This window comes from Rattus rattus, chromosome 1, assembly GCF_011064425.1.
Source record: "Rattus rattus isolate New Zealand chromosome 1, Rrattus_CSIRO_v1, whole genome shotgun sequence".
NCBI classification, from domain to species: Eukaryota; Metazoa; Chordata; class Mammalia; order Rodentia; family Muridae; genus Rattus; species Rattus rattus.
The window spans coordinates 19,754,086-19,824,268 of record NC_046154.1 but is presented as its reverse complement, the minus strand read 5'-3'; the positions used below and the strand labels follow the sequence as shown (position 1 = coordinate 19,824,268).

The 70,183-nt window shown below is 49.8% G+C and overlaps 2 protein-coding genes across 2 annotated transcripts; both read left to right on the top strand.

Moving 5' to 3' along the window:
* The first annotated feature begins 37,966 nt into the window (after positions 1 to 37,966).
* Mul1 (mitochondrial E3 ubiquitin protein ligase 1) lies at positions 37,967 to 44,452 on the top strand. The gene is made up of 4 exons (XM_032895576.1): positions 37,967 to 38,299; positions 41,989 to 42,076; positions 42,559 to 42,679; positions 43,289 to 44,452. Exons 1-4 carry the CDS (start codon positions 38,180 to 38,182, stop codon positions 44,016 to 44,018), a joined length of 1,059 nt encoding a protein of 352 aa, XP_032751467.1. The 5' UTR covers positions 37,967 to 38,179; the 3' UTR covers positions 44,019 to 44,452.
* Positions 44,453 to 59,243: 14,791 nt separating this feature from the next.
* Camk2n1 (calcium/calmodulin dependent protein kinase II inhibitor 1) lies at positions 59,244 to 62,701 on the top strand. The gene is made up of 2 exons (XM_032895565.1): positions 59,244 to 59,910; positions 61,285 to 62,701. The coding sequence occupies exons 1-2, from the start codon at positions 59,745 to 59,747 to the stop codon at positions 61,353 to 61,355; spliced, it is 237 nt and encodes a 78-aa protein (XP_032751456.1). The 5' UTR covers positions 59,244 to 59,744; the 3' UTR covers positions 61,356 to 62,701.
* The last annotated feature ends 7,482 nt before the right edge of the window (positions 62,702 to 70,183 follow it).

The window sequence follows — 70,183 nt, the reverse complement described above, 5'->3', positions numbered from 1 at the left end:
CCCACCAGGTCAGGAAGGAGCTCAGGTCTAATCCTGGCCGAGTTCAAAACCAAGCTGAACTCTGGAATGCGTGTAGGTGCAGCGACAAGGCTGTGTGCTCATCTGGGGCTGCCAAGCAGGGATGGTGAGTGGCTGGCCTCAGAATCCCTGGGAGAATGAGAATTTTATATATATATATATATATATATATATATATATATATATATTAAAGATTTATTTTATTCATGTGAGTACACTGTAGCTGTCTTCAGACACACCAGGAGAGGGCATCAGATCTCATTACAGATGGTTGTGAGCCACCATGTGGTTGCTGGGAATTGAACTCAGGACCTCTGGAAGAGCAGTCAGTGCTCTTAACCGCTGAGCCGTCTCTCCAGTCCAATAATTGTATATTTTTAAAGAAAGCAGGTGGTGGTGGTGAATGCCTATAATTCCAGGACGAGAGAGACAGAGGTAGGCAGATCTCTGTGAGTTCAAGGCCAGCCTGGTCTATGGTGTGATTTCCAGGCCAGCGAGGGCTGTGTAGAGCGACACAGACTCAAAAAACCAAAAAGGCTCTGGCCACATATGCCTTGTAACCTAAGTCTGATCCAGAGCCCATTGAAAGGCAGAAGGGGACAGCCGAGTGCACAGAGCTGCCTTCTGATCTCTACATGAACCTTATAGCACGTGTACTTCCCTCCCACAGCAATAATAAAAGTTTACAAAAAGAACTTCGGCAAAGGGAAGGGTACCGGAGGCTTCCCAGATGACAAAGGACAGGACATGGCTTAGCAGTGTAGTCTTAGTTTGGGGGTACCGGCAAATTGTCTGGTCCACCCTGGACTCATTTCACCCTGAATGTGGCCATGTCTTTATTACCTGTTGCTGATTACAAAAAACGAGACCAGTTTGTGATGAGAATTTACAGAAAGAGGGAATGCCTTCCTCAGTCCTCACCTTGAGCTGTGGCCTCATTTTCCTGAGTCAGGCTCACTGAGGGTGGGGGATAATGAAAAGCTATTCGAGGAGCCAGATTGGCCTCTAGGCCAATAGAGATCCAAACTCAACCAAATCCCTATCTAGAAAGAATTTGTGGGCTGGAGAGATGACTCAGTGGTTAAGAGCACTGACTGGTCTTCCAGAAGTCCTGAGTTCAATTCCCAGCAGTGACGTGGTGACTCACAACCATCTGTAATGAGATCTGATGCCCTCTTCTGGTGTGTCTGAGGACAGCTACAGTGTACTCATATAAGTAAAATAAATAAGTTTAAAAAAGAAAAAGAAAGCCTTTGTATGCTTTTGATCTGAAAAGCCACTCCTAAAATTCTGCTGGTCCCCGAGGCCACCTTCCAAACCAAGCTGTCACCTTCCTTCCCCCGGGGGTAGGTGGGAGTGGCTTTAAGCAAAAGCCTCAGAGGGAAAAGTTTCTTCTGCCTAAGGGAGAGTGTCTGCTTCTCTCCTGTGCTGCAGTTAACTTAAGACATAATTGACTTAAATTACTGATAAGCAACAGTGTGTTGTATTGTTTTGTTTAAAGACAGGGTCTTACTAAGTAGTCCTGGCTGGCCTGGAGTTCTCTTCCTAAAGCCAGCTGCCCCAGAACACAGAACTCCAAGTTGTTGGGATTAAAGGTGGCCAGCACCGTGCCTGGCTGAAAAACATTTATTTTGGTTTTTGGGTGTTTTGTTTCATTTTGTTTCTTTTTCTTTTTTTCTTTTTTTTTTAAGTGACCATTCCTTGGTCGGCTACAGAGAGGAAGCCTTTCATCTCAGCACTTGAGAAGCAGAGGCAAGCAGATCTATGTGAGTTCTAAGGCAGCCGGGGCTACATAGTGAGATCCTGTGTCAGAGACGGAGTGGGGGAGGTGGAGGGAGGGGGGAGAATGAGAAAATAGGAGAAAGAGTGCTCCAAGTGTCATCTGCCTTTTGTCTGGCAGCTCCTGCCTGCTAGAGAACTTGAGATGGAGGTGTTTCGAGAAGAGGCTGTACATGGAGAGCCCCCCTTCCATTCCCAGCCTGGCTCCTCTTCCTCCGTGCTGTGGGTGTGGCTTCTGTTCCTGCCGCTGCCTTTAAAAAATCTTCTAGCATGTGCCCATCTGGGACCGCAGGGAATCATAGCAAAGGCAATACTTTAATACTTTGAAGAAAAAAAGAAAAGATTTTCTTTTTAATTATGTGTATTCGTGTATGGAAATGTGCTCTTGGGTGCATTGCTCTTGGAAGCCAGAGGAGGACCTCAGATCCCCTGGAGTTTGAGTTACAGGTGGTTGTAGCCACCCAAGGACAGAGCTGGGAACACAATCTGTTTTTTTTATTTTTTATTTTTTCTATTTTTTGGAGCTGGGGACTGAACCCAGGGCCTTGCGCCTGCTAGGCAAGCGCTCTACCACTGAGCTAAATCCCCAACCTGGGAACACAATCTGGATCTCATGCAAGAGCTGGTATATGCTTTTAACCACCAGGCTCTCTTTCCGTCCCCCAGGTAGCATTCGGTATTGTTAACTAGTCTATTAAGTCTTGCTAACCCCCTGCACGCGGATAGTCATTCATCCAGGCCTCTGAGCCTGGATTCTCTGCCTCCCCAGGTTCCGCCTCAGACCCCCTTTCAATGCTCAGTGATCTTGCGTGTCCTGCAGTTCTTCCATTCATTCAGAAGAGTCAGCTGCCTCAGACGCAGCCTCATGGCCAGTCATATGCAGGGTGAAGCCGTGAATGATAGCAGAGTTCGGGGCTTTCCAGAAGCTTTCGTTGCTAGGAGTAGCAGCCAGACTCAGAGCCAGTCACCTTCCTAGACGGCTATGTTCTACTTTGCTTAGTTTTAATTCCTCTCGTATGTGTGGTTTTTATATTTCTTTTAAAAGTCAAATTGTTGGTATTGGCATAATAATACTAATGATGATGATGATGATGATGATGATGATAAATCACTCACCCTACTCTTCCTTAGTCTCAATTCCAAAGACAGTCATTTTCATACACTCATACATCTCATACGTCATTTTGTTATGCGTGTTCACATTTCTTGCACACGCAACCATTCACTTACATACATCACACACACACACACACACACACACACACACACACACACACACTCACACAGAAGCTTTGGCATTCTCTCTTACTCTTTTGAGGTAGGGTCTCTCACCAAACTGGAGCTGGGCAGGCAGCAAAAATCACAGGGTTATAGATCATCACTCAGCTATTCTGCCCATCTTTAAGCCCTCCTCCCAGGCCCCAGCCTCTTTTTTTAATTAATTAATTAATTAATTAACTAATTAATTAATTTGGACAAGGTCTGTGCTGGCTAATTCAATGTCGACTGGACACAAGCTAGCGTCATTGGAGAAGAGGAAGCCTCAGTTGACGAAGTGCCTCCCCATCATCAGGCTGTAGGCAAGCTTGTAGCATTTTCTTAATTAGGAGTTGATCATGGGAGGCTCTGGCCGGTTGTGGGAGTTGGCATTCCTGGGCCCCTCCATGGCCTCTGTGTCAGCTCCTGACTCCAGGTTCCTGTCCTGTTTGAGTTCCTGTCGTGACTTCCTTCAGAGTTGGAGTATGGATGTGGAAGGGTAAGCCAGATAAACCCTTTCCTTCCCAAGTTGCTTTTGGTCATGGTGTTTCATCATAGCAATAATAAAACACAATAAGACAGGGTCTCTATGCATCTCCGGATAACCTGGAGATCTCTATGTAGACCAGGCTGGTCTTGAACTCACAGAGATCTACCTGCCTCCTGAAAGTTGGGATTAAAGGCAGGCACCATCATGCCCAGGAGCTGCCATTTCTAAATAACATTTCTAATTTAGACTGTGCTGTTTTAAAATCACCTCCCTATTTTAGCACATGATTTGATAGGATTATTGTCACTTACCTCCCTCTCTCTCTCTCTCTGCATGTGTGCAAATGTGTGTGTGTGTGTGTGTGTGTGTGTGTGTGTGTGTGTGTGTGTGCCCTCATAGGTGAGTATGCATATGTGTAGGGGCCAGACCCTTTACAGGAACTTTCTATCTTTTCTCATTTATTAATTAATTTACTTAGAGTCTCACGATTAGACCAGGTTGACCCTGAAACTCATAGAGTTCTCCCTGCCTCTGCCTCCCAAGTGCTAGAATTAAAGCCACCATGGCCGGCTTGTGTTTATTTTTGAGATAGTGTCTCTTACCAGGCTAGAGCTCACCAAGTATGCTAGGCTGGCTGGCCAGTGACCCTCCGGGATGCTTCTCTCTCTCCCTTTCCCTATTAGCTGGAGTATAAGCAAATGCCACAGTACCTGGCTCTTTTGCGTTGGTTCTAGGGATGGAAGTAAGGTCCTAGAGGTTGCTGCAAAAGCACTGTTTTGAATGAGCCATCTCTTCAGCCCCTATTCTATGCTACTTAGATCATTTTGTTGTTTTTGTTGTACCAGTAGCTAGTGTTTAATGGGTCGTGGGTAAACAACATTCAAAGCTGAGCCCTAAAGTGCGCAATGATGCCCTCTCCCTTGTTGGATGACTTTCTGTGTTTTTAAAAGAAGTTAGTAGTTGCCTTACTTTTAAAACAGACTTCCTTATACACCCGTCACTAATTTATCCTCATATTCATTAACAGAACCCGCAAGCATCTCTTGACCTGGTTGAACACATGGGTGACGTTTCTAATTTTGTGATTCTGTGAACCACAGCTGGAGGCATCCTCCCTGGGGTCCCATCTGGATTGGTAACTCTGTACACCTGGACAGCTGTGGCAATGGGACCTCATTGTACTGGGTAGGCCCTGGGGATTTCCCTCTCTCTCTCTCTCTCTCTCTCTCTCTCTCTCTCTCTCTCTCTCTCTTTCTTTTGGATCAGATTTTCTTTTTTCTTTTTCCTCTTTTCTAGAACAATTATTTATTATATGTAAGTACACTGTAGCTGTCTTCAGACACACCATAAGCATCAGATCTCATTACAGATGGTTATGAGCCACCATGTGGTTGCTGGGATTTGAACTCAGGACCTCTGGAAGAGCAGTCAGTGCTCTTAACCACTGAGTCATCTCTCCAGGCCCTGGATCAGATTTTCTGAATCTCTTGTTCATGACCCCTATGCTTCATCTCCTTGCTTGAGTAAAACTTTTTGTTTTTTAAATTTTTTGGACACAGGGTCTTATCATATACCTCTGGATAGCTTAGAATTCACTCTGTAGACCAGACTGGCCTTCAAATTCAAAGATCTGCCTGTCACTGGGGTTAAAGGCGTTTGACACCACTACCTGGCTTCTGTTTTTTTTTTTGTTTTGTTTTGTTTGTTTGTTTGGTTGGTTGGTTTTGTTTCTTTGTTTCTTTGTTTCTTTCTTTTTATTGTAGCTATCCTGATGGGTGGCCAGGTAGCTCACTATAGCTGTCTTCTTACTGGGACATTTGTGTCCTTTGATGCACATACATTTCAATGTTTTATTAAATAAATGTGTGCTTTAATTATTTTATACATATGTAATGCATTTTGATGAATTGTTTTAAAATATATTTTAATAGATAAGTGTTAGTTAAATTAATTCATTTATATATTTTAATTAATTAATTTATAATAAATAAATAAATTTAAATTAATTGTTTTAAAAATGACATTCATCTTGGGGTGGGGCACCTGTGCTACACAGTTAGTGTGCAGGGTTCAGGAAACAGTTTGTGGGAATTGATTTTCTGTTTCCACCCTACTGTTCCTGGGTTGAACTCAGGTCACTAGACTTGGGGGCAAGCACCATCACCCCCTGAGCCAACTCACAGGTCCACATTACTGATTTACTGATACAGGGTCTCATTGTATAGCCCAGGTTTTCTTAAAACTCGTGATCCCCCTGCCTCAGTCTCTAGCAGTGGCTTTACAGGTATTTGTCACCACACTCTGCATGATTTCTTTTTTTTAGTTTAATTCCAATGTATCTATTTTTTTTACTTTGGTTGCCTGTGCTTTGGGGGCTGTACTAAAATAAAACTATTATCATATGCAGTCTCAGGATACTGCATATACTAAAGTTTGTTCTGATAATTTTGTAGTTTTAGTTCTTACATTTAGACTTTTGACCTAATTCAGTTAATTCTGGTATGTGGTCTGAGATAGTGGTCCATGCTTTGCTTTTTAAGTCAGTGCCATGCTGTTTTGACTTCTGTAGCTTTGTACTCAGTTTTAAAAGATGTTTATGTATATGAGCGTTTGGTCTGTGTGCCACACTTGTGGGCCTGGCATCTCTGGAGGTCAGAAGAGGGCGTTGGATTCCCTGGAGCTAGAGTTACAGATGGTTGTGAGCCCCATGTGGTTGCTGGAAACTGAATCCAGGTCTTCTGTAAGCGTCGCCAGTGCTCCTAACCACCGAGCTTCCTCTCCAGTCCATTATAGTAAAATTCTGAAACACAAAACACTGTCCTTCCTTCCTTTCTTCCTCCTTTCCTTCTTTCCTTTTTTTTTTTTTTTGTTCTTTTTTCGAGCTGGGGACCAACCCAGGGCCTTGCACTTCCTAGGCAAGCGCCTACCACTGAGCTAAATCCCCAACCCCCTTCCTTCCTTTTTTTCCTTCCTTCTTCTCTTTTTTCTTCTTTTTTGTTTTGTTTTGTTTTTGAGACAGGGTAGAAAAAAAACCCAGTTCCCACAAACTGTTTCCTGAGTCCTGTACACTAACCTGGAACTCATTCTGTAGACCAGGCTGGCTTCTGAGTTTCCTGCCTCTGCCTTCCAAGGGCTGGAATTACAGGAGTGCACCACCAGGCCCTGCTGGACTTTCTTTTTGCTGTTTGGCATCCATTGACATTTTGATAGAGATTCCATTTAATCTGTGGGTTGCTCTAGATCAGTGGTTCTCAACCTTCCCAATGCTGAGACCCCTGCTTGTGTGGGGTGACCCACTAACCGTAAAATGTTTTTTTGCTGCTATTTCATAACTATAATTTTGCTGCTGTTATGAGTTGTAATGTAAATATTTGACAATCAGGATATCCAATTTGCAAACCCACAGGGGTCACGACCCACAGGTTGAGAACCAATGTTCTACAGTGTTGATATCTTGACAATACTAAATCTGTAATTCATGAACACAGGGTGTCTTTCCATTTATTTATATAATTACTCTGTCAACATTTTATTGTATGGGGTGTGTGTGTGTGTGTACGTGTGTGTATGTATATGTGTGTATGTATGTGTGTATGTGTGTGTATGTAGGTGTGTGTATGTGTGTGTATGTATGTATGTGTATGTATGTGTGTGTATGTGTGTATATGTTTGTGTATGTGTGTGTATGTATTTGTGTATGTGTGTGTATGTATGTGTGTGTGTGTGTATGTGTGTATTCACATGCAGATGTGTTGAGGCCAGAGGTTAAGTTGGTGTCTTCCACTATCCATTTCCACCTGACTTTTGAGACAAGGTCTTTCATGAGCCTAGAGGTCACGGATTGGCTAGTCTGTCTAGCCAGTGAGCTCAGGGGACCTGCCTGTCTCTTCCCTTTGAAATCTAGAGTTACAGACCACACCCAGTTTTCACCTGCATGCTGGAGATTTGAACTCATCATCATCCAACAGACATTTTATGGACTGACCCATCTCCCCAGCCCCTCCCTAAGCTTTGGGGTGGGGGTTGATGCTATGTAAATGAAATTATTTTAATTTCCATTTCAGATTGCTCATTGGTGGTAGAGAGAAACCCAACTGATTTTTTTCATGTTGATTTTTTTTTAAAAAAGGTTTATTTTATGTATATGAGTACACTGTAGTTGTCATCAGACAAATCAGAAAAGGGCATCAGATCCCATTATAGATGGTTGTGAGCCACCATGTGGTTGCTGGGACTTGAACTCAGGACCTCTGGAAGAGCAGTCAGTGCTCTTAACCACTGACCCATCTCTCCAGACCTGCATGTTGATTTTTCAACCTTGCTGAGTTCTCAATATTTTTCTTTGCAGACTTCTAATTATAGCTGTCTTTTATTTTTAATCTTCTGTGTCTTGCATCGATCTTCCTGGGTTCCTTTTCTGTTTTCTTGTATATTTAAAGATGAATCAAACGTCTACATTTTTTTTCCTAAAATGCCTAGTGACCACTGTAATCCAGTCTCCAGATCCACTGTAATCCAATCCAAGAGAAGGGAGAGCTGACTAGATATTAGAAGCAGAGAGGACATGTATTCAGTTCTTCAGGGCTGGTTGGTGTCCCGAGGGTGCTCAACGTTAGTTTGCCACCTCAAGGAAAGGGTGGATGATCCTGAGGTGTGGATGGAGCCACAAAGCCCGGTTTCTCTCTAGGCTGTGTCTTGGAGCTTCAGCCTGGAGGTTCTTTGGGTCAGTCCTGAATGGCCCAAGTTAGAGGCACCAGGTAGGGGCGGGTATTTGGAGCTCCCCCTGCTGGCTGTTGGTGGATCTTCTTTTTACTACCACAAGACCCGTATCTGCCTCTTCCCTTCCTTTCTTGCTGTGATGTGAGGCTTGGCAGGACGTGGGAGCATCTCAGTTTTCCTTAGTGGTTTTCTAATGCCTCGTAATTGTCTTCAAGGTTCATGTAGTGACTGGGTGTGGCAGCATCCTGTCTGTAGTCCAGCCTACTCAGGAGGCTGAGGCAGCCTGGAGTTAGAGGCCAACCTGGGCTCCATAGCGAGATCTCAAAGAAAAAAATAGATTAATTTATTCTTTAAAGACTTGGGGGTCATGCACACAGGGTCTCATTATTATTCATCCTGGGAATGTAAGTGTGCTCGAAACTCAGGCACAGTTGAGCTGACACATTTAATCTCAGGCACCGGGAAAGCAGAGGCAGGAGGATGACTTTAAATTCAGGACCAATCTGGTTTATGTAGCAAGTTCCAGGCTAAGCGGAGAGAGATCTTTTCATAGGACAAATCAACCCACACCACAACTAGTCTGGGGACGGAGTTCAGTTGGTAGAGCGCTTGTCTAGCATGCACAAGCCCTGGCTTCCATCCCCAGCACACGGCCTGGGTGTGGTGGCTCATACCTGCAATCCTAGCGCTTGGGATATAGAGGCAGGAAGATCAAGAGTTTAAGATCGGGGTTGGGGATGTAGCTCAGTGGTAGAGCGCTTGCCTAGCAAACGCAAGGCCCTGAGTTCGGTCCCCAGCTCCGTAAAAAAGAAAAAAAAAAGAAAGAAAAAAAAAAAAAGAGTTTAAGATCACCTGCTACAGAGTGAATTCATGACCAGCCTGGTCTCTTGAGAATCTTCTAGATAGATAGATAGGTAGGTAGGTAGGTAGGTAGATACATACATACATACATACATACATACATACATACATACATGCACAGCCATTCATTAACTCAAATGTATTTATTTATGCATTCAGCTATGTTTCTTCTGCCAAATGAGAAAGCTAGAATAAATACTTCATCCCCCCCCCACCATCATGATGTGGAATTCTGCCTTCACAGGAATTTTATTTTAAATATTTTTTAAAGATTTATTTATTCTATTTATGTGAGTACGCTGTCTCTGTCTTCAGACACACCGGAAGAGGGCATCAGATCTCATTACAGATGGTTGTGAACCACCATGTGGTTGCTGGAATTTGAACTCAGGACCTTTGGAAGAGCAGCCAGTGCTCTTAACCACTGAGCCATCTCTCCAACTCCCATAGGATAATTTTTATCAAGTGAGTGCTAAATTCAAAACTAGACTGCTGGGATGAGCGGGCAGACTTGAGGAGACACGTGCTGTGTCTGGCGTCCAAGATGGCTCCCAGCGTGCCTCACTCTCGGGTGTCCATCTTTGTGTGGAGCCCCTCCCCTCATGGACAGGGATGGCTAAGTAAAGGGTGAGGTGCGGTATAAAGGGACACTGGTTTCTGCAGCCAGATTGAAGGTTATTGTGGTCTGCCTGCTTTCTCTAGGGTCACTGTGGCAGGAACCAGCTGTCACGTCACGGGGACTCTACAGCGACCTTGTGAGTCCGAGAGCTAGGGAGGGAGGCATCCCCTTTCAGCCAGCACCTGTCCACCTCCGCAAGCCAGCCGACTTGGTAATGGGCTCTCTCGGCACCATCTAGTGACCTATCTACAGTCTCCAAAGAACCTGAGTCAGAACCGTACAGTGAATCTGCTCCTGATTGGCCGACCCACAGAAACCGTGAGATCATAAATGTTGTTACTGTCTTAACTAGTACCACCTCTAACCCTTAACCCGCAAAGCTCTGAATGATCCCCACCCTCCCCCATACCCCCTCCCCCATCCCCGTTCGCCGTCCCCCTCCCCACTTCTCCCACCAACACCTCTTTGCCCCAACCATTCCGTGATAACTCCTTCTGGGTCTTCTAAGAGTGTAAACTTTCTTGCCTCTGGCCCTTTGCACAGGCTCTGGCTTTTTTTCAAGCCCATGCTTCTGGGCACTGGTTCCCTGATTCCTCTTGACTCTCTTTGGTCTCGCTCCCCAAGGTTACCCCACAGCGTGGATCAGAATTGCACTTAGCCAGTCACTTATGGAATGATTCAGTTACGTGCCCCTCCATAATTAAGCCCCTATGCACTTGGAGGGCAGGGACGCCCGTCTTAGTGTCCTAGGCAGTGGCTGGCACATTGTAGACCCTCTCTTTCTTCAGTCTCATCTACAGCCCAGACTATAGCTGAAATTTAATAAGTGGCCAATGCTGCCCTTGAATGCACAGATTCTCCTGCCTCAGTTTCCCGAGTGCTGGAAACTTGGTAATGTGACACACAGTATGGTCTTTAAAATGCTCCGGATGGTACCAGGCACATAGTAGGTTCCCAAAAGTACTGTGGACAGTGCCAGGCACATAGTAGGTCCCCCAAAAGATTGCTGGAACTGCATATGAGCTGTCTTCGTGCATTGCGACTCCCATCTTCTCCACAGCAGGAGGAGCAGCTGAGAGTGAACGCCTGGTCGATGGCAGGTCAGTGCATTATTCTTAAAGGACAGTACAGTACATGCACTTTTATAGGGGGAAAAAAAACACCACCTCACTTCCGACAGTGACTCATTTGGTGACCTTGAGTGGCTTGTCTTTCCTGTCTGAAAAAGGCAGATAGCAACTGGTACAATGCTTCTGCTGAAGGCTGGGAACTGTTTTACTTAGAGATTTTTTTTTTTTTTTTTGGCCTGTGTTCAATGCTCTTAAAGTACACGTTCCTTAATATCCAGGTGGTTTTAAGTGATTAGAGCCTCAGAATCGAGGTGACCTGTGGTTTACCAAGGGGATATAGAGAAGTTGTAGGGGAGAGGCATGCCTTTTGGTGCTGGGTTCATAGACATATATGCGAATTCATATTCCTTCTGCTGGTTTGTTTATTTTCTTTCGAGATAGGGTCACCCTGTATGATCACAGTCCTCCTGCCTCAGTTCCCAAGTGTTGCAATTGCAGATACATTCCACTATACCTGGCAGAAATGCATGCATACATGAATACGTGTGTGTGTGTGTTCGTGTGTGTGTGTGTGTGTGCATGTATGTGCATGTGCACACACGCTCATGTGCATACCTGTGGTATATGCTTATGTGCGCACATATATGTGTGTACATGCTTGTGCATGCTGATTTAGAGCCTAGAGATTGAGAATGGATGTCTTCCTTGGTTGCTCTCCATCTTTCTTTTTGAGACAGGGTCTCTCACTGAACCTGGAGATCTTCTATTGGATAGGCTCAGTTGGCTACTGAGTGGTCCAGAGTCTGCCTGCCCACCCGAGAGCATCCAGTACTGTGATTATAGACATGCACCACTGCACCTGGAGAGCCATGCACCGCTGCACCTGGACAGCCATGCACCACTGCACCTGGAGAGCTATGCACCGCTGCACCTGGAAAGCCATGCACCACTGCACCTGGACAGCCATGCACCACTGCACCTGGACAGCCATGCACCACTGCACCTGAACAGCCATGCACCACTGCACCTGGAAAGCTGTGCACCATTGCACTCAGAGAGGCATGGGGATATGGCTCAGCTGGGATTCCAACCCAGGTCCACATGCTCGCACAGCAAGTGCGTTGCCCACTGAGCTACCTCCGCAGCCACAAACATTCTTTTAAAGAATCTAGGTTTGCACAGATGTTCTGTGTTCACAGATATCCTGCATTCTGCCACAGACCTATTTCAGACTCTAATTGCTTGACTTTCTTTGAAGCTGTATCCTTTCTAACAATGAGCCCTCTTTGTGCTGGTTGGTTTGTTTTGAGGAAGAGCTAAGTGCATATCTCAGGACTTGAACACATCTTCTTGATTAGCCTCCGCAGTGCTGGGATTACAGGCGTGAGCTGTGCCTGCCTGCAAATCCGCCCTTCTTTAAAAATTATGTCTCAAACTGTGGCAAACCTTTCATTTTGTTACAGCCAGTCCTCACAATTCCTGTTGCAAGTCACCGAGTATTACCTCCTCATGTTACACGGTTTTGGTTACTCCTCTAGTTCCATGACAATACTCATGAACAAGGCAATTTATATAAGAAAGCCTTCAGCTAGGCATAGTGGCACGCACTTTTAATCTCAGCACTTTGGAGACAGAGGCAGGCAGATCTTTGGGAGTTGGAGGTCAGCCTGGTCGACAGAGTGAGCTCCCAGATAGACAGGGCTACTAGAGAAGTCCTGTTTTTGAAAAAAAAAACACAAAGAAGAGGAGGAGGAAGAGGAAGAGAAGGGGGAAGAGGAAGAGGAAGAGAAGGAGGAGGAGGAAGAGGAGAAGGAGGAAGAAGAAGAGGGGGAGGAGGAAGAGGAGGAGGAGGAAGAAGAGGGGGAGGAGGAAGAAGAAGGAGAAAGAAGAGGAGGAGGAGGAAGAAGAGGAGAAGGAGAAGGAAGAAGAGGGGGAGGAGGAAGAGGAGGAGGAGGACGAGGAGGAGGAGGAGAAGAGGGGGAGGAGGAAGAGGAGGAAGAAGAGGGGGAGGAGGAAGAGGAAAAGGAGGAGGAAGAAGGGGGAGGAGGAAGAGCAAGGAGAAGGAGAAGAAAGTATTCATTTATTGGGGCTGATAGTTTCAGAGGATGAGTCCATGATCATCATGACCATCTGTCTCTTCAGGGAGTATAGCAGCAGGCAGACAGGCAGGCAGGCGGGCAGGCAGTCAGGCAGGCAGGCAGGCATGGTACGGGAGCAGCAGCTGAGGACTTACATCTTTATCAGGGGGCAGAGAGGCAGAGAGAGAACTAACTTGGAATGTATGTCATGGACTTTTGAAATCTCAAAGTCCACCCCCACTGACCCTACTTCCTCCAACAAGGCCACACCTCCTAGTCCTTCCTCAAACCTCTCACCAGCTGTAGAACCTAGAGGGGGCCATCCTCATTCAAATCACCATATATAGACAGAGTTGAGACTTAGAGAGGTTTGGTAATTTTCACATTGTCACAGAGGTAGCGAGTGGCAGGGCAGTAACTGAATCTGGGTGTGACATGCATGCTTCTAGCTTTTGACAAAATTGTGCATGTGTATTTATGACTAGGACAATAAGAGAAGGGCGATGGGGAGGTGGCTCAGTTGGTAAGGTCCCTGCTGAGTCTTGGAAGTCACATGAGGTCTTGAGTTTAGATCCCAGCACCTATGCAAAAGCTAGGCATATGTCAAACATCTGTAACTCCAGAGCTGGGGAGTGGGGACGGGTAGATTCCTGGAACCCATTGGCCAGCCAGCATTAGCTCTAGGTCAGTGAGAGATCCTGCCTCCAAACTTAAGGTGAAACAGGGCATAGTGGCCCATGCCTTTAATCCCAGCACTCAGGAGGCAGAGGCAGGTGGATCTCTGTGAGTTCAAGGCCAGCCTGGTCTACAGAGTTCCAAGACAAGTCAGAGCTACATAGGGAGACTTTGTCTTGAACCTTGCCCCCCCAAACGGTGAAAAGCAATGGAGACCAACATGGGTCATTGCTCTCCATATGCATGTGTACATATGTGCAATTATATGCACACCTACCCACATGGAAATACACACACACACACACACACAGTACTTGTCTAGCATGCATGAAATTCAGAGTTTGATCCTCAGCACCATATAAACCCGGAAGGATGGCGTTCACATCCATAATCCTAGCCACTCCAGGGGTGGAGGCAGGGGAATCAGAAATTCAAGGTCACCGTTGGCTACATAGGCAGTTTGAGGTTAACTTATTAGCTACATGAGATCCTGTCTCGGGGAGGTTAAATAAAGGGTGGTGGCGGTGGTGGCGGCGTGTAACAACAGAAAGGAGGCATTAAGATTCATGAGACGCTCAGGTGCCCAGTGGACTGGATGTAAACGGGCGGGGGCGGGGGGGGGATGCAGAAGTGACGGATAAAATGCTACCTGCAGTGCACCTGTACCCAGGAGCTAAGCCCTCAGTCCGTCCACCAAATTATAGTCCAGTTCAAAGCAAAATCTCTGTTTGCAAAGCAAAGAACAGAGCTGTGTCAACAGGGGCTGGGATTCGGTTACAGGCTCATCTCAGGAATGCAGACACCTGCACTGGGAGGCCCAGAGCCAAAACAGATGGCGTCCTTGACAGGGCTGAGAGGATGCCTCGGAGCCCCCCCCCCCCCCCCCCCCCCCCCCCCCCCCCGCCCCCCCCCTGCTCAACGCCCCTGCCCCCGTCCCCGCTCGCCGCCTTGCACCAAAACTGATGCTGGTGCAAATCCCCCCATGGGAGCCGCTCATCTAAGCACATCTGGCCTCTCTCCATTCACTCAGACATGACATCTGAGCACTCGCTGTGTGCCAGACATTAAATGGGAAGCCTGGTGGTGCTGAGGAGAGCAAGACCCTGGAAACCCGTCCTCCGAAGGCTCCTGTAGTCGTTCGGGAAAGGAATGCATGCGGGAGAAATACGGGCATGAAAGAAATTGTACAAACGATGACTTTGACATTCAGTGGGGAGTGTGCTGAGGTTAGAAGGGTAGAAGGGTAGAAGATTCCCATCCGGTCTGAAGAAGGAATTTATTTGAAAATGAGAGGTGAGGGGTTGGGGATTTGGCTCAGTGGTAGCAAGGCCCTGGGTTCGGTCCCCAGCTCCGGAAAAAAAAGAAAAAAAGAAGAAGAAAATGAGAGGTGTTGCCAAGGGTGAGGCAAGGAGTGTGTGTGTGTGTGTGTGTGTGTGTGTGTGTGTGTGTGTGTGTGTGTGTGTGTGTGAAAGAGAGAGAGAGAAGAGAGAGAGAGAGAGAGAGAGAGAGAGAGAGAGAGAGAGAGCGCTAGCGCAAGCGTGGGTGCGTGGGTGCTGGGAGATAGTGTGTCTGTGTGGGGTGCTTGTCTAGCACAGTAACCTGAGTTTGATACCCAGCACTGCATAAACCAGGCGCAAAGATATACACCCTTGTAATTTGATCTTTTGGGAGGTGGAGGCAAGAAGATCAGGAGTTCAAGGTCACCCTCAACTACATAGGCAGGTCAAGGCCAGTCTGGCCTGTAAGAGACCACGTCTCAAACACCAAAACAAGACCTCACCCCCACCCGGCTTGTTTCTTGTCAGGGAACTCTGGAATGTTCCCAAACGACTACAGGGGCCTTCAGAGGAGAGGTTTCCAGGGTCTTGCTCTCCTCAGCACCACCAGGCTTCCCACTTAATGTCTGGCATACAGCGAGTGCTCAGAGCCGAGAGACAGGTCAGAGTTGGAAAGCCCTTTACCTCAAATGTCTGCTATGGGGGCTGTCAAGATCGCTCAGCTCCCTGACCTCAATATGTGCACCAGTGCGTTCTAATTCCCTACCCCTACTAAACATTCACACATACCAAATAAAATCAAGGAAGGCCATGTGCGGTGGTGTGCACCTTTAATCCCCACACTTGGGAGGCAGAGGCAGGCAGATCTCTGAGTTTGAGGCCAGCCTGGTTTATAGCATGAGTTCCAGGGCAGTTGGGCTAAATGGAGAAACACTGTCTTAGAAATCAAAAATAAACAAAACAAAACAAAAAAAACTCCCAAAGAATATGAATGACACCTGAAGTCTTGACCTCCATCTGCACACATATTTATGTGCACATACACCAACACACTCACATGAATACCGCCAGCCCCTAACCCCATTGCTATGTAAGAATTCTAGTACATTCTGATGACTGCCCAGGGCCAGCTCAACTCCCAGTCGGGGAAGCCGGCCCAAGGCAGGTAGGTGTCCTGGTGTTGTATTTGAAAGCTGGGTAGGATAGGATATCCAGTGCTCTCTGCATCTGAATCTCTGTTGAATGGTTCTTGTCCCCTATTCTCCAGCCATTAGCTCTGCGGGAGACAGACACTGTTACCATGGTTGTTCCAAATCCCCCTCCCCCCTGAATTCAACCCGCCTTCACTGACTCAACCCCCCACTGCTCCTTCCTGCAGTGGTTCATCTGTTACCTCTGTGAACCCCAGGCCTGCATCATGGTCACCCACTATTTTAACCTCCCTCGTAAAGTGGTCCTGTAGCATCCTTCTCCCATCCCCCTGAGGAGCCTGCCCTCTTCTCCACCGCACCCCTCCTTCTCCTGTAGTCTTGAATAGTAACTGCTTGAAAATACCACCTTAAATCAGCCTATGGCTTAAGAGTTTCCCTCTGACCTCATCTCCTCAGCGCCATTAGGACCTTTGGTTTCTTATTTGCGATTCGAAGGACAGCTTTCTCCTTCCTCTGTTAGACCCTGGTATTGAGTTAGGGTTACCAAGTTTGTGTGGCAAGTGCCTTTATCCACAGACCCATCTCTCAGGCCCACACTGGACAGAGTTCTGACTTCAGTGTTCTTGGCTTATTTCCCCCCTCCTCAGCGAACCGGCTCTCCCTAGCATGGCTGCACGTCCCATTGCTGTTGTCACAAATGGCCACAAACTCAGTGGCTTAAACCTGAGGTGATTTACCTGTCTTGCAGCTATGGAGATCAGGAGTCCTAAATGGGTTCTACCGAACCACCATGAAGCTGCCGATGTGCTGGGTTCCTTCTGGAAACATCTATTTCCCTGCCTTTTCAGCTGGGAAATCTGGAAACTGGGACCATCATATTGTGCATGTGACAGGTTTACAAGAACTTGTACAGAGGGTAGAGGACAGTTGACCTTGGGTGTCATTCCACAGTTGCTGTACCCTCCCCCCTTTATTTTGCTTTTGAGACAAGATCTCATTGTGTAGTCCTGACTGTCCTGAAACTCACTGTGTAGACCAGACTGGCCTTGAACTCATAGAGATCCGCCTGCCTCTGCCTCTCCACTGCTGGGATTAAAGGTGTGCGGTGTACCCTGTTTATTTTGAGGCAGGGTCTCTCACTTGGCCTGGATCTCACCGACTAGGCCAGGCTTGCTTGCTGTCCAGCAGGTCTCTATGCCTGACCTTTTTTTAAGGTGGGTTCTGGGGATCAAACTCGGGTCTTCGTGCTTGTAAGGTAAACTCTTTTTCAACCTGAGCTGCAGCTTTTCTGGAGTCCCCTCTACTGATCAGGACCCCCGTGCCCACTGGGCTCAATCAGGTAAAGCGGATGATTCCGCCCATTCCACAGTCTTCTCCCTCCCTGTTTCATGGTTTGTTCATGGTTTTGCCAAGTAACCTGCCGTGTCCAGAGATCCCAAGCACAGCTGCGAGGGGCTCTTCTGTTACCCATGAGCCCCTCAAACACCCTGCCCCTCTTTGTTTCTCTTATTGGCCTAAGCAAACTCCCAAAGCGCTCCTAAACCCAGTGTCCTTTCCTCCATGCCTGGTGAGCAGGAGAAACCAAGGCACACTCAGTTCCTTCGGGACCGTGGCAAGTCACCCAGCATAGCTACAACTCCACCGTTTAGTTCAGACTTTCAAACTGTTGCCTGGCTCCCAGCGGCTGGCATGTCCCGCCTCGCCTCCTCTCCTTCCTCTCCCCCGCACTGCCTTCCCATCCTCACTCTCTGCTGCCTTGTTTCCTCCCTCCCAGAGAAAACTAGGGCAGTAGGAAGGAAGCGTGCTTCCTCAGGCTCAGCTGCGCCCACCAGCATCTGTGCTAGCCTGGGGCCTCCCTTCCTCCCTCCAGCTCAAACCCTGCTTGATGCAATCCTGCCTTGCCCTGCAGAGCTTCCCTGCTCACCGCTCCTGAGTGTCCCTAGGCTTCCCCCTGGTTATCTGGGGCTCCCTCTCCTCCCTCAGGATCATTCGGCCATTAGCATATAAACCTGTTTTCATTTCTGCCATCATGGAGCAGACCAACGCCCTTTTTATTTTCCCTACCGCCTACCTCCTTCTAGTACAAAGCCTTGTTTCTCTGTTTTTCTTTGCGGAAAAAACAGTATCTGTGCTCTGTTCTCTTCCATTCTCTTGGATCCACTAATATCCGGCTTCGGCTTCCACCTCGGTGCGTCTCAAGGTCATGGACAATCAGCTGCTGGGTAGATAAATACAGTGGTCAATTTTCAGCTTTCGTCCGTTGACGCTACTCACTGATCTTTCCCACAGACATTCTTCACTGTCCTTCCTGGTGTCCTTGTGTCTGTCCGTGGATCAATCCTTATCAAGCTTCTTTGCTGGACTCTTCTTGGTTCTCAAGGAAGATGCCGCGGAGTTGGGGGGCAGTGTCTCACCTAGAATCTTATAAGCTAACCATCTTCGAATTTATTGTGCCCCAGACCTCATCTCTCAATCCCAAACTCATTTCCCTCTTCCTCTTGGAGCCGCAGTGATGGCCTCACTGTTGCTTAGGTCAAGAACTCCATCCCCAGCCCAGAGACCTCTGTTTCCCTTCAGTCTTAGCCAACTGAGCCAATCCACTTCAGCCCTGCTTCCCCGGCTCTCTTTCCTCACCCCTCACTGGCCCAAGCAACTGTCATCGGTTGACTGGATTAATGCAGGTATCCCACCCCCCACTCTTCTTGTCCTCAACAGAGGGTCCCACCCTTTGGGGTTTAGCTCAGAGAGCGCTTGCCTAGCAAGCTTGTAAGCACAGGCACTGGTCCAAACATTCCACAGACTGTCCCAGGGCCAGACAGGTCTCCCTCTGTGGCCTCCAAACTGCCTGTCTTCTCACCCAGAGACAGTTTTTAGTCACCCCTCCTCCACATTTTTGTCCAAATGCCACTTTTCCAGGTCTACCTTGTAGACCACCTGTTTTAGCCCAGCCTCCTCAGCAGCCCTGTGCCAGCTGGGCTGCAGCTCTCCGTGCACACCCGACAGGGGCTGTGTGGGTGTGTCCTGTTGTCTCCAGAGCAGACACTAACAGTCTACCACACACCCACAATGGCTGTGGGTGCATCCCGTTGTCTCCGTAGCAAGCCCTGTGAGTGTGAACGGTATTAACACACTGAGGAGAGGACCGAGTTAGCCAGAGCCAGGCTGACTCCATGACAGGCTGCAAACTGGCAGTTGGAGAGACTTAGGCCGAAGTTTCTGTTTCCTAGAAGTGAGAACCCAGATCCGGCTACCTGTGGTCAGCCAACCGCAGCTGCAGGCAGACAATTAGAGGACACCTTGTCATCTGGCCTGAAGTAAGACTAGGTAAATGAATGAGTCTTGACCCCTGGGAAGTCTCCAGAGCTTAGCCAATCGTAGAACCAGTCAGACTCCTGGAGATAGAGCTAACCAAGGTAAAATGGGCATGCGCCCGTTCCCTAGAATTGCCCTGACAATAAAAGCCAGGCCTGCTCGTTTACCAGAGGTCTGCATTCTCAAGTGGGGAGACCCCTGCGTGCAGGGATTTCAGCTGAATAAACACTCTTTGCTTTTGCATACTGTTTGAGTCTGGGATATTATTCTTCATCGATTCTTGGACCCGGACACTGAGGCCAGCTTTGGGGGGACAACTCAACTTTACTCTGTGTGAATCAAGGTTTATATAGTTTTGGGGACGGAGGAAGGGATACCAGGGTGTGTAGAGGTCATTGGCTGAAGGCTAAGGTCCTGAGACACCTCATTAGCATGGCGAGGCACTCCAGAAATCTCAGGGGCTAGATGAACGAGAAAGGGAGAAAGGAAGCCAATCCTGTAACCTAACCAGGGTTACGTGACATTCCACAGGTATCGGGTGTGGGGTCTGGGATCCCACAGGATGAGAAGAGGAGGCTTTGCTGACAAAGAGAGACTGCCATTTTGCACTGAGCTTGAAAGGCTCTCTGGATAAGGGTAGGCTTCAGCCTTAATTAGCAGGCATCGATCTTCACGTTGCCATGCTGTGGCCATCTCTCTCCTAGTTTCTTTGTTGGTCCACCCTCTGTCCCTGCCACCCCTCCCCAACTTGACACGGGGCTCACCCTGTATCCCAGGCTGTCTCACACTTGCTGTAATCCTCCTGTTTCAGGCTTCCGATGGAACTACTGGTATGTGACACCAGGCCTGGCTCTGAGCATCTATGTTCTTTTTAAAAACATGTACCATCTTGTTATGTTAGTGTGTGTGTGTGTGTGTGTGTGTGTGTGTGTGCACGAGTGTGCATATGTGTGTAGTGCCCACAGAGACTAACAGCAAGTGTCTTCTTCAGTCCCTCTCTACCTTACTGTTTGAGATGGAGTCTCACTGTGCCTAACGCTCACTGATTGCTGAGTTCCCGGGATCCACTTTGCACTTCTCCCTACCCCCTCGGTGCTTGCCCTAGTTAGGGATTTACTGCTGTGAACAGACACCGTGACCAAGGCAACTCTTATAAAGGATAATATTTAACTGGAGCTGGCTTACAGGTTCAGAGGTTCAGTCCATTATCATCAAGGCGGGAACATGGCAACATCCAGGCAGACATGGTGCAGGAGGAGCTGAGAGTTCTACATCTTCATCCAAAGGAAGCCAAGGAGCAGACTGACTCTTCTGCACTGCGCAGATCTTTAATGCCCACCCCCACAGTGATACACTTTCTCCCACAAGGCCACACCCACTCCAACAAGGCCACACCCACTCCAACAAGGCCACACCTCCTAATAGTGCCACTCCCTGGGCCAAGCATATACAAACCACCACAGTGCTAGAATTATAGATGCATGCCAACCTTGCTGGCTTTTGCATAGGTGCTGGGGATCTGAACTTAGGTAGTCATGCTTCTAGGCAGGTTCTTTCCTGACTAGTTACCTCCCTAACCTGAGGTGGGGGTGGGGTCCAGTCCCCTTGGGACGCAGTCCTTCTATGTATCCTGCTCTCCTGGAACTCTCTCTGCTTCTGCTTCCTGAGTGCTTGGGGTTAAGGGCGTCTGTCACCACTGCCTGGCTCAGCTGTGTTCTTGTCTGCCCCCCTTATCTATGGCTCTGGGTGGCTTACAATAGCTGTGTAGTGACTATTGGTTTGGAATGAGCATCTAGCTTTCAGGGTAAGCTCTTTCTACCCCAGCTGCAGACATGGCAGCCGGTCTCTGGAGGCACCTGCTACCTGCATGCTGGGCAGAGACCACAGTGCACAGGGTAGCTTCCCAGAGGGCTTTGGGCTGCCCTTCAGCCTGGACCGGCTTTGGATGTAGCTTGGTTTACCTACTGCTCAGTGAGCTTTGATTTAATTCCTTGATGCTTACTGAGTTCTCAGTGGAAGGCGGGGTCCCGCCCCTCCACTCCAGGAGATGTCTAGAAAGAGCCTCCTTTCCCTCAGACTTGAACCAGAGATTTGTGTTCAGTCTGGGGAAAAAAACGTGGTGTTTGTTGCCATAGCAACCGAACTTCTGAAACCAGGGATGTCAAGTACCATGTGGATTCTGGTGCTCATAGCAACCGACATTCTGCCTTTGGGGGGTGGGGGTGAGAGGGGAGAGTATGCCTTGCAGTCTTTCTGCCCATGAGCCAGGGAGAGGAGAGAGGGCCGAGGTGGGCAGTCAGGATTCCTTCTAGAATGGATACGACAGGGGGAAGTTTAGAAATAATGAGGTTCGGGGTTGGGGATTTAGCTCAGTGGTAGAATGCTTAAGCGCAAGGCCCTGGGTTGGGTCTCCAGCTCCGGAAAAAAAAAAAAACAAGAAAAAAAAAAAAGAAAAAATGAGGTTCAAGGCTGAACCCCAGTACAAAAGGAATTCTCTTTTAGTTCATCGGCCAGAGCTCCATACCCTTTCTCCCCTTCCCCAGGGAAGGAATCTCTTCCTCACCCCTCTCTCCTCTGATACTGCTCAGATCGCTGGATATTCGCTTGTACCCCAGAAGGGACACCCATGGGCACAGACAAGTCAACAGACAGACAAACACACGCTCCTGTGAGCCAAAGCTCTAACAAATGTAGCCATCACCATTCACCCATAAACCTCTCGTTTATCGGATCCTTGCTCCCTGTGTTGAGGACAACCCTAAGTGCCTACTGCGTGCCTGCACTCCGGCCTCAGAAGCAGAGAAGACACGGTTCAGCGTGCGCTCGGGGCTCGCAGGCCCCAAGTCTTAGCGGAGGGAAAACAAACAAGTGTGTGGGTTGCACTGAAGGCTGGGGGAATGGGGCGGGGATGCGGGAGGCTCAGGAAGGAAGGGGGTGATTAACTAGGAAGAAGCTGCTGGGGGTGGGAGCCAAAGAATTCAGCCTCATTTTAGTTTCTTTCGAGGAAAAGGTGGGCCGAACCGTATTCCTCCCCTGGGCTTGGAAAAAAGGGTCTCCACTAAATCTCTCCAAAGCACAGGGTACTGGTGCTTCCCCTGCTGCGCTGTTGCTGGGATCAGGCTGTGTCTTGGGCTCAGGGTCTGTGCTAAATAAGATGTTTCTTTTCCCCATCTCCAGCTGCACTTATTATCAGCGACATCTTTGAGTCACGAACACGCGTGATTTCCCCTTTTACTCCCAGACCTCAGAGCCTCTCTGCCCAAACTTCCCTGAAGAAGTGTGGCCTTCCCCACCAAAGACGTGTCATGGGTCCAGTCAGAAGGACTCTGAAGGGTGGCCCTGCCTTTGGTGGTGTGTATGAATTCTGAAGTCACTATTTCCCAGCCATGGGGTCCTCTCCAAGCCCCAGCATCCTCATCTCCCAGACTGCCATACCACGTGCCTGCCGGGTGGGTTATTCTTCAGTTCATCCAGTCAACAAGCCCAGAGTGAGCACCTACTATGCGCCAGGCGGTATTAGAGAGTCGAGGGTGTAACAGGTGGACAAAAAATATAACTTGGTGGTCTCGATGCACTTACATCACTAGTGATAACCACTCGTCCTTTGATCTACCCCTTGCATGGTCATTGGTGCTCTGGAGACAGCTAAACGGGATGGGGCGGGGAGAGCCAGCGTGGGGGCTGGTGCCTGAGGTCGGGTCCCATTGGGAGCAATCACCAAGACAATATGGCTCAGGAAAAAGTTTCTTATTCCTCACTCTCCCCTTAGGATTTGGCAGGGCGTGTGAAATTCAGTAAGGAATCAAGACTACCCCTCCCTTCACCCTCGACACCCTCTGGCGGGGTCTCACTATATTGGCCCAGAACTTGCTCTGTAAATTAGGCTGGCTTCAGACACAGAGCTCCTCCTGCCGCTGCCTCCCACCTCCCAGGTACTGAGATTAAAGATGTGCACCATCACACCTGCCTTGCCTATTTTTTTTTTCTTTTTTCTTTTTTCTGTTGTTTGAAGCAGGATCTCTCTCCGAACTGGCATCTCATATACTAGGGTAGATCTAGCTTCAGGGACCTTCCTGTCTCCTCCCTCTCTGAAATGGGGATTATAGGTGTGCATTCTCTGTGGCTGAATGACCCCTGGTCTTCATGCCCGTGTGGTATTTTACTGACTGAGCAACCTCCCCAGCCCCAAGAAACTCATTTAAAAACTTGTTTACAATCGTTTGTTTATGTTATCTGTTTGTGCGTGTGAACTCCGTCATGGTATTAATGCTGGGGACAGAGGACAGCTTTCTACCCTGTGGTTTGTGGGGATCAAATATTCAGGTTATGAGGCTACGTGAGGGGCTAGTGGAACCTCATCACCAGACAAAAACTGGTAAGGTTGAACAGATTAAGAAATCCCAGCAATTCTCATAATTGAGAACAGTAGGTGTCTGAATTTTTCCCTACCCAGTTCCTGTCCTGGAGGACTTGACCATGGCACCCCACATGAAGACTGTGACAACTGGTCACATAGCTTAGAGCCCAGAGGTATCTAGAAGAGCTGGCTCTGAGGGTTTAGCCAATAAGTTTCCCTTCCCGGACATTCCCTCCTGCAAAAGGTATTTAATCTCTGGTTCATTCTGAGTAAGTTGCGTGCACCATTTTCATCATGAATGAACAGTTTGGACAAGCAAGGACTGTCTCTCTCATCAAGGACCTCTGTTGGGGGAAGCCTTAGCCATGCAGCCTGAGTCTCCTGCAGAAAGCCCCTCAGTGCTCAGGACACTCACCCTGAGCTAAGCTGGATTCCCCCTCCCCTGCCCTGGGCTCATTGCGGGGCGGGGTGGGGGGAGCTACTTCCCCCCCAACTCCTCATGGTTCTCAGTAGCATCTGGATGCCTGTGAGCTTGGGAACCCCAGTATCAGCCTCAGTCTGTGCTGTTTCTCACCCAGGTTGGGGCTCCCATTTTAAACTGCATTCCTCCACCCTCCAGAGGGTCTTGGAGTTCTTCCGACTCCTCCTTCTCTTCTGTCCTTGATCTGCCAACAAGAAGTGGTCAGTTTCTTGGTTGGTGGGGTGGGACATTTCTGTCGGGAACCCAGATAGACTTAGGCTGGTCCTGTGAGAGACAGAAAGGAACCCCCTCCCAGTTGTAAGGAGAGGGTCTGGTCCCTTCCAAATTCCATCCAAAGAATCATACCATCACCCTAGGATCGGGGGTTTAATTTTGGTGTGTGCCAACAGAGGGAGATAGGGGAGTGTTGGGAGTTTTTATAGATGCTAACTGTTTATTGTAGTCAGAGCTATCATTATTTGTACATTTGGGGGGGGGGTGGTTGTCTTTTGTTTTAGAAGTTGGGCCTTTAGTGTTTGATGTGTTCTTTCTGCTACTCCTTGGCCCTGAGGGTTGTGGAGGATCCTACAGCTAAGCAACAAGCACCTTTGCTGAGCCATTCACAGGCCCAAGGCTAATAGCCATAACACACACACACACACACACACACACTCACACTTACACACACACTCACATCCACACCCACACAAACACACACTCACATCCACACCCACACACCCACACACACTCACACTCACACACTCACACCCACACCTACACACTCACACCCACTCACACACACACACAACCCACTCACACACATATATTCACACACTCACACACACGCTCACACACTCACCCCCCCCCACTCACACACACCCCACTCACACACATATTCATACACATTCACACACTCACATCCATACCCACACCCTCACACACTCTCACACACACACCCTCACATACACTCTCACACTCTCACACACACTCACACACATACATACACAAACTCTCACACACACACTTACACACTCACACACACACACTCATACCTACTCTCTCTCACACACACACTCACACACCCCACTCACACACACATATTCACATACTCACACTTACATATTCACACACACACACTCACACACTCACACACACACATACTCACACACATGCACACACATGCACACACATGCACACACTCTTACACACATATACACACACTCTCTCTCTCTCTCTCACACACACACACACAATGCTTCAGTAGGTAAAAGGTGTGACTTGGATGTGTCAGACTTTAAAATATTAAAGATTATTATTAGAGAGTCAGACCCTCCCCTCTGCCCTGAGACTCCAGCCCCTGGACCACAGTGCAAATCCTTAGCCCGAATGGAACAATCAGAATATTGTCCGTACGCTGAGGCCAGTCTCGACACTGCCTTTCCCACTTACACTCAGCCTGGGGATTCTCTCTTTATCCTTAACTTCTTGTCCTAATTTGCTTCTCGTTGTTGGGCTAAAACATGACCAAAAGGAACCTGGGAAGGAGAGGGTTTATTTCAGCGTGTAGGTTGCTGCCCCGTATGGAGGGAAATCAGGACAGGAGGTCAAGGCAGGATCCTGGAGGCAGGAACGGAAGCAGAAGCCATAGAAGAATGCTACACATTGACTGCTTTGTTCATTTGTTCTGCTTTTTCTTTTCTTTCTTTTTTTTTTTTAAATTCTTTTTTTTGGAGCTGGGGATCGAACCCAGGGCCTTGCGCTTGCTAGGCAAGCGCTCTACCACTGAGCTAAATCCCCAACCCCTTTTCTTTTCTTTTTGAGACAGGGTTTCACTATGTAGCCTCAGCTGCCCTGGCACTCACTCTGTAGACCAGGCTGGCCCCAAACTCATACAGGTCCACCTGTCTCTTCCTTCTGAGTGCTGGGATTAGAGTGTACCCCCACTGTCTAGCACACATCTGAGGCTTACCTGCCCTTAAGTGGCGGCACCACCACAGTGAGCCGGACCCTTCTACATCAAAAATTTAAAAAGATTTATTTATTTATTTTGTGTATGTGAGTACACTGTAGCTGTCTCCAGGCACACCAGAAGAAGGCATCGGATCTCATTACAGATGGTTGTGAGCCACCATGTGGTTGCTGGGAATTGAACTCAGGACCTCTGGAAGAGCAGTCAGTGCTCTTAACCACTGAGCCATCTCTTTAGCCCTACATCAATCATTAATTAACCAAACACATCATGGGTATGGCCTCAGACCAATCTGATCGAGGCAATCTCCCAGTTGAAGAATGAGAGGCTTAGGGAAGCTGACTTGAGGAGGTGTTTGTGTGAATGGAACAGTGGGCATCTGCTTAGATTTCCATCCTTTTCACTGGTCTCCCCTTAGCCCTGACCTTGAGTTTCAATGAGTCTGTACAGAATGGATTCTTGGCTAATATAAACTATCCCTATATTTTTAATCTCAGGCTAAAAGCATACTCTAAGCCGATCTATCGGCCAAGTGCCTAATACTCAGAGCATTTGTTAATCCCGAGAGTAAAGACCACTGTGGTGGTTTGAATACGTTTGGCCCGTGGACTGGCACTAATAGGAGGTGTGGCCTTGGAGAAAGTGTATCACTGTGGGTGTGGGCTTTAAGACCCTGCCCTAGCTACCTGTAAGCCATTCTTCTCTTAACTGCCTTTGGAACTAGAGGCAGAACTCTTAGCTCCTTCTCCAGCACCATGTTTTCCTGGACACTGCCATGCTCCCAGCTTGATGCTAATGGACTGAACCTCTGAACCTGTAAGCCAGCCCCAATTAAATGCTGTCCTTATAAGAGTTGTCTTGGTCGGCGGCAATGGGGGAGGATGGGGAGGGGAACACCCATAAAGAAGGGGAGGGGAGGATTAGGGGATGTTTGCCCGAAACCGAAAAGGGAATAACACTCAAAATGTAAATAAGAAATACTCAAGTTAATAAAAAAAAAAAAAAAAAAAAAAAAAAAAAAGAGTTGTCTTGGTCATGGTGTCTGCTCACAGCAGTAAAACCCTAAGACAACCACCAACGCAACATTTTCGGTCAAATTGAGCAAGCTTTGTTTTCTGTCAGCCAGAGAATAGAATTGGATATAGAAGAAAGCGGGCTTTATTTGGCTCAAAATCAGCAAGACTAGGGGTTTCCCGAGGGTTTTTGGTTACACAGGAACTTGCAGAACGTCTGAAAATCATTTGGCAGAACATCTTATCAGAGCAGAGGTTAGGGTATAGTGGGGTGAGATTTTTGTATTCTGTGTGATGGTGTGTCTCTGTCCTTCTGCACCTGCCTAAGGCATTCTCTGATTGGCTTTATTTTTTTTAAGATTCATTCATTTATTCGATATAAGCACACTGTAGTTGTCTTCAGACACACCAGAAGAGGGCATCAGATCCCATTACAGATGGTTGTGAGCCACCATGTGGTTGCTGGGATTTGAACTCAGGACCTCAGGAAGAGCAGTCAGTGCTCTTAACCTCTGAGCCATCTCTCCAGCCCTCTGATTGGCTTTAATAAAGAGCTGACAGTCTATATCTACACAGGAAGTAGAAGGCAGGACTTCTGGGCATAGACAGGGATTCTGGGAGTGATGACTCCAGTCAGACATGGAGGAAGCCAGGCATGGCAGGACTGAGTGAGAGGTAACAGGCCTCATGGCAAGTGTAAATTACAATAAATGGGTTAATTAAGTAATAGGAGCTAGTTGGGAAATAGCCTAAGGTAAGACCTAAGCTTTCATAAATAAATATAAGTCTCTGTGTCATGGTTTGGGACCTGGTGGGCCAGAGACAGTGGTGTGGAACCTGTCAAATTCGAGAAAATGGGTCATGACAAGGTCAAACAGCAATGAACTCATTTCGACGTTGTTTTTCTTTTATGGACATTGGTGTTTTTGCCTGCACAGGTGTCTGTGTAAGGCTGTTGGATCCCTGGAACTGGAGTTGCAGATGGTTGTGGTCTGCCATGTGGGTGCTGGGAATTGAACTCAGGTCCTCTGGAAGAGCATCCATCACTTTAACTGCTGAGCCATCTCTCTAGCTCCTAATTTTGACCTGGTAATAAGATAGCTTCTTTTTTAAAAAAAATATTTAATTTATTCAATGTCTATGAATATACTGTCGCTGTCTTCAGACGCACCAGAAGAGGGCATCAGATCCCATTACAGATGGTTGTGAGCCACCATGTGGTTGCTGGGAATTGAACTCAGGACCTCTAGAAGAGCAGTCAGAGCTCTTAACCACTGAGCCATCTCTCCAGCCCAACAAGATAGCTTCTAATCTTAAGATGGAGTCAGGCTTCTCCATCCTGGTTAATTGAATAGACAACTGTGTCCCGTCTGTGAGTTTGCAGGCTCAGCTTGTGTGAGCTTAGACGTACAGCGAGAGAAGTTGGGACATTCCCCTTTCTCTAGCTGGGAGAAGTGGGGCTCACGATTTTGAAATGGCTATCCAATATGTGGACTGGAGAGTGTGTTCTTTCCCCCTCATTTTTATTAGTTTGAATTCCCAGAGGAAGCCTCATGGGGAGTCAGCTACTTCCATTTTCATTTGACAGAGAAGAGACTGAGGCCTTGGTGCCACATGGCCCAGGCAGGGCAGACCTCAGCTGAGGTGACCCCTGAGGAAGACACCCAGAGGCCCCGGGTGTCTCTGAGATGAGAAAGTAAGTGAGTGGTGGAGACATGGAAGAGAAAGAGAAACCAAAGATGCGTAGACAATGAAGAAAAATGGAGATGGAGCTGGAGATTCGACGGTAGTGAGGAACGGCATGAGGTGAGCAGCCAGAGTGAGGTCCAGACCCATGCTGCCGTTAAAGGCTGTGTGTGGGTCCATGGCCTTGCAGCACTGAGGCCATGTGGTGATGTCATCCACGGACCATGTTACTACCAAAGGCCATGCAGACATCCCTGGTCTACACAGCTGTTGACTTCCTCAGGCTCTGCAGAGTTAGCCTCTGGCACCTGGGCATCATGGGAAAGCTGTCCCAAGGGCATAACAGCCGGAGAGCTGGCCTTGCACGGTTCCAGCTGCTGCAACTGGGAAAGCAGGCCCTGCACCTCTCATGGACAGATATCAGAGAAGAGTCCCAGTGAGGATCCGGTATTGAAAGTGTAGCAGAAGTCAGGGGCCTCCAACCAGACCAATGACTCACTGCAATGAACGTTTGCAAGAATAGCTGTTTGGGCAAAAGGGTGTTCTGTGTGACACATGGTGACACACCACAGCTCCCACAGTGAGGTATTTTTGTTTTGTTGTTGTTTTGTTTTGTCTGTGTTCTTTTGGGGAGGGAGGTTGCAAGGGCAGAGGGCAGATATGGAGGGACAGGGAGATGAGTGGGATTGGGATGCATGATGTGAAATTCACAAAGAATCAATAAAAAGTTATAGACACACACACACAGAGAGAGAGAGAGAGAGAGAGAGAGAGAGAGAGAGAGAGAGAGAGAGAGAGAGACCAAGCAGCATAGTGTAGCAACACTGTGATCCCAGAGCTTGGGAGATGAGGTGAGAGAATAAGGAATTCAAGGTCGTCCTGAGCTGAAGAGTGGGTCCGAGACCCATCTAGGGCTACAAGAGATCTTGCTTCAGTAACCAGCCAAACCAGAGAGAAAAAACACCACCACCACCTCTTAGGCTCAGGAGATGACAGGCCTGGCCAGAGATGGCATGCATGACCTAGCTCTCAGGCACCTGACTCCCAAGCCTGACCCCAGTGAGCTACCCTTCCTGACCTACAGGTTGTAGATGTCTTCCCCCTGGCTACGTGACTCCTGTGGTTCCCCAGTGAGGCTAGGGGTAGTGGCCATTCACAGATACTGCTGTAGGGCCTGCTGCCCGGCAGTTAGCCTGAGATTTTCGTGGGCTCTCAAGGGACCACAATTCAGTCAGTGCCTTTCTAAAATTCCCCTGGTCTAGGCAGAGGATGTGGCTCAGTTGACAGAGTGCTCACCTAGTATGCACAAGACGGGGGTTTGGTCCCCAGCATTACAGAAAGCGGCCCTGGTGAAGCACACCTCTGATCCCGGTACTTGAGAGGTGGAGGCAGGAATCTCAAGAGACTGAAGTCATCTTTGGTGAGGTCATCATAGAGTGTCCTTGGCTTTATAGTGAGGTCGAGGCAAGTTTAGGATACATGGGCCCCTGTCTCAAACAAAACAAAACAAAACCAACGACCCAATTCACCAATACAAAAACCAAGACCTTTTTTCCTTTCTTTCCTCACTCCCCTAGAGCTGGTCTCTCTCATGGATGTGCACTGAGCTGCATTCTGTGCTCCGGGCGCCGCCATGTGGCCGAAACTATCAACTGCAACAACCACTGAAAATTCCCCGTGATTGAAAGGCCTTTAGAGGGGGAGTTTATTCGAACAAATCATTTGCATTTTCCCTAGTGATTGACTGACCTGAGCCTTGATTTAAATTCAGGAATCCTGGCTTCCAGATTAGCTCTCCAGATGGGCCCCGGTGATAAACATTTGAATACAAGCGATAGGGTTCACAGATGGAAATGACTCACCTGCCAGGTTGTTTCTGGGGCCAACGATACTAATCGAGTGGGATGTAGCTCAGCTGGCAGCGTGCCTGCCTCACATGTGTGAAACCCCGGGTTAGCTCCCCAGCGCCGCATAAACTGGACATAGTGAACCTGACTGCAGTTCCTCACACCGAGAGGTGCCGGCAAGAAGAATCAGGGTCGTTCTCCGCTGCACAGTAATTTCCCAGCGTCGAGAACACACGAGACCCTGTCTCAGAAAACACATAGCGTTACATTCTACTGAAGCATATAAGAGGGAGTGGGTGAGCCTTGCGGCTTCGCCTGGCTGAGCCTTGGTGCCTGTATGCGTGAGCTGGGGATGAACACAGCCCTCATTTGTCCCTTTGCTGAAGTGATATGTAGATAGCGCGAACTGCTTCATGGGAAACCATGCCAGGTCCTGCTGCCAAAGTTAACCACACACGCCTAACCCTGTCCAACATCTGAAAGGAAATCGAGGGAATGCGTGTGAGCTGTTTATTGTTTGTGGGATGAGATCTCAGTACACAGCCCTGGCTGGGCAGGAACCCCCGATGTTAAGTAGGCTGGCCTCAACTCACAGGCCTCCACCTGCCTCTCGAGTGCTAGCATTAAAGGGGTGCATCACCACGCCCAGCTTGTTTCAGTGTGAGATGGTCTTGCTTTGTGATCCAGGGCTGGCCTTGTGTCTCCCAAGCTTCTCTACTCTGGGACTCCAGAATCCTTTCATGCCTGGATATTTTTGTGCTTTGTGACAAAACGTGTGTGTGTGTAGTGTTATGTGTATGAGTGGTGTGCATGTGTGTGTGTGTTATATGTGTGGTGCATGTTTGTAGTATGTGTGTATGATATGTGTATGTTGCATGTATGTGTGTATTGTGCTCTATGTGTGTGGTATGTGTATGTATGTGTTTGGTGTATATGTGTGTGATGTATATGTGTATTGTATGTGTGTGCATGTGGTGTATATGAGTGTGCTGTATGTGTGGTATGTGTGTTTATACATAGTGTATGTGTATGTATGGTGTATGTAGTTATGTGTATATGGTATGTAGTGTATGTGTGAGTATAGTGTGTGTGTGGGCTGTGTGTGTATAGTATATGTGTATGTATGGTATGTGTGTGGACTGTGTGTTGTGTGTAGTGTATGTGTATGTATGGTGTGTGTGTGGTATGTGTATGTGTGTGTGGTATGTGTGTTGCATGTGTATGTGGTGTGTGTAGTGTATGTGTGTATGGGCTGTGTGTGTGTGTCGTGTCTGTGTGTGTAGTGTGTGTGTGGTGTGTATATGTGGTGTATGTGTATGTGTGTGTGGTGTGTGTGTTGTGTGTGTATGTGGTGTATGTGTGTATGTGTGTGTGGTGTGTGTGTGTGGTGTGTATATGTAGTGTATGTGTGTGTAGTGTGGTGTGTGTGTTGCATGTGTATGTGGTGTATGTAGTGTATGTGTGTATGGGCTGTGTGTGTGTGTTGTGTATGCAGGTGACTGTGTGAGCATGCACATCTGTGTGCTTCCATGTGAAAGCCAGAGCAGGACACCGAGTGCCTTCCACTCCCTGCCTTACTGCTTTGAAACAAGGCCTCTCACTCACCCCAGAAGTTTACTACTTTTTTGGTTAGGCTGGCTGGCCAGAGAGTTCCCAGGATTCACCTCTCTCTGGCTAGCTTTTTATGTAGCCATTGGGGATTTGAACTCCAGTCCTTGTGTTTGCAGAGCAAGCACCTTTGTCTCCCGAACCACCACTCCTTTAACCACAGGCAAAGATTTCTTAGAGGAGCCAACAAAAAGCAGGACCCCTGAAAGGAAACTGGCTCTGCTGGACTTTATAAAACCTCTGTTCTCCAAAAGACAGTCTAGAGAATGAGAGGTCAAGCTGGAGACATGAGGAGAAGTCAGCGAATATGTAAAGAACTCTTGGTAAGCAGAAACCAGGGTTGGGAGTATAGCTCAGTGGTAGGGTGCTTGCTTAGCATGCACAAGGCCCTGGGTTCAATCCCCAGCACCACTAACAACAACGGGCTGGTGAGATGGCTCAGTGGTTAAGAGCACTGGCTGCGGGGTTGGGGATTTAGCTCAGCGGTAGAGCGCTTGCCTAGGAAGCGCAAGGCCCTGGGTTCGGTCCCCAGCTCCGAAAAAAAGAACCAAAAAAAAAAAAAAGAGCACTGGCTGCTCTTCCAGAGGTCCTAAGTTCAAATCCCAGCAACCACATGGTGGCTCACAACCATCTGTAAGGGGATCTGATGCCCTCTTCTGGTGTGTCTGGGGACAGCTACAGTATACTTATATATAATAAATGACAACAACAATTTAATAATAATATTTAATAATAAATATTTAATAATAATAATAAAGCAGACAGAGGAAACTAGGAAATGTGGCGTGAACCTCTAGCTCCAGTTACTCAGTAGGCAGGAAGATCACTTGAGGCAAGGAGCTGGTGGGTAGCATGGGTAACATGGCAACATCCGCCACACAAAACAAACAAGACAAACGTAAGGGAAAGATTTCATCAGATGCTTCGCCTCGTGGTAATTAGTATTTTTTAAAGATGCTGGTGTGGGCTATAGGCGTTCCTCCCTGCATGCCTCTTCTTTTAGGAACCCCTCAGAGCCTGAGTCCTGTGAGCTCCGATGGCCGTGCTGTTATCAGTGGGCAGTGGACCAACTCCGCAGGGCGCGTACGAACGACCCTGCACCGGAATCCTCCCGCTGTTTGCCTTGCTTTCCCTTAACTGTACCTCGACACATTGCCATCAACGCTGAGCTCTGATCACGTGATTAGCTGCCCTAGCTGCCTGGAGCGTGTTAGTTTACTGCCCCTAAGCTTTTTTTTTTTTTTTCGGAGCTGGGGACCGAACCCAGGGCCTTGCGCTTGCTAGGCAAGCGCTCTCCCACTGAGCTAAATCCCCCACCCCCTTTAAGCTTTTGATCTTTTTATTCTTTAGAAAAGAAATCTCTTTGGGGGCTGGAGCGATGGCTCACATTCAGTGGTTCACCGCCGTGTGCAACTCCAGTTCCAGGGTACCCAATGCCTTCTTCTGGCCTCCACAGGCACTGCACACACATGGTGTACGTACAGACAAGTGGGTAAAACACACATACCCATAAAACAATAAATGTTTCACAGCACATTCCTTTTCATGGACTCTGATTTTTTTCAATTGGTTGTTAAAAGAAAAATGTCATCCTTGTTCCCTCTGAACCCCTCTCTACTGGGAGAGAATGCTGGGAAGGATAAGTACTCATTAAAAACAGGCTTTGGGGTGGTGGTTTGAGATGGCTTAGTGGGTGAAGTTCCTGCTACCTAAGCCTTATGATCCATTCAATCCCCAGAACCCATTGGAAGGAGAGAACTGACTCCCAAAAGTTGTCCTCTGACCTCCACACATGCACCAGGGCATGGCGATGCCCCTCTTACACTATTACTGCTACTACTAACAATAAATTAATACTTTTTGTTTGCTTTTAGAACAGGGTTTCTTTTCATAACAACCCTGGATCTCCTGGACCACGCTGGCCTTGACCTTACAGAGATTTGCTTACCTCTGCCTCCCGAGTGCTGGGATTAAAGGTATGCACCACCACACCCCACAAATTAATATTTTTTAATTAAAAATATGTTCAGGCTTGGGGCACAACTCAATTGGAGGTGCTTGCCTAGCATGTACAGGGTTTGGACCCAACACCACAAGAAATATACTGAGTATATTAGATAATTTTTGACAATTATGTCAGTCGTCTTCTCAAGTGGAGGGATTCCGATCTTGTCATTTTTCTTTTTTAATAAAAATTTATTTTTATTTTTTATTTTCATTGATGTTCTGCCTACCCGTATGTCTGTGTGAGGGTGTCAGAAACACTAGAACTAGAATTAGAGACAGTTGTAAACTGACATGTGGGTGTTAGGAATTGAACCCAGGTCCTCTAGAAGTGCTCTTAACCTCTCAGCCATCTCTTCAGTCCCTTGTTATCTTTTCTATTTCCTGCTCCCTGTGGTACTAACCTGGACATATCCCCGCAGGAGCTAACATGTTAGTTCTCAAATCTACTTGGTCCCTAGACCCTAATGAATGCCTTCAGGGAATTTATCCAGTGACCAGAAGGCCATTTTTGCTTCTCTGAGAACTATGAACTTGGGTCTTAAGCAATGTTCTGTCAGTCTGTGGTGCTGTCCCAGGTCACCTCCTCTACCCACTCCTGCCTTAGGAGCCCAGCTCATGGTTTCCAGGTCAGAGATCATCCTTCATTGTGACTCTGAGGACAGCCATCCCCTGCTGGAAGTGGTTCCCTGGGGACATCTGGCACATCTGAAATTGTCTGACTCTCATGCCTAACGAGGCCCACATGATGTGAACTTGAGCCTGTCAATGATGTTCTCAGCAACAGGAAGGAATTCAGCCTTTGGCAGGAGAAAAGAAAGAAAGAGGCAGGGTTATTTTCAACCAGCCTGTCTCTTTTAAGAGTGATGGGCTTTTTAACACGCTCCCAAGAAAGCCAAACAAGGGCCTGAAGTAGAAGGTAAGGATGCTTGACTCACTAGCCCAGGATACCAACCAATCTGCAGTGGAGACACTCCCTAGATTTCAGTTTCGTGACCACTCTTTCCATTGCAGTGACCCAAAGATAAAGGACTTTTGACTAGTTAACAGATGGGATCATGTCCTTCCCCATCTCAAAAGGCTTCGGCTCTTACCTCCCAAATGATGATGAAGATGAGGTCGAAATTCTCCGGGCACCAGTTTCCTTGTATGGAAAAAAAAAAAAAGAAAACTAAATATGATCAGCCTTTTGTGAATCATTCCAGAGACCAGAAGCATGCCCTGCTAAGGGAGGAGTTACACAGGCCTGTAATTCCTACACTTGGAACATTAGCAAAAGGACTGGAGAGATGGCTCAGCGGTTAAGAGCACTGACGGCTCTTCCAGAGGTCCTGAGTTCAATTCCCAGCAACCACATGGTGGCTCACAACCATCAGTAATGGGGATTTGATGCCTTCTTCTGGCGTGTCTGAAGACAGTTTAATGTACTCATATAAATAAAATAAATTAATTAATTAAAAAAAGTATGGGGGGGCAAGGAATGGTAGTAAAAAGAGTAGGAGTCTTGAGGTCATCCCTGCTACCTATTGAGTTGAAGGCTGGACTGTACTATCCGAGCTTCTGTTTTACATAAAAACAGTATTCTTCTCCTGTCTTTTAAAAGTAAATAGGGTTGTCGGTCACGGAGGAGTGCATCTTTAACCCCACCACTCTGCAGGCAGAGGTAGAGAGATCTCAGAGTTTGTGGACAGCCTGGTGAGTCCGGAGCTAGTGAGGGCTACATGATGAGATCTTGTCTCAACAACAAACAAAACCAAAGATAGCATCGTATTCACACACATCTGCAGTGTGCTTTTCTGTTTGCCAACCCATAGATATCAGGGGTCCGAGGACAGAGACGCAGTCCCACACCGTCACCCACAGCAGCCCGAGTTACCCTAGACTTTTAGGGACTTCAGCTCAGACAAAATGGATTCCTGGCTTCAAGCAAAAACAACCATTCCAGGGCCAGTCAATATGATGAGATGGAGTTGGAGATTTTTATTATAGATATTTTGAAGGTTAGAGGAGGCACTGGGAACAAACTAAGACGCACCCTAGTGTGGGTATAGGTTCCTCCGGGGAGCACAGCAATTGATTAGCTTAGCATTAGCTAGGCCAGTTAGGTGGCTTTCATGCTAAATCTCAAGCGGTTGCTAAGATGCCCCCCCCTGCCCCCGTCATTTGATATGCAGGATCGCAGATGCCTTGGAAGGAGTTACAATCTAGAAACCCCAGGGCTGCATAAGGGGGCTGGTACATGCAGGTTGTCTGTAAAGGAGGTTTCTGGTGAGATTCCTAGAAAATTGCAGGTTTAAAGCTGGGAAGGGAGGAAGGCCTTGGGCAATCGTTAATGGTGCTGGAATTATTTTTTACATTTCTTTATTTATCGTGTACATGTTGGGAATATATGAGCCATAGTCTGTGAGCAGAGATCAGAGGACAGGATTTGACCGTTGGTTCTCTCCTATCCAGTGGGTCCCGAGCACTGAGCTCAGGTTTGACAGCAAGCGCAAAGCTTTACTGGCTATTTTACCACCCTTATGCTGGAATTCTTTTCTGGCAAGAGGCTTTGACCAAACTGCTGAATGAGGGACTTGTTTTTCCTGTCCCAACATTTTTCCTGCCTCAACAAATATTTCAAATTTTATCCAACCAACTGACTATTGCCATTAGATCATTTTCATTCTTTTGTTATTTAAAAACAACTCCAAAGAATATTGATTTGGGTCAATAGATCTATTTTGAGGAATTTAAGAATAACCTATAGGACACTGCAAGGAGAACTCCGGCTTTGCAGACAGATGTGCTGGCTAAGATTTGCGGCGTCTCTTGGTTGTTTTAGGAATCAGATGCTGGAGAGAAGTTGAAAGAGTTCTCGATTAAAGGTCTGATCGCATTTATACCATCCCCAACCCCCGTTTTTTTTTTGAGACAAGGTTTCTCTGTGTAGCCCTCTCTGTACTAGACCAGGTTGGTCTTGAACTCAGAGATCCGTCTTCCTGTGCTTCTTGAGTGCTGGACCGAGGGTATTTCTTAACCTGAGCCCATTTTCCCTCCTGAAGCCTGTACCGTGGCAGTGTTGAATGCAACAAAAGGTGGTCCGGAGGGGCTGGGGCGGAGCTAAGTGGGAGAACACTTGAAGCCCTGGGTTTGGTCTCTAAAGAGTGGGTTGACAAGCAAGCATGGGACATGACATATAATAGTCCCCCAATAAAAAACAGTTGCAGTTATTACTAAATAAACAGTATGCTGGTTTTAGGTGGCGATGGTAGAGTTATTTTAGCGATTCAGCTGGTGTAGAGGTTGAAGGTGGACTCTCCAGCTCTCCTCAGCCCTGACCATATTCTCCATCCCCTCTGACTGCAGTTTCTTCATCTTTAAAACCCAAGTTTCAAGGTTCTCCGATAGCTTAAAGCATAACGCTTCTTAGTGCTTAATACACATTTTACTCGGCTCCCCACATGATGGCAACGACATCAAATAATCCAGCAAGGGCTGGAGAAACAACTCAGTGGGTAAAGGCGCTTGCCACTATGGCTAAGAACTTGAGTTCCATCCCAAGGACCCATAAAGTAGGAGAGAACGGGACTCTCTATAGAGTCCTGCCCTCTATATGTGCACCAAGACACGCTCTCATAGGATAAAATGTCATTTAACGGTAACAGAGCAAGAAAGTCTAGAAACCCGGAAGGAGCTCTCCCACGTGACCACAGCCAGCGCTTGGAACGTTCACGATCCTCCTGGGATTCCCTCCGGTTTCCCTTGAGGCCGCAGTAACGTCGCAACTACCTAGGCAACGTCTTCCGGTCCCCTTCGCCCCATCTCGGTGTCTACTTCCTGCGAGTACGTCATCAAAGGGCGCCCGGCCTACGGTTTCCGGGAAGGGCTGCGCAGCTGCGTAGGGGTCGCGGGTGATTTCGAGGTAGCTGGCGCGGCTCGGGGTCGCCATGGAGAGCGGATCGCGGCCGTCACTCGGTCAGGTCATCCTGCTGGGCACCAGCTCGATGGTCACCGCCGTACTGTACTCCATATACCGGCAGAAGGCCCAGGTCGCCCAGGAACTCAAGGTCAGTGCGGAGTCCGGCCAGGACTCGCTGGCTGCTCACGCCCGGACGCACTGGGGAACCACTGGGTCGCCAGAGGGGACCCAGCCACCTGCTGCATCGAGGCTGCCCCGCCCCTTTGCTCCGGTGTCCTCCGAGTTACCCTCAGTGTCATTGGACGTCACCGCAGTGCTGTAAAACTATTTTTCGAAAACCTGCTGTGCACCAGGTAGTGAGAAAAACAGGCCATTGTCCTGGTGGAAATTCCATTCTAGGACAGCGGGACGTCTACACGTAATCGGACCGTGTGATAGATAGGGTGCGAATCGGGTTGGAGTAGCGCAGAGAAAAGTGGAAAGGATAGGGAAACGGAGAGTTCCGTTTCTTTTGCTATAGTAAAATATTCCGACAGAAAGCAACTTAGGAGACGGAAAAGGATTGTTTAGTTTTCAGTTTCGGGTTACCATCCATCATCGCAGGGAAATCCAAGCAGGAACTTGAGGCAGCTGTCAAATCAAACAAACGCATGCGTGCTTAGCGTTCAGTTTGATTTCTCTACTGTTCTCCAACCCAGAGCCCAGACCTAGGGAATGGTGTCAGTCACAACGCAACAGGCGAATTTCCCCACTTCAGTTAGAGCTGTCAAGACAGCGTCTTAACAGCTATGCCTACACAGGCCGACTGGATATAGACAATTTCTTATTGAAACACTCTTTCCAAATGATTCTAGGTTGTGACCAGTTGATAGTGGGCGTCGCTGTTTTTTGGGGGATGGAGCTGGAGGATGTGGAGATTGGGAACGGCGGGATGATTCTAACCCAGAGAACAGCAAACTTAGAGGCTCCTGGTTTCTACAATCGTATTGTTACTTTAAAGTGTACTTTAAAACTACCTTCTCATTTGAGGGTTGCACTTAAACAGCTCACAGCGCACATTTCCGTCTCGGTTTTATTTTTGTCAGCTCAATGGTGACAGTGGGAATTTCCTGATGATTGCAAATGAAGACATTTGACATTGAAAGGAAAAGTCTCACAGCTAGTGTTAACTGTCAACTAAGCAGGATCTGAAATTACCTAGGAGACAAGTTTTCTGGGTGCACCTGTGAGGGCTAATCTCCATTAGGTTAATTTTTTTTTTCTTTTCTTTTTTTCAGAGCTGGGGACCGAATCCAGGGCCTTGTGCTTGCTAGGCAAGCGCTCTACCACTGAGCCAAATCCCCAACCCTCCATTAAGTTAATTTTGATAGCAAGATTTGTCCTGAAAGTGGGCAGTGCCGTTCTCTGGGCTTGGGTCCTTGACTGTGGAAAACGGAGAGAGTGGGCAGAACACAGATGTCCATGGCTCTGTTTCCTGAGTTTGGATATCATGTGACCAGCTGCTTTACACCCCTTTACCTCGACTTACCTTCTTTACCTTCTGCCTTAGTGAGAATTGCTCTTAAGGTGATGAGACACTGTGACCAAGTGATTTGGCTTATGCTTCCAAATCACGGTTCATCTAAGTCAGACAGAACTCAAACAGGACAGGGGCCTGGAGGCTGGAGCTGATACAGAGGCCATGGATGCTGCTTACTGCTTTGCTCGTCATGGGCTGCTCAGCCTGCTTTCTTACAGAAGGGGTAGCGCTAGCCCAGGGGCAGAGTCACCCACAATAGACTGGGGCCCTACCCTCAATCTCTAGTTAAGCTGGGTCTTAGGAATTTTTCTCAATTGGAGTTCCCTCCTTGCAGATAATGCTAGCTTGTGTCAAGTTGATGTCCAACTAGCCACCTCCCCAGATTGATTGAGCATATCCTTGAACTGTGAAAAACCCAAATAAACACTTTCTCCCTTAGGCTGTTTTCCTCCCAGTATTTTATCACAGCGAGAGGCATTGAGACTAAGCCAGCTTGGAACTTAAATTTAGGTTTTTGGGTTCAAGGGTAGTATAACAGGCCAGACGGGAGTGAAGACTTCTATTGTGTCTTTCCCATTGACTATCAGACTATTGAAACAGTGGACTCCAAAAAATTGAAATTTCCCCCAGGAAGTTCCTGCTGCTAGGAGAAGGAGAAGCCAAGGACCTAGGGGTAGCCATAGGGAGAACTTGTCAAGATGGCCTTTGTAGGAAGGACTGGGTCTGAGGCTGTGATGCTGGGCAGGACCATATCTTAACCTGACTGCTCAGTTATGCCATTTAAGCCTTGTTTCCTGCAGGAGAGATGGCTCAGTTTAAGAGTACTGGTTGCTTTTTTTAGAAACTGTTAGATTATCAGCACGCACATGACAGCTCACAAATCATTCCTGACTCCAGTCCCAGGGGATCTTTTGGCCTCTGTTGGCTGTCAGGCATGTACATGGTACACAGACCTACATGCAGGCAAAAACACCCATATAATAAAAAGTAATAAAGTAACATTTTGCAAAGCCCTTACCTTTGTGTGAGGACCCAGAGGTAAATTTGGGGTCGAGCCACTGCTATCTATGCCCTCCCTTGCTTTTCACTGTTGATTTAGCCTTTTTGGTTGGCTTATTAAGGACCAGCGGCTGAGGCTGGCTAGTTAGGGAGACCATGGCACGGCTCTGGCCGTAACTCCGGCAACACTACGCCCTTTTCTCCTTTCTTAGTGGACCGCATTGCTTTGTGGCACCTGTCAAGCCGACTCAGAGAGATAAATGCATTCGACAAGCAGTAGATGCTCAGTGCATGTTGGTGGTTTTATTTTTGCTTGAATTTCACAGTCCATCAGCCAGGGGCTCATTGTAGCATTTGTATGGAAGGTAAACTCTGGTGGTTGATTTCAGTAAAGGCCCAGAAACAAAACCGTGGAGTTCCTGCAGTGAAAATGGTTGGATCAGAAGTTCACAGTGCTAACAAGGCAGAGGCAGGTGGATCTCTGAGTTCAAGGGCAGCCTGGTCTACTTAGTAAGAGGCAAGCCAGGGTCACATAGTGAGATCTTGTCTCAAAAACAAAAACAAACAAGCCAAACAAAACCAAAAAACCAAACACAAAACCAAAAACACCCAGAGTAACCAACAGAACATGTTGAAGGGCACCCTCAGATGCACGCTTTTCTGGGCCAGCCTGTGGTACCTGAGACTTAGTTCCTAAAAGAGTGAAATAACCCTTCCTGGGGAAAGCCGTGGGAGCCCTAATGTTAGATTTTCACCTGTTGATCAGAACGAAACTGAGAGAGCTGAATTTGTACCTTACTCTGGTGTTTTTGTCGGTGACAAGAATGCTTGATTATTGCACGGCTTCCATGTGTCAGCTCTGGACTGTATTTTCCCATACCCCAAAGTTCATTTCTCCCACCTAAAGAATTCCATGAGATTGTCTTCTCCCTTCCTTTAGAGTTTTGGAAGCAGGCTCAGAGGAGTGAAGCTGTTTGAAATCATCAGGGATACCCTGCAGCTTCAGCTAGCCTGGCTCTGCTGAGGTTCCTCCTGCAGGGTGCCAAACGGTTAGCGCCTTGTTCATTTGAATGTAAAAGTATTCACGTGAAGGGAGCGTTTTGTTGAATTGGAAAGCAGATGGTGACATCTCCAGTCTTGGGGAAGAGGAGCCCAGAGCACCTGGCCTAATCACGTTCATGTTTCAGGGCCAGACTTCAAAACTGGAGCCTCCAGATTCCCCTCCTGTCGGGCCATCCCGCTCCCCACCACACCTTACGTCTGGTAGAGCATGTCAGTATTCAGTGGCCAATTTAATATCTATTTATTTTTGCACTTAGGGAGCTAAGAAGATTCATTTGGGTGAAGATTTAAAGGCCATTCTTTCAGAAGCACCGGGAAAGTGTGTGCCTTATGCTGTCATTGAAGGTGTGTTCGCTGGTTTAGGGTGAGTGGGAGCCTTGTTGCAGTACCCTGAGGACCATCTTGGCTGACATGAACGCCCTCCCTTTGTTACCTGCATTTATCTTGTGTCGGGGAGGGCAGGGTGAAGGTGCCACTCCACACTGGTGGAGGTCAAAAGACAACTTGGGGGAGTTGTCTCTCTTTCCACCTTCTTGTAGGTTTCCCAGGGTTTAGGTCCGAGGCTTAGTGGCACTTAACCTGCCGGCCCTCATAACAGCCTCCTGATGGTGTTGGGACAAGGTGACCAAACCATTGTGGATTTCTGATTGTTCTAGGAGGACTCAGTGTGGTTTAGGTGGTTGTTAAGAGCTGAGCAATGTGACTCATATGAGGTGCTCTCTAACCGTGCCTCAGTGATGTGGATGCTGTTGTCTTGATTAATTAGTGAAGCTCAACACATGGGAACCTTAAAGAGAGGCCAGAGACCATGATTGCTTTCTCCCCAGGAGCTGTGCGGTCGGTTAAAGAAACGCTCAACAGCCAGTTTGTGGAGAACTGCAAGGGGGTGATCCAGCGGCTGACACTTCAGGAGCACAAGATGGTGTGGAACCGAACAACCCACCTGTGGTGCGTGCCCTCTAGCTTCTCTACGCCTCCCCTCATCTGTCCTGGGGCCTGGGCCCTGGGCTTGCCGAGTCTGGCTTCTTGGGGACCGGATGCCCCCAGTACTGCTGTATGTGCTGTGCACTTCCCTGAGAGCCCAGGAGGCAGCCATTACAGCGCAGGCTCCGAGGCCCACTTCCTGATTACAGAGCCTGGTTTTTAGAAGGCAGTCTGTTGATTCTTAAGCACAGTGAAGTTGTGGAACTTATAGCCTAGTCACATGTGGATTTGCTTAAATGATTGTGTGCCAGCACACAAAGGGAGCCATTTTCCCGCTGCTCCTAGCAGGTTTTTGTCTCCAGCACTTCTGGACGGTGACATAAGAGTGTAGATGCTGAAGGTGACTGCCTTTAGTCTGTTGCTCTCCTGTGTCCACTGAGACCTGGGCATTTAAAGCGGCCCCTCCCTGCTGTGGTCTTAATGTTCTAGAACTCACTGATTTGCAGGCTGGCCTCCAGTTAGGATGGTGGAGTCTGTCCTGTGGGTTCTGTATGTGTACCCACTGTTGGTGACCCTGTGTGGGAGGTGGCGCCTGTTCTCTTGTGTTCATCTTTGGTCCTTGCATTTTTTTAGGAATGACTATTCCAAGATCATTCACCAGAGGACTAACACTGTGCCCTTTGACCTTGTGCCCCACGAGGACGGTGTGGCTGTGGCTGTGCGAGTGCTGAAGCCCCTGGACTCGGTGGATCTGGGCCTAGAGACTGTGTACGAGAAGTTCCACCCCTCTGTACAGTCCTTCACCGATGCCATCGGCCACTACATCAGTGGGGAGCGGCCCAAAGGCGTCCAGGAGACAGAGGAGATGCTGAAGGTCGGGGCCACCCTCACGGGCATTGGTGAGCTGGTCCTGGACAACAACTCTGTCCGCCTGCAGCCCCCCAAGCAAGGCATGCAGTACTATCTGAGCAGCCAGGACTTCGACAGCCTGCTGCACAGGCAGGAGTCTAGTGTGCGGCTCTGGAAGGTTCTGGTACTTGTGTTCGGCTTTGCCACCTGCGCCACCCTCTTCTTCATCCTGAGGAAGCAGTACCTCCAGCGGCAGGAGCGCCTGCGCCAGCAGCAGCTCCAGGACGAGTTCCTGGAGCACGAGGCCCACCTGCTGAGCCAAGCCTCGCCTGAGGACAGGGAGAGTCTGAAGAGCGCCTGTGTTGTTTGTCTGAGCAACTTCAAGTCTTGTGTCTTCCTCGAGTGTGGGCACGTGTGTTCCTGCCGCCAGTGTTACCTTGCCTTGCCAGAGCCCAAGAAGTGCCCGATCTGTCGGCGGGATATCACCAGGGTGATACCCCTGTATAACAGCTAGGGGGTCTTGCAGTCACACTGCAAATGTCCTTCCTCTTGTCAGGGTCTGCTTTGAGGCCTTTGGTGGGGTGGCTGTGCCTTCATGTGTGATGGAGGAGACACCGGCAAGCCTCACGTGTCCAACAGCTCCGTGTTGCTTTTCAACCTGGATGGGTCTCTTTCCAGTTCCAGACCCTGGTGGGGGCTGTGGTGAGGCCCCTTCTCAGGAGCTAGACCCATGTGTGTGACTCAATAAGACCAGCTCATTGTCCAGGCTCCATGGCCAGTCCTCTCCACTCGTGCTGCCTGGGGGGGATGGGCATGGGAGGGGTGACCCTGAGAGGGCCTCACAGCATGGCCTCTTGGGAGGCTGCCCAGACTCCCCCTATTGCTTCTTGCTCAGGGGAAGGCATTTTTTTTCTTTTTTCTTTTTTTTTCGGAGCTGGGGACCGAACCCAGGGCGCTATGCAAGTGCTCTACCACTGACTAAATCCCCAACCCCAGGGGAAGGCATTTTTGAAGACTTGTCAGGTGGGCAGGCCGCTGTGTCTCTCTTACTCGGTTACTGAGTAATGATGTGTGAAGCAAGAAGGGAGGTGAGCGGTCTGCTTGGCACATCTGGGCGGGGCATAGGTCAGCAGGAGGACAGGAGGCTTTTCGAGGGTTTCTAGGTTGGCAGGCAGCCTGGGTGTTTTCCTTTGACACAGGCAAAGCCCCAGAGCTGTGGATGTGCAGCTACTATTACTGCTTGGCTTCCCCAGGCTGCTCCGGTCTCCCATAGAGAGACCTCACTAAAAGAGAGTGAAGGTTGCTGCTGTCCTGGCCTCTGGCCCAGTAGCTTCTTTGCTTGCTTTTGCCAAAGAAAGGTGTCCGACGGGCATACCCACAGTGTCAGGACTACTTCACTGTCCCCAGCAGCAGCCCCAACAGCCCCTCTCCCTCCCCCACCCTTTGACTTGTGAGTGCAAGAGAAATTAGAAACTGTCCAGTGGTCAGTCATCCAAACAGCTCTTCTCTTCCTCGAACACTCCCGGCCTCCTGTGATGGGGGAAGGGCTTCTTCCAGGCACCGGCAGGAGCACATGCCAGGCTGAGTGAGCAGCACAGATTAGACAGATTGTGTCACGTGTGTGCCTGGTGCTTTGTTCACTAACGTTAGGAGGCTGAGAGTTGCCTGGGATGGAGTTGAAGCCCCACCACCGCAGGATAAAGATGGATCTCGAAGACCTGTTTTCCTCTTGAGCTTCCCAAGATGGGGTCCAGTTGATGGTTGTTGAGGCCCCCATGCTCACCAAGCCCACAGTGGGACTCTAGGGAGCCCTGAAGACTTCCCTAGACAGCTGACCTGGGGTACTGCCTGGCCTGGCTGACATAGTTATCTGACAAAATGTGTCTTATTTGGAGCACTGGAGAAGCTGAGGTGGCATGGGGCACTGAGGGCCAGCAGGGGGACATTAGTATTCAGTGTAGTGTGCCCGGTATTATTCTAGTTGCTATCATAAACTGGGCTTGGTAGCAAGCCAGTCTTGTAAGTTTGAGGCTAGCCCAGTTTTGTTTTGTTTTTTTCTTTTTTCTTTTTTTCAGAGCTGGGGACCGAACCCAGGGCCTTGCGCTTGCTAACCCCAGAGGCTAGCCCAGTCTACATAGTGAGACCCTATCTCAGAGCAGCTGGGGCTCAAGTGATGGCTCAGTGGCCAGGAGCAGGACCAGCTCTCTGCCTGTGTGCTCACAACCATCTGGCTCTAGTTCTGGGGATCCCACGCCCTCTTCTGAGGGTACTAGACATGCACACCGTGTGCAGACATGCATGCAGGTAAAATGTGTGCTCACAAAACTAAAAACCTGGAAAAGAAAAACAACCCTGCATTTGCAAAAGGAGTCATCATAGCCCATAGACTGTGCCAACGAGTATATGAACCAGAGGAGAAGTTCATGAGGGTTGAAAGCTCATTGGCAAGTTACAGCCACCACCTGAACTCCAAATAAACAGAGTTTCAAGAGCAGAATCCAGTCTCCCCCAGTAAACTCCAAGAAGTTCAGCAGCAACACAAAATCTGGAGGAAGATGACCATGGTAGAGGGACAGAGAATCTGATAGCCAGTAGAGTCCTGCCCAGTGAGGTGTGAAGACCTTGGCTGGACAGGGTAAGGGCACCACTGGGAAGCCCTAGCCCCCTTCCCTGGCCTTTCTGTAAGGCAGCTGCAAGGGCCCAGTGGGGCTCAGGTGGTGGTTTTGGAGCCTGCCTATGCAAGAACAAATCTCATCAAAGGGATTAGGAGAGAGGGCTTGTCTGTCCCACTGAGTGGACCCCTGCAGGTGCCTCCCACCATGGGAGATAGGAGCAAAAGAGTCTTCCAGCCATTAAAAGTGGGTGTATCCCCAGGTGCTAGGATTTGGGCTCAAGGTCCCTGCTTGAGCCTAGCATATCTGACCCTGCCGCTGACTTTTGCTACACTTTTACCTGTCATCCGTGGCGACTCCTTCCACGTCTCGCCTCCGGGAGGGTGCTGAGGCCTCGTGGGGGCCTCAACAACCTAACCCAGTATGTGGAACCAAGCCTGGGTTGAAGAGTGCTTAGGGGAGCAGAGCTAGGAAGGGAGCTGTCAGTGGGGCTGCGGTGTCCTGAGCACCTGCCATTCTCCGCAGCCCCGTTCATCCCTGGCAGAGGGGACTGGGCGGGAATCATCTTGAATAAGTGCTGCCGACTTGGCATACCTGTGCAGGACTGTAGGTGCTAAGGCTTCACCCCCACAGTAGTTCTTTTCCAGTACTTGAACTCAGCCTAACTATAAAGCAGTAATAGCCTTTGCTGGGAGCCCTTGAGATTCCTGGGACCTTCTCAGAGACTGAGCAGCAGATGCCTCAGCCCTTATGAACAATGGCCTAGAGTCCGCTTAGGTTCACCACACATCTTCCTGTGCACACGAAGTCATCTCTAGGTATCCTTTTTTTTTTTTTTTCTTTTTTTTTCTTTCTTTTTTTTTTTCAGAGCTGGGGACCAACCCAGGGCCTTGCGCTTAGCTAGGCAAGCGCTCTACCACTGAGCTAAATCCCCAACCCCTTCTAGATATCCTATACAAGACAGGTCCCAGGCGCCCGGGGGAGAGGGTGACTGCTGTTTGGGGATGAGGAAAATAAATGTGTACATGCTCAGTTTGGTTTCTCTCTTGGATACTTGATTGTGGCTGGATAAATTAGCAGGCGCAGAACCCATGGAGTACGACAGCCCTCTTGTTATAAATGGCATTTTTACCAGGCAATCGGCACTCCATCCATCAGTCAGCCCCTTCCCCGGTGGATCCTGGTGGTGGATGGGCTGGAAGGTGGGCTTCGGGATCCCAATTCATTCAGAATTGAGCACCTAAAAAGCAGACGAAAACCACGGAAAAGTAGGCCAAACTCAGGTGCCCTTCAGAAGCTTGATCCAAAGTCATGGAGAGGCCATCTGGGCCGTGGCCCTATGCTGAGGAATCCTGCAGGGCAGAAGGGAGGGCCTGCGGAGTTCAGTGTCACAGAAGGGCAATTGTCCATCCATCAAACGTACAGTTTGTGCCTGCGGACGTAAAATGAGTGACTCCCAGCTCTGTTCTAAAGGAAGAGTGTTTCATTGTAAACTAGTGTTTGTCAAGGAGTGTCTTGGCAGGGACAGGAGCTACGTTCCTTGGCTACCACAGAAAGACATCAATCTGTTTTCTGTTCCTATAGCAGGAAATTAGGGGCTGGGTAATTCATGAGCAGAGGCGGATTTCTAGTAATTCTAGAAACTGGGGAGTTCAGGACCATGACACCCCTGCTGAGGGTCTATCCTGTGGTAACAGCAGAGAGTGTCACATGCTCAGGGAGGGGAGAGATCCAATCACTTGAATAACCAGTTTACCACCCCCCCCCAAACACACACACAATGGCCTTATTAAATTTATGGCCTTCTCACTTTTTGACTGTTGCCACCTCTCCATCCTGTGACAGGCACTAAGATATCAGTGTGGTTTGGGAGAGAGAGCATTTAAGCTATGGTGGGGGACCGAAGAGATGGCTCAGAGTGCTGGCTGGTCTTCCAGAGGACCCAGGTTCAACTCCTAGCACCCACATGATGGCCCTCAGCCATCTCTAACTCCAGTTTGTAGAGGAGCTGCTGTCCTCTTCCTCCAAGGGCACCAGGCATATACATGGCACATATATAAAACATCTCTACACATAAAAATAATTACACCCTCCCTCCACTACAGTAGTCTGAGGCTTTTCTGGCTGGAGCAGATCCTCCGACCATTAGAAGCAAACATCCAAGGGCAAACCAGCATGTCATTGTGAAAAGACCAGTCTGGAATGATCCATTTAAATTACCTAACACCCCTCCTGTTTAACCGTTCTCAAGTTCCCTGTCATTTACAGGTGGCATGTCAACCCGCCTGTCCAAGCGCCTCTCCCTGACCTGAATTTCGGAGCCACTTAACCACATGTGCCTTGCTCATGGTGACTGAGGCCCTGAGTCCTTGTCCATCTTTCCAGTCCTCCCTACTCTCTGCTCTGAGTGCCTTCTTCATACCCTCCTGTATCCTGCACTGGGATGGGTTAGGTGTCCTTCATGTAAGATCCCAAGATACACTCTTACCTATGACTGCTCCCAGCCTTAGGGCCCAGGCCTAGGATACAGACTGCTATTTAGTTCCTTTCAGTAGCGTGAGCTTGCATTGTCAGTAGGAGGTGTCCTTACGTGATGGTCTCCTCCTCCCTCACCCGGGAGTAAGCTGTGTTCCTCTTCATTGTTTTCTGAGGCAGGGTATGGAGCACAGGTGTGACTTGATCTTGCCTGAGCCTCCCAAGTGCTAGGAATACAGCATGGGTGCCTGTACCACAATTCATAAATAAAGGGAATCCAAGGCCCAGGGAGGTGGACTGCCTCACCAATCACACAGGGAGCGGTAGGACGGAACTGAGGCCCAAGCTCTTAGCTGTGGATGCTGTATTGGTTACTTTTCTCATTGCTGGAACCAAGTGCAGAACAGAAAACAAAAGAGGAACGGGTTACTCTCAGTTTATAGAGAGACTGTCTACCATGGTGGGGCAGGCAAGGCGGCTTGTTCACAAATTTGGAAGCAGAAGAAAACGAACTGGTACTTAGCTTCCTTCTCCACGGGATGGTGCCTCCCCGGTTCAGGGAGGGTTGGGCCTCTAGAAATGACCTCCACACTCACTCAGGGATGCGTTCCCTAGGGGATTCTAAATCCAGAGAAATTGACAATGAAGGGCAGCTCAATCCTTGTCAACCCAACACTGTACATGTATGGCCTTAAATGAACATTCTGCCCCTCGTCGACATCTCAACGCAAAACGTGTCTAGTTAATCTCCAAAAGTCCCCAAAGTCTTAACATTACCAATGTTGTTCAAAAGTCCAAGTTCAAAGTCTCTTCTAAGATTCAAGACAAACTCTGCAAGTGTGAACCCCTATAAAATAATTGTGTTCCACATTTCTGATATACGACCACACAGAATCAGTGTGGGAAGGGATGGAGGTACAAGGAAAGATGATACCAAAGCCAGACCAAAAGCCTGCAGGACAGACAGACAGACAGACACCCAACCCAGGAGCCCAGGTCTAGCATCTGCAACTGATGGCATCATCAAAGGGCTTGAACAGCTGTGTCTCTCCAATTCTGCCACAGGCAGCACGCGGCCATTCTCTTTGGCCCATGATCCCGGCATCTCGAACATCCTGGGGTCCCCTCCGCCATTAGACTTTACCTTGATGCTGTCACACTAATTCTCAGGGCCCCACACGGAACCTGAGCCCACCACAAACACTGGCTAGATTCGCTTGCTTTCTGGAACTTTGCTGCAAGCCTCCATGGCTCTCTTGCATGTTTGCCTGTCTACACAGTACCACATTGACAACCCTGCGGAGTTCTACTGCCTGCTGGAGATGCACTTCCGACCTCTCGTGCCCCAGCTGCACTGGCCTCTCTGCGGCTGACCCAGGGGAAACTCCCGACAGCAGCTGTTGGGCCAAGAAGCCCCTTCAGCTGTATTCCTGTCCAATCTGCAAATGACTAGGTCACATTTTCACAGTTGGAGCCTTTGATGGCTAGCGTCTTGTTCACTGGGCTCTTTCCCTACTGTCCCAGGGCAGAGTGTGGGGATTCTCTTCAGCGGTGCTAATCTTAATGATCTCCTTGCTCTCTCTGCAAACTTGCTCCATTGACTGAACATTTCCCTTACCTTTCTGTTCTCTCCCACTGAGGATCTGACAGCAGTGAGCAGTAACCACGGCACAGACTGAGTAGGACTATCTTGAAATTTTCTCCACAAAACAAACTAGCCCATTACCTTTCATGTTATCTTCACTCAAGTTCTCAGGGCATGGTCAGGAAGAGCCGGGATGTGACCTGGATGGCCTCTGCTGAAGTTCTCAGTAGAGATCTTGTTCACCTCTGAAACCTCATGAGCTGAGACTTTCTGGGTTGTCATTTCTCTCTCGAAATCCCGTTCTTCTAGATTTCCATTGCTGCGGCCCCTTAAGCTCCTTCCCCAGTATTCAAGGGCGTTTCTGTCCCATAGACCCAGGCTCATCCACATTCCTTCTGCAAACCAGTCCAGCAGCCTGTGGACCCCGTGGCCTCGCCAATCACGGCAGTGACATCCACTCCTGGCACAGAGTTCCTGTATCAGCTGCTTTTCTAATTGCTGTAACCAAATACCCAACAAAGGCAATGTAAAGGAGAAAGAATTCATCTTGGCTCACGGTTTAAGGGAAAACAGTCCACCGTGGTGGGGCAGGCGAGACGGTGAGCATCTCGCTTACATCTGTGCAGATTACAAAGCAGAGAAACACGAATGCTCTGCGCACTTTCTCCCTTTCCCCTTTTGATTCTGTCCAAGAGCCCAGTGCATAGGATAGTGATACCAACACTCAGGAGGCTCACAGATATACCCAGGCAGTAGATCACCTAGGTCAGTGGTTATGGGTGGCGACTCCTTTGGGAGGTTGGATGACCCTTCCATAGGGGTCCCTAAGGCCATCAGAAAACACAGCTGTTTACTTTATGACTCATAACCATGATAACGTTCATTGCAGTTATGAAGTAGCAATGATAATAATTTTATAGTTGGGGATCACTCACCACAACGTGAGGCACTACATTAAGGGGTCGCAACATCAGGGAGGCTGAGAACCACTGACCTAGGTGATTCTAAATCCAGGTGACAAAGATCATCAACCTCACACCTGTCCATGGACTGAATGAGGATCCCAGACAAAGGAACGGGAGGGAGGCTGCCTGGAGGAGCTGGCCGCTGGACCACAGATAAGGACAGCAACTTGGTTGCTAAGTGATGGGAGAGGGGGTTCTTTTAGGGTCTCTGGACCACGAGGGGTGACTCATATAGGAGGGACATCAAGTGAAGTGACTCACTCTTGGGAGCCCTGCGCAACAATACCAGGGCACCACTATCAGACTATGGTGACTAGACTGGCCCAAACAGAGTGCTCAAAGATTCAAAGACTGGTTTTCTCTGGTCCTGAATCCACTTTAAATAAATAAATAAATAATAAATATATATATATATAAATAAATATATAAATAAATAAAGTCTCACTATATAGCCCAGAATGGCTTTGAACTCAGACCCTTTCTGCCTTAGCCTCCAGAATGCTGATTTCAACCATGCCTGGCTGCTGTGTGATCTTGGTCCAGCGGTGGAACCTCTCTGACCTTCAGTTCTAACTGGAAAAGGAATAGGTTGGATTAGAATGTTCCAAAGCTCCATCCAGCTCAGGCATTTTGTGTGTCCACAAGATGGAGAGTGGAAGAGGTTTTAGCCCCCCACCGACTGTGGGCCGGGCATCTGGGACCTGAGTGGCTTCTTTTTGGTCTAGCTGTGTCACAGCCTCGGGATGGTGTTTGTGGAAAGCCGGGGAGCGCGACCCATTTTCCCTCTAATTAGAGAGCGTTGCCTTGACCATTTTGAATGAGATAAGTTTCCCTGCGTGATGTCCCTAGCTGCTCCCCGAAGCGCTCATTAGTCACTTCCCTGCAGCTGCCTTATTGTTTTCCAGATGCCCGCCGGGGGACTTGGCATTTCCCTTCCCTGATTGGAGTGGTAAGGCTGAGCTGGGAACATAGGCAGGCATCGCAGGGAGGGGCTTTGCGGCTTTTGCTCTTTCCCCTCATGCCCTCCGGAGCCACCACCTCACATTAGGGGCTTCAAAGCAGATACCTATACTTGTGGGTTGAGCCTGGTGAGCGGTGGCCACAGAAAAGCTCAACACACATTTATGAGGCCCTTAGTGTGCCTGGCGTCTGAGTGCCTGAGGGTACAAATGAGTGTATGTTCCTGCTCTTCTCAGCCTTCCCTTCTTAGCCTGGTGCCCCTTAGGAGGGCGCTTCAAGCAAGCTTGCAATGTTTTATTTATCCCCTTCTTCTCTGCAACCCTTCCCAGTTCTCTCATAGCGCAGCGTCTGATATGACCACCAGGTGGTGCTGTGCGCCCACAGTTGAGGACTTCCGGGGCCCTTGGAAGAGAAACAGGTTATGATCAGAGGCCTGTGCAATTTTCTCGACTAGGAGGCCTGGCAATAGGCCTCGGAGGTCTGAGAAAAGAATCTAGGGAGGACCCCGGGCTGCCAATCCTGGGACTACCCTGGCACACCCTGGTAAGGACGAGACAGTAATTCTACAGTTTCCACCTTCTTCGCCCAACTCACCAGGACGAAGGCTGAAAGTGTGAGACTCTGCAAAGTCTGGGGGGTGGGGGAAGGGGTCCTCACGTTACTCCCGCTGTGGTTTCCCAAGCGCTCATGCCTTTAAAAGCGCTAGCCATCTTTCCCTTACTCAACTAGCTATGCATAATGCATCAGATGTCTTAAAATATGCACATGACTTCACGCAGGGGAGGGATGCTGGGGGGGAAAAAACCCCTTATGACACAGATTTTAGCTTTTGCTTTTTTCTCTGGGAGAAATTTTACTTCTCCCCAGCCTGGCTTCTTGCCAGCTCTCATTCCCCTCTCTCCTGTCCTTCCCCACTCCCCCTTTCTTCCCCTGGAGCAGCCTGTCTCCTTTGCTGCTTTTTCTTCCTCCTATGCCCTGGCGTTTTTTCATTATGACCCTTCCCACCCTTCCTGATGGTTGGATTGGTCTTCTTCCCTGACAGCTTTTTAGCTCCTCCTGATGTCTGTGAATCTTCCTCATCACCAGTGTTCTGATCTGCCTCGGCCCCCTGGACCAAATGGCTATCTGCATTCAACCATCCCTGCCCCAGGGCTGCCAGGCAGGTCCTCCCTAATCCGGCGTGGGCTGCCCTTCAGCCACCAGCTCTTCCGGTTACACGGGAATTTCTGTCCATCCCTGCAGACCCCGAGGGCTGAGGGCGGAGGGACCCACTACGTGAACTGTTCCCTGCCCTTGCTTTAAGGTACAGACTCCATCTATACCTTGCCTTAGCCTCATTCTCATTTTACGGCTGAGAGGAATTCTGGCTCGGAGAGGGCAGTGCCGTCTCCAGGTTACACGGGGAGCGAGGGTGGGGGTGGGGGTGGGGGGAAGAGAGGAAGGATATGGAGCTAGGGCTGGTCTCCTGCTTTGCCCCCACTAACTGGTGCTTCAAAAGCTCTGTAGTCTCTCCACAGGATGGAAAGGATCCCTTTTCCATCTGACAGAACTAGGGGAGGGGACCATCCCAGAACATTCATTCTGTGGCTTATGGACTGGAAGTGCAAACCGATGCTAAGTTGTCCCAAGGACACTCTGGAGGGAGGTGCTTCAGTGCCGCCTCTAGGACACCGGCTTCTCTCCATCATCCGAAGGCCCTTCGGGTTCCTAGAAATCTTGCACACGAGGTTTTGAACCTCAAGAAGAGAGTTATCTCTTTCATAGACTCCTCTGGCCTGGGACAGGTTTCCATGGTTACGGTGAGACGAGGTGAAAGCTCTTGCTCCCACTTTCCTAACTCCTGGAATCCTCAGGGAGGCACTGCTTGCTACCCAGCAGTGCCAGAGCTTGGCCTTCAGACCGGAACCTGTCAAGGTGTCCTTGGGCTGTCACTTTACTTTTCTGGCCTGGATGCCCTCAACTGTAAGATTGAGGTGACAGTCAACAGCCATTTTCCAGGGTCCTGGGGGTGGATATATGTGTAGCGTGGTCATCAGGACTTGGGCATAGCAGGTTAACAATCGCTGGATGGAATGGAGCTTGGGATTGGAGCTCTGTGACCTCTCTGAGACGGAGGGGGGGGTGGGGTGGGGGGGGGTGGGGTGGGGGTGGTGGGGGGGGTGGGGTGGGGTGGTCAGCTTCTCTTTTGTCTACCCTTTACCAGCTATGTTTTGATGCCATTCTTGTCGAAATCAAGGGTTTTTTGTTTTTGTTTTTAGAGGTACTTAAGTGTTTTTGTCTGTTTGTGAACCAAGTGTGTGTCTGGCGGGGTAAGAGGGCATTGAATTTTCAGGAACTGAAATTATGGAAGGTGCGAGATACCATGTGGGTTTTGGGAAACCTAACCCAGGTCTCTTACAAGAGCAGCCAGTATTTTTTTTTTTAAGATTTATTTATTTATTCCATGTATGTGAGTACACTGTCAATGTCTTCAGACACACCAGAAGAGGGCATCAGATCTCATTACAGATGGTTGTGAGCCACCATGTGGTTGCTGGGATTTGAACTCAGGACCTCTGGAAGAGCAGTAGGTGCTCTTAACCACTGAGCCATCTCTCCAGCCCGCAGCCAGTATCCTTAATTGCTGAACCATCTGTCCTGTTCAGGAGTCAGGGTCCTTAAGGGGCAGAAGCTTCTTGGGATCCCTCGACAGGGAACACTGCGCAGACTGAGTTGGTAGCTCTCGGGCACCAGGCTTTAGAAGCCTCCAGGTTTCCAAGGCTACCAGGCAGGACTTCCCAGGAGTTAAAGTCCCACCCTCTCTTGTGTCTCTTGTGGTGGAACAGGTCCCACTATTGCCACAGTGTGATCATACTGGGTTCGTCCACTGTCTGTGGTGCATATCCCAGCCCAAGAAGCAGCTGGAGTTCCCTAGTGTTCCCGAGCCCTACTTTGCAAGATTTCGTTTGAATAAAGAGCCTAAGTGATTAGACGAAGGAGTGTACTTGTGCATGTATGCGTTTCTGTGTGCATGTGTGTGTGTGAGCGTGTGTGTGCATGCACGTGTGTCAAGGGGCCAAAGACCTGTCTTTCTTTTCTTTTTTTAATGATTTATTCATGTATTATGCATAGTGTTCTGCCTGCATGTATGCCTGCAGACCAGGAGAAGGCACCAGATCCCATTACAGATGGTTGTGAGCCACCAGGTGGTTGCTGGGAATTGAACTCAGGACCTCTGGAAGAGCAGTCGGTGCTCTTAACCCCTGAGCCATCTCTTCAGCCCTGAGATCTGTCTTTCGAAGAATATAACTTACCTCCCTGGAATCCTCCCACTGAATTAGGGAAGTGGTGTGGAGTATGGTTAAATCTACTCTTGGCTCAGAGCCATCATCCCTGCTGGACAGCCACTTAACCTCTCTAGATATGACCAGCTTGTCACCTACATGATGCTGCGTCCCAGGCCTTTCTCCCTGCTGACGGACAAAGTTCTGAGCCAGCCACGGCAAGTTGTGATACACCCGGTGCAAACCCCGGAAGCCTGGGTTTGGCCTGCTGGCAGGGGCTCACCACCAGAGGATGTGCAACGACCTATTTTTCCCTACCCTTTCCCTTCCCTCCCGATGCTGCTGACTGTGCCTCGGTTTCCCCATCTGAATAGATGGAAGGGGATGGGGACAGAGGAAGCCTCTATACTGACCCTTTCTTCCTGTGCCTTACCAGTTCTGGGTGCTCAGGGCACAGCAAGGGCCTTAGGCATAAACATACAATGGTGGAATGTGCTAGAACGAATGACCCATGGAAATGTGTAAGCCCAGTGAAGAAATTTCAAGTGAAATACAGGAGAAAGCTGAGAGGAGAAAGCTTCAAGCACGTCTTAGCTACTTGGGATTTTGTGCTCCCCCTGACCCCCCAGTACTGGGGATTGAACCTAGGGCCTTGAAGAATCCCAGCCCTGTACTTCTACATTATGGACGATGGAAAGGAAGACGGGCTCTCCTCCTCCCCAGGTTTCCCAGTTCATGGCTTAGTCAGAGGCCTAGAGTGAGAGACAATTTATTTAAGGCCTCAAAGAGAGCTGGGAGATACTCACCTGCAAGACCAGCGCTCAAGAAGCTGAGGCAGGAGGACCATAAGCTTCAACCAGCCTGGACTACACAGTAAGACCCTGTCAAAATAAGTGTGTGTGTGTGTGTGTGTATGGTGCCATTGCACAATTGTGGGCCTCTGGGGTGGAGAGAGGTAGAAATGGAGTCCTAAGACATGTTAACTCAGGCTAGAGGTATGACCAACTGAAAAAAAACAGAAGATCAAAGACGGAGTGATCAGACAGACGGGAGGGGCAGAAAATGGACCCCTCCTGACTCACGACTTCCACGGAGAACTTCCATGACGGAGAACTTAACTTCCAGCTACCCGTTCTGCAAACTGGGCCTGACCGTCCCCACCAGCCCACCCACCTTCTTATGAAGGCTGAGTTTTCAAAGATAATAACCATGGAGATGCCTCCTCAGGAGAACTGGAGCAAGAACCCCGGGCACTGTGCCTGGTTAGACAAGTGTTCTCCTACAGAGCTACATTCCCAGGTCTTGGGGCCGGTTTTCAGGCTGTCGGTGCCCACGTGCTGAGAAGGCAGGCACGCTCAGGAAGCAAACGGGTGGGCACTGAGTGGGGAAGGTGGGTGCTGCCACCTCCAACTTTATTTGCCCAAGGCAAGGTAAACAGAACAGTCTGGGCTTATAACTGCCGTCTCCTCTCTCTCACTGTCCGGGTGAAGAGTCTTCAGCTTTCTGTGTGACTCTATCGTCTTCACAGTGGGGCCCTGCTGGGTACTTAACTTGTAAGTTGCTTTGTGTTGGTTTGCAGCAAGGATGAGGCCCTAGTCTTGGCTCCATCACTAGACCTTGGCCAAGTCACCCTTTTAATGCCTCATCAGTTAAGCAGAGACACAGCCTCTCCTCTTTCCACCTACGAAGACTCTTACATTTGAGACACCAGGTCAATAATGGAGAACGCTATGGGGCAAAACCAGAAAGCGTAGCACAAACGTTAAGGGCCGTTTGTAAGGTTATACAACCCTGCGTCTTAGGCCCTTGCCATCTCAGCACTCCAGGGCTGACCTCACAGCTGCCTCTCAGCAGGGCCTTAATGAATGGAGTCAGGCAGCTTCTGGAGGGGAGCACCGACCATCTGGGGACCTGCTGCTTCTACCCTTGACAAGCCACGGGTCTCTGAGCCAGCCCAGGCTCCCTTTGGCTTTGGTTTCCTATGTGTGGATTGCAGGCTTGGGGTAGGTGATGTTTAAGGAGGCTCCCCAGTCCAGGCGGCTCTGAAGTGGGGGAACATGAACTGTTCCTTCTCACAGAGGGAGCCATTTCTTATTCACCTAACTGACAGCCACTAACAGCCCCCGCCTCAGGAGCCTTCTCCTCTTTAACGGTCTTGAGGGGCACATTGGCAGTTGGGCAATTGAACTTCTGTCACGACAGGGGAGACCACTGGGGTTCAGAGAGGATAGAGGATAGTGCCCGAATTGTCACTGCTAGGGAACTCCCACTGCTTGGGACTCAAGATCGACCTGTACCCAGAAGCCAATCACCTATCATAATCTATTTCTCCACTCCTTCCTCTTCTTGTCCTGAGGTCTGGATTTTGGAAACCAGCCAGCCCTTTATCGTGGGGGGAGGGGACGACGACCGTAGGCTTCATCTTCTCAGGCAGCCCCTCTTCCAAACCTAACACTGTCAATCTCCTTCTGCCCCACTCCCTGGAATTCTCGAGGTTAACAGTGAGCCAGAGGGTGGTCTTTTCATTCCGATGGCACCCCCTCCCCTGCTCCCCCGTGGGGCGTGGGGTGCTAGGTGAGCCAGGAGCCTAGTGACAAAGATTAGCTTCCTAACCCTGCCTCTCCCCCGCAGGCTGCTGGCCTTGGACTGGTTACCCCTCTCTACGGTTAGGCCAGTTCTGCAGAGCAGGTCTGGTCTCCTTGGGGAGAGCAGGTGCTCCGGGCTCAGGCGAGGATAATGAGCTCACGCACCTTGCCCCCTTGAAGTTACCATCTGGCGGACAGATGCGCCTCCCAGGCCTCTCGGGCTTCCCGGGTCTCCCTCCCTGGGTGCAGGAGCACGCTCCTGGTTTTGAGGCCGCAGTATCTCCCTAGAGCTTTATTAAGACTGTTGTTATAAGAGAGGTCCCGGAGGGCAGAGGGCCGCGGGCCCGGGGCGTCCCCAGCGAGTCACAGGGCGCTAGGAGCCGGGCATCCCGGGCAAGCCCAGAGTAATGAGGCTCTCCCCTATCCCGCGGGAGGCGGGGCTGCCCCTCCTCCCCTCCTCCTTCTCTTGGGGGGGAGGGGGGAGTCAGGGCCCAGCACAGACGGACAAGAAGTGAGAAAAAGGCCTTCCTGGTAGATCTGGTGGGCACGGGGGCAGAGGAATGCCTGGCAGGGTCTAAGTGGGGCACAAGTGTGCTGGAGGAAGGGAGGCGTGCCCGCGGGTCGCCTAGGGCGCTCCGATCCTTGACCTCTGTAACTAGCCTCTAGGGAGGTCAGCATCCGCGTCCTTCCCGGCCTGTGCGTCCTCGATCCCCTCCCCTCCCGCTGCTTCGGGTTCCCCTCGGGAGTCACAGCCAGCCGAGCCGGCGCGCACAGGCTCCGGGTCGGGTAAACACCGCGCGGGAGGGGCTCAGGCCATGCGGGGCGGGGTGGAGCGGGGCGGAGCGCACCCGGGCCCCTCGGCGCGGGCCGGACGGAGGGGACAGGGGGCGGGGGCAGGAAGCCAGCCGCGGTCCGGCGCGGCCCCGTGACGTCGCTCAGCTTCCAGGGATCTCTCCCCGAGGCCCACGGGTCCCCTCCTCCCTCCCTCCTCCGGCGCTTCGCTTCCAGCCTGAGCTGGCATTCTCCCTAGCAGCTCGCAGGCTGCTCCTCCGTCCTTGCCTCTCTCTTTCCCCCTCTCTCCTCCTTTCCTCTCCGACCCTTTATTTCTCCCTCCTTTCGCTTCTCCGCTCCGCCTCTCCGCTCCAGATCTAGTCTCCCCCCTTTCTTTTTCTCCCTCCTTCTTCACCCTCCCTCCTCCCGCCGCTCCCCTTGCCTTCTTCTGTCTTTCTGTTTTTCTCCCCGTCGCCCTCTCGGTTTCTTCCCTCCCTCCCTCCCTCCGGGTTTCCTCCCCCTGCCCTCCCTCCTCCACGCTCCCCTCCCCCTCGGCCGCTCGCTGCTTCCCAGTCCCCGAGTCGCCGCTGCCGCCGCCGCCCGCACCCGCGGCAGGACCGGCCCGCGCGCTCCCCGGGGTGCGCCCACCTGGGTCCCGCGCCCTCCGGGCTCGCAGGGACACCCTCCTCCCAGCGCGTCGCGGCCCCGCCCGGCTCGGCCCCCGCCCCGCGCCCGAGAGCGCCGAGGATGTGAGTCCTGCCCGCCTGCCGGAGCAGCAGCCACTCGCGCGCGGAGCCCGAGCGCAGCGCAGCTCAGCTGCGGGCGCTCGTTGGGTCGCTCGCGCGGGCTGCGCGCTCCTGCCACAAGCGGTGTCTCTCCCCGGCCACTCGCCGGCTCCAGCACCGCGGCAGCCCCGAGGGCCGTCCCCGGCCGGCCATCCCCGGCCCCAGCGCCGCTGACCCTGTCCTCCGCGGGCGGGGACGCGGGCGGAGGAGGTGCCGCCTCGGAGCCCCCGGACGCGACCATGTCGGAGGTGCTGCCCTACGGCGACGAGAAGCTGAGCCCCTACGGCGACGGCGGCGACGTGGGCCAGATCTTCTCGTGCCGCCTGCAGGACACCAACAACTTCTTCGGCGCCGGGCAGAGCAAGCGGCCGCCCAAGCTGGGCCAGATCGGCCGGAGCAAGCGCGGTGAGTTCCCCGCCCCTTACCCCCCGCGGTGCTGGTGCTGCAGCCTGGCGGGGGCGCAGGGGTCCCCGCGGTGGGGGGTGGCATCTGCGGGATCTAGGGATCCCTCCTGCGGCGGAAGCTAGATCAGGCCTCGGGCAAGAGTCTGCGTTTGTCTGGGCCACCAGTGGGGTCACCCGGGGGCGTGGTAGCTTCTACTTGCAGCTGAGGCCCAAAGGTTATACCCGCGTCCTCAACCGCACCAAAGTTTGCTTTTAGATTTCACACCCCTCCCCCTTTTTGCGCAGTGGAGTCGCATCTGTACTCTCTCTGCTCTGCCACCCTGGAGTAAGGGGTCCCGGAGCTTCTTAGGGGTCTGTGGGGGTGGGGTGCGGGGACGGACCTTAACTCCCGTGGGGAAGGCGAGGAGCGTTGAGGTCGCACAGGTTTTTGACTGTTAACTTGCCAGAGGGGAAAAGGGTGGTGGTAGCCTGGGATATTGATGTTGGAGAAGCCCCAGAGAAACGGACACGCAGGATGCTGCCCTAAAAGACTGGGGGGCCGAGGTGAAGGGTGGAGAGATACTCAGGGGACCGAGGTGAGCTGAGAGCTACAGCGGGGGAGCTGTAGCGAGCCTGGGACTCAAGTCTAGGGAGGACGCTGAAGCAGCTGGAACAATGAGGGTGACCAACAGGGAGACCTACGTGTAGAGACCCAGAGTCCTGGGCAGGTGATCTGATCATCCAGTACAGGGGGACCGGTGGAGGGACTGAGAGAGGCCAAGCGGAGACAGTGAGGCGGAAGAGGCGACCCGAGGCAAAGCCCCTGGCGGCAGGGAAGGAAGGTTCTGCCCTTTGCGGTGGCACTGAGAGCGGAGGGGCGGAGGCTACCGGCCGGGGCACAGAGAAGGGAGCACGGCATGGGGACACCCGTGCAGGCCAGGCCTAAACTCTCCAGCCGTAGATCGGCGTGGGAACCTATGCCAGCCTCCCTTCTTTCCTGCTCCGGGCTTCTTCGAACCCGGCCTGGGCTAGCGGCACCAGTGACCTGAAGACCTCAGTTTCCCTTTCTCTCCTTAAGAAGAAGCCTAGGAGACTTCTTTGTAAATGGACGCATCGGGCTGCAGTGAAGCTGGGTCGGCTCCCCCTTGCTCGCTTTTTCCTAGAATCTAGCTAGGGTGCGGGTTAGGCAGTGGGGCAGTTCAGAAGCAGGCAGGGAAGGGCGCCTAGGGAGATGGTGCTGTTCACCCTGCATGGAGCAGCCAAGCCTTCCTTTCTCCCTCTCCCCTGCATCCCCCCAGTGGAGATAGGCAACAGTATTTGTGATCCCCTGGCCAGCCTCTCTTACCTTTCTCTCCCCCTTCCTCCTTTTTTTTTTTTTTTTTTTTTTTTTTTGCAGTTGTTATTGAAGATGATAGGATCGATGACGTGCTGAAAACCATGACCGACAAGGCACCTCCTGGTGTCTAAACTGCCCCCAAAGACAATGTGTTGAGGGAAGGAATAAGAAGAGTGGCGGGCTGTGACAGTTACTGACAAAAAGCATGAGGAGGAGAAAGCACTTTGGAATTTATTATTAGCTTGCTACCTACGATGAAATCGACAACCTGTGTCTCAAGTCAGGCCGGGAGACAGATGAGGTGGGAGGAGGAGGAGGAAGGAGAGGAGGAGGAGGAGGAGGCGGCAAAGGCTCTGGGCTCCTCTTTAAAAAAAAAAACAAAAGTTAAAAAAAACACACACAAAAAGTAAAAAAAAAATAAATAAAAATAAAAAATAAAAATCACTATATACACACATATAAAAGAGAAAAGTGTCAGTTGCAGCTACTTGTCGAAATTAATACCTGTTTCTTTTTATCTATGGTAAATATCGTGCAATTATAGATCTGGATTTTGAACCACTTCCTGAAAGCAGCACCCGAGTACACGAAGGTGCTTGTGTTCTCTGCTGATCTGGCTGTTTCCAATGTTTACATTATTTAATCTTGCAAAAATGATCCTGTGCACTTGGATGTGACATGCCGTCTAGTCCGGTTTCATCTTTTTTTTTTTTTAATGTTGTTTATTCTTGGATGTACAAAAGAAAAATTGGGGGGAGGGGGTGATCTCTGTAGATACTCTTGTACTTTGAAGTTACCGGAAATGGAACGGGTCTTAGAGCAGAAAGTAACTTTTCCAAGGAACAGATGCTTGTGAAGGCCCCCTTCCTGGTCTTATTCTCCAGAGACAACTGAAATTTAGCTTCTTTGTTGCAGCAAAGCTCTTTGCCCAGGTGAACACTGACCACCGCGGGTTTTCTATGTCAGAAAGAAGAAGAAAAACAAAAACATGCTCGAGCTTTTTCTAACCTCCCCTTGGGGGTCTGTTGTGCGAACCCCTCTTTCTTCAATATCGTGTCACTTTATTCTCTTTAATGGACTGTAACAAACAACAACAACAACAATGTAATCACGAGAGTGCCAAATATCTTGAAACGCCAAAAGGCATTTTGGTTTCCTTTTCTCCCCTGTGCTCTGAGTCTTCGTACTGGAACGCTTGGAGTGTCTTTTCTGTTATTTATAGGGGTTCTCTTAAGGCTCTCGCCAGCTGCCTGTTTTGCATGGTATTTGCAAAAAAAAAAAATGCCTCTTGCGTGAGGAATCTTTTACTTTTTTTTTTTTTTTTTTTATTTGTTTGCAACTTTGGTCCTCTAGCGGTCCCCACCCCAGCCCCAGTTCCTTCTTTTCTTAATTCTTTATTCTGTATGCTGCACCTTGAACCAGCACACAGGGCTATTTCTCCAATGTACAATAAAGAACTCTTCCTGTGTCTCCTTTCTTTCGTTGGCCTTGTTTCTCGGGGACTTTGCTGTCCATCTGACTGGAATAAGGAGGTGGTGGCTTTGACCTGTGGGGTGAAATAAGTCGTGCACGTTGGGGACATCAGCCAGTGGGGCCGGATGGGCCAGGCTATTCCCAGAGAATACATGAATCAGTGGACTTTGAATTTTGCAAATAGGGCTCCTTGTGGCTTCCCTGAGGCCTTGGCCATCCTGTTGGGGCGGGAAGCTGCTAGTCCTGTGGACACTGAAGCTAAGGAGGCTGGACTTTGGGTTCAAGTCCCAGCTCTGATTTTCTTACTCTCTGAACTGGAACTTCTGTAAACTTCAGCTGCTTGGGCTTCGAAGATAAATGAACTCAGCTTCTGCCTCATAGGGTCAAGAAGAGGAATTTGAGTTGGGGATTTAGCTCAGTGGTAGAGCGCTTGCCTAGCAAGCCCAAGGCCCTGGGTTCGGTCCTCAGCTCTGAAAAAAAAAAGGGGGGGAGTTTGAATACTTAGTACACCAAAACCTTCCGCTGTGGGCCACCAGTAGCACCCACTGAACATCACTAGAGGCTGGCTGTGGATATGCTCTCTCTGTAACCTCTTGAGCCTACTGTTCACTTGCTTGAGGATGAGTCTGTTCTTGTGGGATGCATAGCTGGAAGGTCCCAGGCACCCGCTACTCCTGCCTCTAGTCACCCAGTAGAAAAGCTTCTTGGGCAGGGTGGGGAGGTAGCTTCAGCTCTTGTTAAGCTGGAGGCAGTGATGGGTCAGGGTTCATGGGGAGGGGACTTGGGAGAAGGATTTAGGCTCGGAAAAGAGAGGTCTCATCCAGCACCCCTCCCCTGGGCTGTTTTGCATGTAGAAGTCCCAGTGCCTGGAGCTTTTAATGTGTTTGTTGTAAAGCTGTCAGTCAAGGAGTCACAACACAGCTCACAGTGACAGGAGCTTGAGTGGGACTCAGACATCAGGTAAGAGTCCCCACGGGAGGGGGTGCAGAAAAGGGACTCCAGGAAGCCAGGGAGGAGGGGAGGGCGAATATTGCATCCCCCTTAGGTCTGACAGCCTCAGCAGGTCCCAGCCCAGAGTTCTTCATCCTGTGGTCATTACTGGGACTGATGGGAGAGCTGGAACTGGCAGTGCCCAGCCTGCGGATGCCAACTTCATTTTCCCAGGCGCACGGTCCTCTTCTTGAATCTGGCTGTCTTCCCTCTTGACCCTAGGCACTCCCTTTTGGACTTGAAGTTCTATAGTTTCCATAGAGCCAGGGAATGCAATGCATTTCCTGCTCTGCCTACCCAGAAGGCCAAGGGGGTCACCAGGTAAAAGATTAGGGCAAGGGCCTGCTCTTTGTTCAAATAATAATCTGCCAGGAGGGGCAGAGGCCAGGTAAAAAGGTAGCTTTTGGGATGTGGTTTCGGATCACAGTACTGCAGTCACTGAGTACTGTCTCAGAGTTGTCTCAGCACTCCTAGAAACCCAGCGACATTCACTTACCAGCCACCAAAGAAGCTGAAGCCCCCGGGAAGCAAGGAAGACCACCTGCGTCACTTTTCCTGAATGCCAGACTCACAGCAGCCCCAAGGAACGGATGCTGTTGTTACCTGCACAGCAGAGAGCCGGTCTCAGGAAGGGTAATAATTCCTGCCAAGTGCCTTGGTTTGTTATCTGCAGAGGCAGGATTGGAACCCAGAGCCCAGCGTCCGGATGAGGATGCAGACAGACTTTGGCTCTGTTCCTGGCTTCAGTGGTTGTCCTTCAGCCTTTAAAAGTCCTTGGGTTGGTGTGTTTTCCTCAAGTCTGCCCATCTCCCCCCATCCTGAACAACAGGGGTCAGAAGGGGGCAGCGTATGGATGTGGCCAGCCAGCGCCTGGAGCTGCCCGGCGCCCTGGGCCAAGGCTGAAGGTCCATTTTAATAAGTGATGTATTAAAAGGTTCCTGCTGGAAGCCACTGAGCAGCCAAGGCAGGTCCTCAGCTTGGAATGAGTCTGTCCTTCTAGAGGCCTCCATTCAGTAACAAATCCCTCAAATCTACTATAGTACTGGGTGAGCATTTGTTGAGAAGGTAGTTCGGGAACTATACCATGGGCTGGGTATGTCTGAAGTATCTGGAGAGGACAGCAGTGAATCTGGAAAAAGCGATTAAAAGATGGAGGTCGGGGAGGATGACTCTAAACCTCCAAGCATGGACCTGGAGCATCCGGGGCTGCGTTCTTCAAAATTTAGCTAATTGAATGTTTTCAATGAGCACCCTTGATTCTGCTCCTGTGACCTGTCCAGGCAGATGGGCTGCAGGAATATCAAAGGTATCCTTACAGGAAGAACTCACAAATTAAGTTTGAAAACAGAGACGCTTGAAGATTGCTCCCGTCTGCCACAGAGGGAGGGATGAGCCTGGGGATGCCTCCCCAGAGAAGGTAGCAATTTCTAGGTGTTCAAGGGCTACCCAGGAGAAGGCTCTGGCATAGAGAGAGGGAAACTGACTTTGGGTGGCAGGTGGATTCAGGACTTAGATGGTTTGGATTTGAACCCTTTATCCTGGCTAGGAGCCAGGGCATGACTCAAGGTCTTTGGCTTTCTGGTTCTTCTATAAAATAAGGACGGTAAGAAGAATCAGGAAAGGTTAAATGGGAACTTCTATCTCCCCAGGACATGGCCTGATACTCAGAAAATGACAGCTCTTGGTACGAGCATCCAGGAAGTACTTTCTACATGTCAGGCAACGGGTGACCAAAATCACTGGAGAAATTCTTAACAGTACAGTGTGTCATGATTTCGGCATAGTCTTTTGGGGGTGGAAAGGGCAGGAGTTTGCTTGAGGAGATGGGAGTGGTTCAAGGGACTTGCTCTTCCTTTTGTGATCTCCATCAGCTTTCCAAGGCTCCTACATAAAGTTGCCAGCTCGTTCCCCAAAGGCAGTGTCTCTGAAAGTTACGCCATCCCTTCCACCCAGCCTGACGGAAGTCTTCCTTCCTTGGATGGGAGCCATGGGGCTGACTTGCCCTGGGGAGGGCTGAACTTAGGTCTTTGCATAGGTCTCTTCCTTAGACAAGACCTCAGGCTTCATTCAGTGAGTACTGACTTGCATTATCTTGTATAATTGAAGAACAAACTAGGGGCTTGTCCTGGTTTCAAAAATAATCGTTCTCCTCCAGGGACTTGAGACTGGAACAAAGGGGTTGTGCTGACTGGTTTTATGTCAACCTGACACAAGCTCTAGTCATCTAACAGGAGGAAGCCTCTGTTGAAAAAATGACTCCCCTAAGATCCAGCTCCTAGGACATTTTCTTAGTGATTGATGTGGGAGGGTCCAGCCCTCTGTGGGTGGGGCCACCCCGGGGTGGGTGGTTCTGGGGTCTATAAGAAAGCAGGCTGGGCAAGCCATGATGAGCAAGCCAGTAAGCAGCACCCTTCCATGGCCCCTGCATCAGCTCCTGCCTCCAGGTTCCTGCCCTATTTCAGTCCCTGCCTCGGCTTCCCTCAATAGACTGTGACTCAGGATATGTAAGTCAAAAAAACCCTCTTTCCTCCCCAAGTTGCTTTTTTTGGGTTATGGCGTTCCGCTGAAGCAATTTAACCCTAAGACAGGAGCTTGGAGATTCTGAGGCGTTAGCAACGCACTTCCTGAGTGTTGGCAACAATGGGAACCAAAAGCAGCTGGGTCTTGGGTATGGCCTGGCACTCGAACCTGTGACCCACTTTAACATAAAATACCACTGAAACTCCAGACTAGTTTAAGGCGATCTACAGGTGGTGGGCAAGAAGGCTCATCAAGGTAAAGGCACTGGCCTCTGGCCCCGAGTGTCTGCTCCCCAGGACCTGCACAGGAAGAAGGAAAGAACCGATCCTCAGAAGTTATCTTTGGAACCTCACACGCATGCTGTGGCATGCACATGTGATACCCTCCAATAAAGAAATGTGATGATGACAATGACGATGAAGATGACGGTGATACCTGACACGTTGGGAAGACAATGCTCAGTTGACAGATATGATAACCCTGATTCGGTTTCTTCTATTCCTACCATTTGGTGCCATTCTGGCTAATTTTGCCCAATTGAAGAGTCAATATGGGACCATGGCTAGTCGCTAAAGCCCACAGCTTATTTAGATTTTATTCACTTTTTTTTTAATATAATGCCTTTTGTATTCCTGCATTCCACACCGGAGGGCACATTACAGTTAGTCAGCCTGTCTCCTAGGGAATCTCTTGACTGCGTTAGTTTCTTAGACTTACCTGCTGATGGAGCACTGGAGACCAGTTTTGTAGGCTGGCCTCTAAGTAAAATACCTTCTTACATTGTTTTGTTTTGAGAAAGTTCTCAAGAAGAACAGGCTGGTTTTGACCATAGTATGTACTATGTACTATGGAGCATGTAGTATGTACCATGTAGTATGTACTATGTAGTATTACCATGCAGTATGTAGTATGTACCATGTAGTATGTACTATGTAGTATGCACTGTGTAGAATGTGCTATGTAGTATATACTGTGTAGTATGTAGTATGCATTATGTAGTATGTACTGAGTTCTATGTAATATGAAGCCTTTGAACTTCTCATCCTCCTGTTGTCCCCTCCCAAGGGCTGGGATTACAGGCATGCACCACAATTTCCAGGTTTTGAAGTCCAAGCATAAAATCTAAGGTTTTATGCACGCCAGGCAGGCACTCTTCCACTCGAGCTCTGTCCTCAACCCCGTCAGTGAGGGCTGACCTGATACTTTTCCCCCAGTGGATTGAGTAATGTGATGGGTGTTAGAGGGAGGCAGGCTGCCCGCTCTCCCCATCATATCAGAGGCACAGGCGAGAGACGATGCTCACGGCCCAGGTCATTTGGGCCGAGATGGTGGGTTTGTCAGGATTCTGGGTTGCGGAATTCTCCCTCTTCTTTTGTGCACATTGCACCTTTGGGAGGGAAATCACTGTGCAAAGCGCATGTTTTAGGGGCAGAAGTGCCTCCACGCCTTGAGGTCTTCTTCTTCTTCTTCTTCTTCTTCTTCTTCTTCTTCTTCTTCTTCTTCTTCTTCTTCTTCTTCTTCTTCTTCTTCTTCTTCTTCTTCTTCTTCTCTTTCTTTTCTATTTTTCAGAGCTGGGGATCGAACCCAGGGCCTTGTGCTTCCTAGGCAAGCGCTCTACTACTGAGCTAAATCCCCAACCCCACCTTGAGGTCTTCTGCACAGGCCATCAAGGGAGCCATCGTCCAGTAGTTCCATGTCCAGCAAGAGGCAGAAGTTCAGAGAAAACCTGAGTTCCAGGCACACCACGGGGTGGGGTGGGAGAAGACCCAGGATTTGCAAAAATCCCCCACAGTGCAGTCAGATGACCGATAGATGGAGCCGTGCAAGAGAAGGGGAAAAAAAGATTTTTAACAAATTAATAGAAGCGACTTCCTGTGGAGAAACTGTCATCCTGGTTAGAAACTGTGCAGCGTCTAATCCTGTTCTTGGAAACTCAGGCAGCTGCTCTGGTTTACACAATCTGCCTATCGGAGGGAAGGGGAAGGGAGAACAAACCATGTTGTCCTTATTCAACAGCAGAGATTCTCCCAAACCATATGCAAAAATAAATCTCAGGCAATGCGGGTAACCCGGGAAACCTGGCGGCTGGGCTAAAGCCTGCTGGGCGGCCTGGGGACAAAGATCTTAGAGACCCACCCCGCCCCAGAGGGTCCAAGAGTCACAGACAGATAGAAGTCCCCAGCCTTCCCCTCAAGTGTTCCCGGATCCACAGACTTGCCTCACCTTGACACTCCTCACACGGGGGGGGGGATCTCTAGCTGGGGGGGGACACCCCCCAGAGCCCGGAACAGGGTCTTTGACTTAGAGGCAGCTGTTTTGAGGACAAAGGGTCACCAAGAGGGGAGGAAGTCACTGGGAGGACAGGCTGTGTTGGGGAGGACCCGGAAGTATGCCCTGGGAAATCCTAAGAGAATAGTCGATGGGAGGGGTGGGCAGTCGATGAGGGAGGACAGACAGAGACAGCGGGAACCGGCCAGGGAAAAAGACGCAGCTGGGTGGCCAAGGGTTTCAGGAGTTTACCCTGGGAGGGTGTTTTATGGAGGAGATGAACTTAGTGAATTCATTAATTAAGTCCATATTCATTCAACAATTTTTTTTTCTGGCAGGCAGAGAGGGGGCGGGGCTTGTGCTTGGCACTGGGTAGACAGGGCTTGCTAGAGGGAGGCCTTTTCCGGTTCAGAAACCACAGTGTCTGGTCTGTGACCTTTCAATGACTGAATTTCAAGAGAGTGGAGGTGGGGGTGGGCCCAGGGGAAGTGTAGGCAACCTCTAGGGGAGTCCCGGGGAACTGGCTGTCGGCACCCAGCTTTTGAGTTTCACGAAGAGTTCACGATTTCCTTCCTTTCGGCCAGGGCTGGCCCTGTGACCACCGTCCGTGGCAAGTTTATTGTCTCTCTCGTACTCGTTTCTCTATGTGAAAAAAAAATTTCCCCCTCATCTTTAGTTGCAGACTAATGGTTGCTCTGACCTGCTCCCATTTAAATCTCTGAATCTTTACAGCAATTCTCCTAGGTAGTTTTTGTTCTCAACCCCATTCTACAGATAGAGGACAGTGAGGCGCGGAGCAGCAATGGCACCTGCCTACTTACCCTCTGGGACTGAAATCCTGTTAGATTTGGTCCCTTAAACTCGTGGTCTGGGCAGCCCCAATGCAAGGAGGGGTTCTCACAGCTTGCTAATCATTATGTGTTTATTTATTTAAGCTGGAGGCTCTCAGCCCTCGGGGCTCAGGGATAGATCGTGAGGTGTTCATCTTCCCGCGGGCGCGGGGGTGGGGGCGAGGGGTAGCGAGGAGGGAGGGCCAAGGATCTACTAGGTGGTGAACCCTGGACCAGGCCAACCGGTTGCCATGGGGACGGCTGGGCGGAGATGTGGGCCAGGCAGGCAGGTTGCCCCGCCAGGGCAGTTCCGGGGAGCTCCCTCCCTCAGTGCGGGGAGTGGCACCTGGGACTGTGCTTTCCTGGCAGCCAAGGCCACAAGAATTCTTGGCTCGCAGACAGGAAAGACCACAAGTCCCCTCCAGACGTCTGAGCTTTTGCGACCTGGCCCAATCCCCCGAGCTTGAAGGCTATCTTCAGTTCTTCTATGTGAATTATTTACCGTGTCTGGCGGCCTCCCCGGAGGCCTCCCTGCCCGCCCTCCATCCTCCTCCCTCCCTGTCCTTCCCAACCCTCCCCCCTTGCGCTGTGTCTCCACTTTCTGGTTCCAGCAGCCCTTTTTCCTTCATTGTCCAAGAAGTTTCCTGGACTAGGCCCCAAGGGAAGCCCGAGGAGGCAGCTTTCCCCTCTCTCCTTCTTGCCAGGGGCATTGACTGCATCACTTGGCTCCCCATGAACCTTAGCGTCTTCTTCTGTGGCATTAGGGTGGTAATTCCTGTTCTGTATGCTTCCAGGACTGATGATCACATCCCAAATGGTGACGTAGAGGTGTGGCCCTTGCATTGTATCTGGGTCCACTGTCACCATTATGTGCCTTT

Excerpts from the sequence above, each read along its gene's own strand:
- Camk2n1 (XM_032895565.1), top strand. The coding sequence starts at position 59,745 with ATGTCGGAGGTGCTGCCCTACGGCGACGAGAAGCTGAGCCCCTACGGC. Across the intron at positions 59,911-61,284 it reads GATCGGCCGGAGCAAGCGCG|TTGTTATTGAAGATGATAGG; the intron begins GTGAGTTCCCCG and ends TTTTTTTTGCAG.
- Mul1 (XM_032895576.1), top strand. The coding sequence starts at position 38,180 with ATGGAGAGCGGATCGCGGCCGTCACTCGGTCAGGTCATCCTGCTGGGC. Across the intron at positions 38,300-41,988 it reads AGGTCGCCCAGGAACTCAAG|GGAGCTAAGAAGATTCATTT; the intron begins GTCAGTGCGGAG and ends TTTTGCACTTAG. Across the intron at positions 42,680-43,288 it reads AACCGAACAACCCACCTGTG|GAATGACTATTCCAAGATCA; the intron begins GTGCGTGCCCTC and ends GCATTTTTTTAG.